This window comes from Gossypium raimondii, chromosome 9, assembly GCF_025698545.1.
Source record: "Gossypium raimondii isolate GPD5lz chromosome 9, ASM2569854v1, whole genome shotgun sequence".
Lineage (NCBI taxonomy): Eukaryota > Viridiplantae > Streptophyta > Magnoliopsida > Malvales > Malvaceae > Gossypium > Gossypium raimondii.
The window spans coordinates 3,796,014-3,868,102 of NC_068573.1; the positions used below are offsets into that span (position 1 = coordinate 3,796,014).

At 33.2% G+C, this 72,089-nt stretch overlaps 2 protein-coding genes across 3 annotated transcripts; one reads left to right on the forward strand and one right to left on the reverse strand.

Annotated features, from left to right (window-relative positions):
* Positions 1–20,517: 20,517 nt before the first annotated feature.
* LOC105798183 (beta-1,3-galactosyltransferase GALT1) lies at positions 20,518–24,357 on the forward strand. Of its 2 annotated transcripts, none has more exons than XM_012628154.2 (8): positions 20,518–20,753; positions 21,117–21,893; positions 21,968–22,143; positions 22,213–22,494; positions 22,573–22,701; positions 22,776–22,955; positions 23,045–23,152; positions 23,612–24,357. In XM_012628154.2, exons 2-8 carry the CDS (start codon positions 21,134–21,136, stop codon positions 23,816–23,818), a joined length of 1,842 nt encoding a protein of 613 aa, XP_012483608.1. In that variant the 5' UTR covers positions 20,518–20,753; positions 21,117–21,133; the 3' UTR covers positions 23,819–24,357. The 2 variants fall into 2 exon arrangements, with proteins under 2 accessions (XP_012483608.1, XP_012483609.1); XM_012628155.2 differs by having other exon boundaries at positions 20,519–20,753; positions 21,128–21,893.
* Positions 24,358–46,084: 21,727 nt separating this feature from the next.
* On the reverse strand, positions 46,085–48,293 carry LOC105798184 (amino acid transporter AVT1I). Its single transcript, XM_012628157.2, has 3 exons — positions 48,064–48,293; positions 47,362–47,972; positions 46,085–46,678 (listed from the first exon to the last, which is right to left on the reverse strand). The coding sequence occupies exons 1-3, from the start codon at positions 48,239–48,241 to the stop codon at positions 46,157–46,159; spliced, it is 1,311 nt and encodes a 436-aa protein (XP_012483611.1). The 5' UTR covers positions 48,242–48,293; the 3' UTR covers positions 46,085–46,156.
* Positions 48,294–72,089: the final 23,796 nt, after the last annotated feature.

Here is a 72,089-nt window from a genome sequence, read left to right on the forward strand (position 1 = left end):
AATTTAACCCTTCTGAACGGAGCCGTTTTAGAGGAGAAGGGAAAATTGCCCTTCCAACCCCTCTATCTAATTCGCGCGTTCAATTTAATCATCCAGACTTTATTTATTTGCGGATTTACCCCAGTTTTTTTACTTGCAATCCAATTTAATCTTTTTTATATATTTTTCTTAAAATCAATTAATTTTGATAATGTAATTGTTATTTTTTTATTTTATGACTTTCATATGTAATTATTATTATTTTATATATATATATATGTATATTTATTTTTATGTACGTATTTATACCCTTTTTTAAAAACTAATATTTTGAGCATATTAATATATATATATATATACTTGTTTTATTTATTTAATTAATTTCGATATTATTTTAATTATTTCAAACCTATGTATTTTTATGTGTACATGTATACATTTTTTTGTTTATTTTAATCATTTGTTTATCAATTTATGTTTGCATTTTTTTTATCTTGCCCATTTATTTGATATTTGCATGTCATTATCTTATTTATTTATTTATTTATTCATATTACTTCTATGAAATTGTTGTATTTAATATTGATATTTGTTTAAGGGCATCTATTCACACATTCAACATAACATTACACTATCTTTTTACTCAATTTTAAAATAAAACTTTTCAAAATAAGGATAATACTCGTATTTAGGATTTTTCAAGAAAATTGAGCCCTAACGTATTGGGTTCCGATTTTTTTGTAAAATCTAACAATCGATGATTGCTCTTTAAATCAAACAAAATAAAACTTATCATCGGGAATTCAATATGTTGTGTCCTAACATTTTGAATGTGACACGTTGATTTCTCGAGATAAAGATTTTTAAAGAAATAAAGGAAATATTGAATGTTTGGGATTTTAAGAAATTGTGCCCTAATGTATTGGGCCGCGATTTCTTCATAAATTTTAAACAATTAGATATTTTCTTAAATTTTATTACACAAATTTTTGACTAACTCATTGTGAAGAGAATAAAATGTTGTGCCCTAACGCATTGGGTGTGATATTTTTCTTTTCAAAATGAGAAGGTCTTAATAAATAATTTAATTTAATTAAGGATCGAATTTTTTTACTCTTGACTTCAAGACATTAATTATTCAATTTGGTACCAATTTTTGGGCGTTACAAGGGTGCTAATCCTTCCTTGTACGTAACTGACTCCCGAATCTGTTTTTCTGAAACTCGTAGACCAAAGCTATTTTTTAGGTGATCCAATCACACCTTAATAAAAGATTGGTGGCGACTCCCAATTTTTGTTTTTTTTAAGTCGACGACTAATTTTAATTTTTTTTCCAAAAATAAAAAATGGTTTCAACAGCTTGGCGACTCCGCTGGGGACATTTTTTTTAAAAAAATAAAAGAGTCGAGCCACAAAGTTGATTAAATTTTTTCTTATGGTCGAGAAAATATTTAAAAAAACACAAAAGGGAAAATGATTTACCCTTTCGCATTCATTATTATTATTGCCTAATTGGTTATATTTTGCATAATACATCACATGACTTGAATGATCTACCCTTTTAAGTGGGAGTGAGAAACTATTCCTTCGTGAGGTTTTCACATCCGTATAGGATAGTAGATCACTTTCGGAATACATCGGTACGTATGCCTTCGTGAGATTTTCATCTTCGTATAGTCATAGGGAAAATGTATTCCCCTGAACCGAACTTGATCTATATGAGCCTATAATGGGTGAAGATCGAGGAATCTGCTGGTTTGGGTATCTTTGCCCTGGAAGCCGAGCTTCATATAGTGAACTTTAAGAATCCATCCTAGGTAGAACTATACTAAACCCTAGTAGATATCCAATTAGGCATTTTATTAACATAAATAGTCAATTTCGTCATTAATTGTCCTTTGTTCCACACTCTCTTATAGTACATGGACTAAATTGGTCCTGACTCTGTTGTACAAGGACCTCCTGTGTTATTTTTCCCTACTAACTAAAAGAAGTAAAATAGGAAGTACCATAAAAAGAAAACAAGAATAAAAGAACAAAACAAGTCGTGGGAAAGTTATGAACGAATTGGCTACTCAAATTAATTAGGCATCCAAGGCGCGAGTGGAAAGAGTACTCAAACCCCACAAAATCAGAATGACGAGGTTGACGTAGAATAATTTCAATCTTCAATGAGGAGAGGCTTATACCTGTTCCACAACGGCCCGAGACAAAAGAGGGCGTTTGTTATCCTTAATAAGGTTTCTTTTCGCCACACATTGAAAACGAATACTATTTTCTTCCGATAGCGTTCATTTAATTCTTAATTTTTGGTATGTTGTAATATTTGGAAAAAAAATATTTCTAACGTAAAGAAATGAGTTTCGATTAATTATATTACATTTTATTGCGTTCATCTTTTATCATTAAAACATGTAGGGCACTGTCTTTAAATTTGAAATTGCACTAGTCCGAGATTACATAAGTAAAGAGAACTAATATATGAGGTTAAACTCGATATTCCACCGTCTATACTTTTGCCTTTATCTATCCCCTTCATGAAAGTTAGAAATAAGATACATAATGAAACTATTTTTACTTTTAACATCGAAGCTTTGAACCATACTAAAGCCACAACCCTCAGATGAATTAGAAGGATTACTTTAATCCGTCCTTCGAAAATCTTCTTTCAAACTGTGCACAGTGCACTAATAAGATAGACACTACAGTCGTATAGCTCAAACAATGCTTCAAATACCAATAATGCACCCCGAAACAAATAAAGAAAACCCAATATAATTCCAGCAACAATAAGTACAGTAACATGACATCTATAAAGCTGAGATCTATATCAACATGCTCCCATGATCTAGCCAAGAATTATAACCGTAATAAATACAATAATACCTAGTCAATGTATTCTTTGCAGATAGACTATATATGATAAGATAGATTATAAGAACAATAAGAAAGCCAAGATAAAGAAATCCAAGATGTAAAGTTCTACTAAACGTTCGAAAATATAACCTATATTGATTGATAAAGAGATCGATGATACCCTAAAGAAAATCTGGAAGAAGAATATCGCTCATACGCACTGGAACCAGTTGTGACATAAACAACATAAATCTCATGTACATAAAGTAGAGCAACAACTAGTAGAAGTAGAAAAATAGCATCATACAAATTTTTGTCATCGAGTCCTCTACCAAAATATAATGGAATAGAATGCCAAAGAAAAATAGAGCGATGTTGACCATTAATCCACAAGACTAACAATACCTTGTCTAACGTTGTTATTAGCCAGCATTCCCATATGATAAAAACCACATATGAAGATAAACAATTGCATATATCTCTAAGGATAAAAGAGCATATAGAATACCGAGAGGAGATCATCATAAGATACTCGGCCATAACAGCTTCACTCAGATATATTTACAGTTAGAACACTATCCCACTGACTACTAAAGTCATTGATGATTCCATATTATCCCGTTCCGCTAAAGCAATCAATTCAGAAGAAATCCCGGCTAACCTGTTCTTTAGATATCACAGCAGTTAAAGTCAATTATCTGAGAATAATTTCTTCTTTTAATAGTAACTTTGCATATCCCAAATAGTCTTCAAAAAAATCTTCTATCACATTTAGAACTCTCGATATTTACTAACCAACTCTCGGCAACTCTCGATTCTAACCACATTATTACTCAATTAACCGCTGAGCTCTTCGGTTCCCCTTTGCAGACTTCAACAACATAAATCTTGTTTAAATTTTGTTTAAATCTTGTTTAAATCTTGTTCAACAACATAACGTTCATTATCAACATAAAATTAAGAACATCTACTCTTACTTTTATGAGTTTCTGCTCATCATTAGCAACTTTTTAATCAGATACTTGAGTATCGCTTTTAGCATTATCAAAATTAGCTTGGTTGGAAAATATTTCTATCTATAAGTGAAACAAATCCCATTAGAGTTAGGAGATATCACACTATCAAATGTTATATAATGGCATGTATCTCTAGACTTCATACATGGTACATTCAGTCTGAGAATTGACTAAATTATAGCTCTGATACCATTAAATGTAAAACTTCTAACCCGTATATCTTGCCAGAACAGGGTTACGGAGCATTATCGTACAAACAAAATATTTAAGCATGCATTTCATACATTATCATAAACACATTAAAAGATAATCATTTAATTACATATCGTCTCTTAATCGAGCCCTCCAGGCTCTAGAAATACCTTAGAAATGATTCGGGACTAAATGGGAAACATTTGGAAAGTTTATGAAAAAGTTAGAAAAATTGGACTGTAGGGGTCACACGGTTGTGTAGACAGGCCTTGTGACTTACACAGTTGAGACACACGCCCACGCCTCAGGCCATGTAACAATCGAAATAGAGACACAACACGCCCGTGTCTTAGGCTGTGTAATAATCGAAATAGGGACACACAGCCGTGTCCCAGCCCGTGTCCTTACCCATGTAACTCTCTAAGTTAGGTCACACGACCAAGCCACACGCTCGTGTGCCAGGCTATGTGCTAGGCCGTGTAACAGCTTGACTTGCATGCATTAAAACCTACAGGGGACACACGGTCGTGTCTCAGACCGTGTGTCACGCATGAATGAGTCACACGTCCGTGTCTCAGACTGTGTGGACATGAAATTGGCCAAAATCAAGCCATTTCCATCACCAAATCAAGCATGTACCTAAAAACATTTTGAGCACATAATCAAAACATCAAAACGTTACCAAAATATGCATGAAATGACCAATTCAATAGACCAAATCCATTCAACCCATGCCAAACAAGGCACCTCAAATGCATTCATTCAAATCCTACCTAAACATGTATACATTACCACATTTGAATCAAGCACATCAAGTCCATTACCTTTTCAAAACATACCCTATCTTGACCATATTAAAACTAATCCATCACCTACCATATTTGTCATTGAAACATGCATCAAACCATTGCTACATTAACAAATACTAAATAGGCATCAAAAGTACCAAAATAGCACAAACCAACCAACAACACATGGTGCCAAAACAACTTATACATGCTAAAATCATCAACCAACATTCAACTAACATTAAACACAAGTCCACCTATACATGTCATTATAACCTTGGCCAAAACATCAAAAACTACCGATATAATCATTGGATAGTGTGATAGATCTCCGACAAACTTCCAATCGATTGAGCTTTCGATAATCTGTAAAGTAAAAGAAAATAATTATGTAACCAATGAATGTTTAGTAAGCTCGTATAAACTTTAAACATAATATTTCATTTCAATAATGAACTTTATAAAATAAATATAAAGAGATCATGATTGATTTTTATGTTTTTATGTTTTTGTTTATTTAGAAAATTTTATAATTTGAAAGTATGTTTTATTTAACGATAATTCAGTGGAGCTTCGACACCAGAAAGTTTTATGGTCCTTTTCCATGGCAATTCAAGTAAAAATAGGGTTCTCAATTGCCAATGATTTATTCGGTAGGTTCAAATTGGTTATGTAAGTCTTTTCATTTGCTGTGGTAGGACGATAACAGACTCAAATTTTTTATGCGGCCAATGGGTGGATTATTTGAGATTCTCTTGGTCATCGAGATGTTTGAAGGTCCATTGGAATCCCAAATCGAACCGCACGGGTGAGATTATCAATATCAGCAACATCTGAACTGCAAAATATTAGCACCAAAAAACTTGCTCGTTTTGCGGTTAAACATGATATTTTTCAATTTGTAAGACACAATGTTGTCAGTCTTGAACAAAATCCAAATCATCGTTTAATTATATTTTATTAGTATTGAGAAAGTTGCTCGTGTTGTCATTAAAATTGATCGTTTATGTCGTTAATTATGTAGGAAAATGTAAATCACGTACTAAGTAAGTTATGTGAAATTATTTTGGAATGTTGACAATGTAAAATTTTATTTTGTAAAATATAATTTTGAATTATGTAAATTAATAGTTATTTGAAATGTTGGAAATGTAAAATAATTTTCATTTAAATTATTTTTGCAATGTGAATTAATTGTTTGATAAGGGCGTAACTAAAAGGATAAAGAAAACAAGAAATTTTGGGGAAAAATGAGAAAGAAATAAAAGTGGGAGAAGAAGTTCGTTGAAAAAATGAAAAGGGTATTTATGCACAAAATAAAAATATTGGAGTTTTTTAAAAATAAATAAAGAGAGGACCTAAAATAAATATAAAAAAGTTAATTGACCGATCATATTACGTCAGACACCATCAGAATGTCAGTTAAATTTTAATGTTTAAAAAAAAAACACTTACCTAACTTGAGGCTGCCTTCCTCCCCCGACTCCTTATTATAAGGGGGGGTTGGGCCTCTTTGATCCCCATTAGAATTTAAAGAGGAGAGGCGAGTCAATTTTTTTTTTATTAAGCCTAATTTAAGTTTGTTGTGTTTGTTTTAGTTAGTGTTATTTGAAATTCGAACTTAATAAATACGATTAATATATGTATATATATTTTGATGTGCATGTATTATATTAAAAATTAAAAGTAGTTATGGTAATGCAATAATTAATTATATTTATTTTATGAAGATGTGGTTTATTTTTTAAAAATTATGCAGATATAAGAATGTCTTTTCGAGTAAACACGGATCACACTTCATCGAGAGCTACCAAAACAGTAAAATTGTTAAATCACAAATTATTTATTTGCATGTTATATATGATATTCCTTATAAAGTGTGATATGTTTATTAAAAGTTTAGTTAAAAATAAATAGATTTTTGGTTTAACGTCTAAATTAATTATGTTAAATTTTAGTTCAACGTTTAGGAAAAAATTAGTTTGCTTAAGATTTTAGTTAATCTGATTATCCAAAAGATAGTTGTAAATTAACCATTCGCTCAACTATATATAACATTTTTGAACCAAAACATTTCCTTGAGCAATATTTTTAAAGCCGTTTTTTTCAATAACTCATATAATTTTTTTAATTCAAAATTCTTCTTTTTCCAATTCAACCTGTTTTTTAGAAAAATATTTATCTATAATTTAAATTTAGATATATTATATTTATTTTAAAATTTTTGGTACGAAATTTTAATATTCAAAGTTAAATATATTTTTCATTAACAGTTATTATATAATCAAAATTGCATCAATATTTAAAATTTGAAAAACAAAAATATTGAGAAATTTTAAATTTTGAAAACGAAAAATACTTATATAAGTTAAGAATGCATATTTCATCTAAAATATATATTAAGTTATACTTAATTGAGATATTATTTTTTTATTTTACCATAAATTTTAATTTTTTAAATATTTGATTTATCATTTTTTTTATAAAAAAAATTTACCTTACAAGATAAGTATCAAGTATTGATGTCGCAATCCATTTTCCCAAGTACCATGCATTAGTTCGAAAGTTTGACCTAAGGGCGGACTTAATATTTGCCTTGGTTGAGCAATGACGCTCAAAGACCCACACTTTCCATATGTTGTGCGAGGAGTGCATGATCACATTGGAGGATGCCGCTATGCAACTTGGGCTACGAGTTAACGGTGACATGGTCATGGGACGAAGCAAAGTGTTCGAACCTTCGGTGCTATGTAACAACTTGCTTGGACGGTCCTGGCGAAAAGAATTTCACGACCTTGACATTCTCATGGTTCATAGCAAAATTCAAGAACATATCGAGCACCACCATTGACAACGAGCTGAGGTACGCTACTCGAGCATATATTTTGCAGCTGATAACGGGGTACTTATGCCGAACGGAACATCTAATAGGGTCAACATAGTGTACTTGCCTCTATTGGAAGATTTCAACCGTGCTAGTACTTACAGTTGGGGATCAGCAATGTTGGCGACACTATTTCGAGAGCTTTGTCGGGCAACAAATCATGAGGCACATAACATAGTCGGTTGTTTGGTACTGCTACAGTCTTGGGCACTGTATAGGATGTCATTTCTGGCGTCTGTTAGGCACCAACCATATAGGTGACCACTTGTAAATAGGTAGAAAAAATATATACTTAACATTTAACGACTCAAAAGAATGAATAATATTTTATGATTTATGTGCTAACGTGTTTGTTTCAATTTCAAAAAGGCCACGTCTCCAGATATTGGCACGAGCAAGACACTAATAGTGTACCGCCAGATGATAGAGGCGTCCATCGGTGACAAATAAATATATATGATTTTAATTAAGTAACAATGATTTAACTTATTTAATTGCTGCATGTTACTTGACTCGTTTAACTAACCCATTCCAATTATATTGTACAGTTCTTCTGGATGTCGTATTTTACACCGAACATTTCAACCCTTATTCCATAGTGGGTTCACACTAAAGCAAATGTGTGGTGCATCAATGTTCCGGTGCTGAACTTTTCAATCCTTGAGTGGTACCACACCAATCGGGTTATGCGATAGTTTGAATGAAAACAATTTGTGTCAGACGTTCCACAATGGTTTGATGATGTCTATGGTAAGACTAAGAGGGAAAAAGATGGAGCGGATTGGGCTGTGGAACATCAGCTATATATAGCACTATGGAATGCCCAGTTTGAGAGGCAGCCTTAAATACACTCCTATACGTTTGAATTTAGTCCCTCAGAGAAGTACATACATTGGAGTACATACATTTGTACATGGCCCAAGGGTGCCCTTTTTTATATGGTGCGCAGCTTGGTGTTACTAGGTATGCTCGAGGCTAAGTTGTTTTGTAAAAAATACAAGACTTGGTCTAGTTGACCACGACTTTGACGTACATTGGCTTGCACTACATGCAAGGCTTCCTCGACCTTACTTACCCTAATCGATAGAGGGGGTCACTATTAAAGGTTGGCTTCCTCTTCGGATCTTAGGGTGCCCTAGATGGTAGTGGAGGTTGATATGGTGCATTGGGTCTAGAGGGATTGGGGTTTTGGGCTTCTTGATTAGAAGGACCTCATTGGTCTCTTCCCCGCCTAATGTTAGGATGGTCTCACCACCTTAGGTTATAGGTGTTGGAGTATGGATTGTATACTCTATTCCCCATATAGTTATCCAATTGGTTTCTCTCATTAGCATTTCCCCACATAGCACCTTCACCATCATGTCCTGCATTAGAATAGGTTAGAAGGGGTTGGTTTTGGACTTATGCCTTGGCTGAACTCATCGCTAATTGATTGATCCTTTCAAGGACTTATTGATATGTGTCCTGCCTATCGACTGCATTAACGATCGATTATTTGACTCTATATGTGAACCACTTAGCCAGCTACATGTAAAAGTTCATTGCTATGTCATCGATGAGTTAGCAAGCCTCAACATATGTCTTTGATATGAACGCTCTCGTGGACGCTCCGTCAAGACTAGAGTGCATGTTTTCATCTAGCCCATTATAAAAAACTTGAAGTTGTATCCAATCTTGCAAACCATGATATGGGCACTTACGTAGCATGAGTTTAATGGGCTCATATGCCTTTTATAGTGACTCCCGTTCCAATTGCCTAAAGTTCATAATATCCATATGAAGCTTCATTGTCTTGCTCGAGGTTAAGTATTTTGCCAAGAATTTGATCGCTAGCCCATCCCAAGAGTTAATGGAATCTATTGGTTATGAATCTAACCACATGAAAGCATTGTCAGTAAGAGATAAAGGGAATAATTGAAGGTGGATAATGTCATCGAATATCCCATTATATTTAAAGGTATCACAAAAGGTTAGAAATCTCTTGAGATGCTGGTTTGGATTCTCATTCATTGACCTTCAAAATTAAAAGTTCACTTGTATTATTTGGATCACCACTAGTTTGATCTCAAAGTTGTTAGCACGATCAATGCTCCCTCAAACAACATCGAGATCGGGCATCACATAGTTGCACAAAGTGCTTTGCTTCATGGGTGGGTGTGGTGGTGGTTGAATTTCTACCTGTGGATCTTTGATGGGTTGGTTTCTTTATGGTGGTTGGGCATCTCTCGAATGTTGCACCCTCCTTGTGTATGTAATTATCGATCCTTGTCATACAACGCCTCCTACAAGCACAAGAGAATGAAACAAATTAACCAAAAATTGTGAACGAAAGAAAAACAAAGCCATATCTATAATTTCGACTTTAGCCAATTATCTCTCTAAGTACACACAACAAAAAAAATATTTCAATCTAGCACTGAGTCCCCGACAATGACGCCAACAATTTGGCCACCTCTTTCCGTCCTCGTGAATAAAAAGAGAAAAATCAACACTTTGGGAACTTAAAATAATTATTGCGGCTTCCTACAAGTGTGACAGGAAGTTGTAATATTTGTAGTGTTACGAACACTCGAGTATTCCAAGGATCAAACCCAATAAGGTTAACAGTTGAAAATTTTCTAAATAACAAGCCTGCGAAATAAAGAGTCTAACTAACTAATCATGGAAATTTATATTACGGCAAATCATAAAGTTAAGAGGATTTAAACAAATCTACTATCTAGCTAACAAGGACTAAAATGTAAAATATGAAAATTTATGAAATTAACAATTAAATAACAAATGGTGGTTGATAGATCTCGATCTGGTTTAATAATCTTCGAATCCAAATCGCTTAAACACCTAAAATGGCTTCATTTTACCTCTCGGGCTTAGTTTTACCAAGTTAGAAAAATTAATCTGGATTATCTCTCGATCTCACTGGTTAACCCGAGACTAATGAATTGGTACCCAACAAGATGTTTTATTGGTCTCACTTGCCTAGATATTACCTTAGAGTCATCAATCCTAAGTTTTTAGGTTCATTTAAATTAGTCCAATTTATTACGATTTGGTTGCTCATCCAAAAATCAGCTCACCACATCTTCATCAACCAAACCCATTAAAGGTTTAGTTACTCATACTAAAAATAAAGCTACTGAACATGGAAATGCAAAGCATGGTAGCCATTAAAGAGAAAATTAAGAAAAAATATAAATGTTTGGATTTTTATGTAGGAAAACTTAAAGGACATGTAAAGAGAAGCATTAAACAAGAAAATCTAAAACAAGAAATATAAAAGGAATAAGCTTTAATATATTTAAAGTAAAAGAAACTGAAATACATTAAACTAAAGCTAAAAATGTCATTACAAGCAAGGTATAGGGACTGAAAGTGTGAGTAAACCTAAGCTGCAGTGTTAACTAACTTAACTACCTATAAGAACACTAAGAACAAAAAGAAAGTGCAATAAAATAAACTCTAAAAATATGAAAGAAGAAGAGAAAACATAAAACCTAGAAAAAGTGCAAAAAAACTAAAAGAAAACCTAAAGAAAACTAAGGCTAAACTAAACTAATGTGACCTCTTGTCTCTCAATCAAATTTTAGTTGATTTAAGCAACTATTCTGACCCACTTTTGTCACCCAAAATACCCTTGAACGAGCCTTCAATGGTTGGTGCTTCAGCTAGACAGAGACTACCATTTGTGTCATTTTTAGTCCATTCACGATGTTGGAATTGTGATACCCAATGATAGGATAGCGCGATACCATCGATAGACTTAAACCCGGGGTGCTCCTTAGCAAATGGGTATTGCGATACCCGAAGTGGATACAGTGATACCGTTGTAGATGGTCTTCATCTTTGGGGCCTGTTAGAAGTATCACGATTCTAAAGGTAGGATATCGCGATACCCTCTTATTTTGTGATGTTCTCAGTCAATTCCAGCCTCCAACACGTCCCTACAGTAATCAATCATATATTAGGTCCCGAAATGACACTATTGGCCAATTTGGGTCTCAAAAACAAGAAAAAAAAATGAATCATTTACACTTATTAATTCAAACCTAAAAACTACAAAAAATTATAGAAAATACACTAATATGCTTGAAAACAAGCTCTTCAAGTGTACCGGGGAAGCCTAATTTACCATATTAAATTACTACAGATCACCCTTTCAAGATGCTAAACTCATGTTTGTGATGTTTAGCAAGCAAACCATTGCATAGTAATAAATTTTTCATCTCTCGATGGGTCGTGGAACACGAATAGTTGAGCCTAACAATAGGTTCATCACCCCTCTTTCAAATCTCGTGGCAACAACTCTATTAGATTTCACCACCGTTCTCTACGTAGCACGACAAAAACGTTCACCACATGTTCCCTAAGTTTTACATGATCATTCATTTCCCTTGCCATTTGCTCATAACTATTTAACAAAAGGTTAAAGTAGCTCTGATAACAGTAGAAAAGAAGAAATATGAAGCAAAACAAAACAAAATAACTCCAAAAAATGCATAAATCGTTCCAAAAAATCAACAAAGAATAGTAAATCCCTAACAACAATTGCAAAAATTTCAAAAAGAAAAGGAGGCAAAGTAATCTCGAAGAAGAAAACCCAAAGAATATATAAATCTATCTCTCAAAATACATCATTTTGAAAGTAATTGGCACCCAATAGAAACTTACTACCTATTCTACAAGGTTGTTGTTCATCGTTATCATGACTCCCTGAAAATGTGGTCCTCAATGTACATTTATGACAAAATTTCAACTGTTTGGATATAACGTTTCACCATAGAATAAAGTCACCATCTAGAACAACCTTTAAAAGAGGAAGTTATCATAATAGAGTACCTCAATAAAGGCCACTTTTGTAACATTCCTCTCGACTCAAAAGGAGTGGTATTGTTATACCCCTATTCGTGATAAGACACGTGGCAAGCCTAAAAGATGCCTAAAATGTAAGTTTGTCGTTAACAAGCTGGTGAATGAACTCACCTTCCTAGGGGGACTATCCAGGCAACATATGGCTTGATCTTCATTGGGAACATGGAGTCATTTGGTCACCAAACATCACATGGTCTCAACTACTTTATCCCTTCAAAGCCAAAATGAATGACAGGATTTGTCCTATCACAGACATCCTCATCCCATTAAAGACATCCTTCTTATGAGCTCTGTAATGATGGCTAGATGACAAGTACAACACATCAACATCATATTGCACATGACCCTTGCCTATAAATACCCCAAGAATGATGAAGAAAGAATTGACTCTTGAAGAATACCTAGCTTGCATCTTTCTATACTCAACCTGCAAACTCTCTCTTCTTTCATTCTCCATAACTCCGGTTCCCTACCTTGACTGGGTGAAATGACCATCTCAACAACCATTCTCCTTTCCTCTGTACCCTTCCCTTATTGAGCACTACATCAACATGTATATATTAAAAATAGTATTTATTAGTTTTCTTTTAACCTTTATTTGAATGGAAGGAGAAATCAATGTTGATGAGATTAAGAATAGTTATAACGGTGACATTGATTATTATAAGAGTAAGATTAATGGAATTGAATATGATGTGATAATTGTTTTCATGATGTCATGATAATGTCTTTTTTATGGTGCGGACAATTCTTGCATGGGAGGCATAAAGGTATCCCAACATGACGTATAACAATATGATACTCATGAAATTATTAAAAATATATTAAATTATAGGTTCATTAATAAATTAATAATATTTATAATATTTATACCTTTACTTTTATAATCAATATAATTTTTTTGGTAGAAATTGTGGAAGTATGCCTCGCATTTCGACTAAAATAGTATGTGACGTCGCAATGAGAATAAGCTCTTCATCCTGATGAGCAGCCGACGTCATGACAAGAAGAAAGTCATCGTCCCAACAATACAATTTGTTACATGCCATATTTTTATTAATTATTTCGTCAATTCTTGAACAAGAAAGCTAAGTAGCCTAATGGTAAGGGGATTAATTAAATTCCTAAATATCCTAGGTTCAATTTCCCTTACCCACATATATTTTTTAGAATTTTTAGCATTAAAACTATTGGTCAACACCCTCTTGTCGTGCACCAATGTTGCCATAAGAGAGAATATTCTTTCTTCCCTTAAGTTGCTCTACTTTCCCCTATAGACCCATTTCCACTCCATTTCCACTCCCTTAATCCACTTTCCATGCCCTTATCCGTCTGTGTTGCCATTTTCCCCTATTACCGTGCTATTATCGTCCCATGCACCTAGACACCCACCATTCACTTTTGTTTTTCATTCCAACATTTCTCTCCTCTCCTCTCTTTTTCCTCCTCCTTCAACCACCAAACTTTTTGCTATTTGCCACCAAATCACCATCATCAGCCACCATACCTCACCAAACCACCACAACAACTTCACAAACATTTTCCCTCTCTTCCACTCGTTATCCATACCATCGGCCACCATATCCTCACCGATTTCCATTTTCTCTTCACTTCTTTAATGATAATTGATCTGTTAATCCTCCTCTCTTAAGTTCATAGACTATTTCTATGTACTAATCTATTATTTTATATTATTTGGATGCTGAACTCCTCATTAGATAAACTTCGTCCATCGAAAGATTATTCTGGTGATTTGTTGATCTTTTCAACTTAATCTTAATAATGTAAGTATCTATGGGAAAACCCATGTCAATTTCTCCATTACCTATAATTGTATTTAGGGGCTGATTTTTACATGATCATTTTTGAAGTGTTGATTGGATTAATTGGTTTCTCAACACCTATAAGAAATCAATAAGATTTCTTCATAATAAGGAATCAATAGTAAGTTCTCTAATCAAACTCTTATGAGTTAGAGATTGAATTCATGGCCAAGACTAATAATTTGTATTTTTATAATAAATCGTCTTTAAATCAAATCAAGTGGAGGATCTATCTTTTTGTTCCATCATTGAATATCGAAGTTAAAATCTAGTGGAAAGGCTAATCATCAAAAGTAATTTAACTTATTAGAAAATTTACATAAGATTTATTATCAAATAATACATATATTTAATTAAAAGTGAAATCTTGTTAAAGATCTCTATAAAGTGAAATATTGAGAATACATTATGTATTCAAAATAGGATGTTAAATCCACACAAAAAAGGGTGACATTCAAGTAAGTACCTCAAGTCGATTATTTGTGAATGTATGTTATTATTTATGTGACTTGATGATTGTTGTGATATTATTTATACATACCAGCTCTCATGATATGTGATTTTATGGCAAAATTGGTTATGTCTAACATATATAAATCATGCAATTATTGTGATAATTGGGATATGATTCGTATGTTAAACATGTTGACTGTATTGATTATAAATTCGATTCACATGTTACGCATTCCTATTGAAAATATTATTCATATGCCATATCGCATGCATGGGGTTGGATAATTATGAAAGGAGGAAGACTTTGGCAGTTTTATTGCAATATTGAGTGGCTTGTCCATAACGTTATTGAGTGGTTTGTCCATAACGCTATTGAGTGGTTTGTCCACAAAGCTATTGAGTGTCTTGGCCACAACGTTAATGAGTGGTTTGACCACAACGATGCAGTTTGACTGTGATATTAAGTGGCTCTGCCACAACGTTATTGAGTGGTTTGACCACAACGATGCAACTTGACTGCAATATTGAGTGGCTAGGCCACAACGTAGTGTGTTATTGGATGGACGAATTTTGGGGAATTCTGGGGAACTCTTTATTGGTGTATAGACAAGATGGATAGGAATGTTTTTGTAAAACTTGCATTCATTTCTGGAAAAAGCTCTGTACTGACATTCTCATACACCTTGCAATATATGAAATTATGTTGAAGCATAAGTGTTGCTATATATGTGAAATATATAACTTATATATTGTTTTCTTTTATGTTGAATTCACACTGTGCTTTAAAAGCTCGCCCCTCCAAATTCCTGACTTTTCAAATAACCCATAAGGTTAGGACATGGGCACGGTTGATGGAGGAGTTCTTGGATATTTTCCTATAAACATTTATACTTTATTATTTTGATATTTTGAACTATTTAATTATTATTTGCAAACTGTGGCATGGGACTTTGATTTTGAGATTTTGATTTGATTTTGCATGATTTGGTTTTAGACAAACTTGAAAATTGATTTATCCATTTGGCATGAGAAACTGGTTTTGTCACAATTATGATTTGACCCAAATGATTTTATTTCAAACTCCAAACTTGTTTTTCTGAAACTTTAATCTAGTTTATATAGATAATCAATAATTTATAAAATGTGTCAAATAATGATTTTTAACCAACAACATTATTTTTGTAAAATTTTTCACTGTGATATTTTCAAATTAAGATGTTCTCTTCAAATACGAAATATTGGACTTTTCAAAGCGATTCAATTTCTGATAATATTTTTCTAAGGAAATTCAAAGAGGAATAATTTAGATTTTTTTCTCAAATCAACATATTGATTTTAAATAAAGAGATAACGAATTTTAAAAGAAAATAGCTAAATGTTTTCCACGTCATTATGATGGTCAATGGGATCTTGGAGATTCAGTCATAACGTTTAAGCCGAGTTTATAGGGTTACACAATCCTACCTCATCATAACGACCAAACGCCACGTGTTCCTCAAGTTTCTCGACTTTCTTCTCCCAATTATGTATTCAAAATGCATTGTGAAATTCGTAAAAAAAGGGGTGATATTCAAGTAAATACCTCAAACTGATTATTTGTGAATGTACGTTATGATTGGTGTGACTTGATGATTGTTGTGATATTATTTATACATATCAACTCTAATTGTATGTGATTGTATGGAAAAATTGATTATGCATGACATGTATAAATCATGTTACTGTTGTGATAATTGAGATATGATTCACATGTTAAGCATGATGACTGTATTGATTATAAATTTGATTCGCATGTTAATCACGTCAACTATGTTGATTATAAATCTGGTTCGTATGTTAAGCATACCCATTGAAAATATTGTTCATATGTCATATCATATGCATGGGGTTTGGATGATTATGAAAGGAGGAAGGCTTTGGCACTTTTACTGTAATATTGAGTGGCTTGACCACAACGTTTGTGAGTGGCTTGACCACAATGCTATTGAGTGGCTTGACCACAACGTTATTGAGTGGCTTGTCCAAAATGCTACTGAGCAACTTGACCACAACGATGCAGCTTGACTACGATATTGAGTGGCTTTGCCACAACGTGGTGTGTTATTGGATGGACAAGTTTTGGGGAACTCTTTATTGGTGTGTAGAGGAGATGGGTAGGAATGTTTTTGTAAAACTTGCACTGATTTCTAGAAAAAGCTCTGCCACAATGTTATTGAGTGGCTTGACCACAACAATGCAACTTGACTACGATATTGAGTGGCTTGGCCACAACATGGTATGTTATTGGATGGACGAGTTCTGGGGAACTCTTTATTGGTGTGTAGAGGAAATGAGTAGGAATGTTTTTGTAAACCTTGCACTAATTTTTGGAAAAAGCTTTGTATTGACATTCTCATGCACCTTGCAATATATGAAATCATGTGAAACATAAGTGTTGGTATATATGTGAAATGTATAACTTATATACTATTTTCTTTTATGTTGAATTCACACTGGGCTTTAAAAGCTCACCCCTCCAAATTCTTGACTTTTCAGATAACCCATGAGGTTAGGACATGGCACAGCTAATGGAGTTCTTGGATATTTTCGTATAAACATTTATACTTTATTATTTTGATATTTTGGATTGTTTAATTATTATTTGCAAACTGTGGCATGGGACATTGATTTTGGGATTTTGATTTGATTCTGCATGATTTTGGTTTTAGACAAACTTGAAAATTTAATTTATCCATTTGGTATGTGAAACTGGTTTTATCAAACTTACGATTTGACCCAAATGATTTTATTTCAAACTTAAGAACTTGTTTTTATGAAACTTTAATCTAGTTTATATAGATAATCAATCATTTATGTAATGTATCAAATAATGATTTTTAACCAACAACATGATTTTTGTAAAATTTTCTGCTGTAATATTTTCAGATTAAGATGTTCTATTCAAATACTAAATCTTGGACTTTTCAAAGTGATTCAATTTATGATAATATTTTTCTAAAAAATTTAGAGAGAATACTTTAGATTTTTTCTGAAATCAATACACTGATTTTAAATAAAGAGATAACGAATTTTAAAAGAAAATAGCTAAATGGTTTCCATGCCATTATCATGGCCACTGTGATTTTTGAGATTCGGCCATAACGTCTAGGCTAGGTTTAGGAGGTTAAACAATCCTACCTCATCCCAACGACCAAACGCCACATCACGACTTGGCGACGTGTTCCTCAAGTTTATCGACTTTCTTCTCCTAGTTAAACTTTGTTTTAGTTTCCCACTTAAACTCTAATCAACCAAGGATATTCTAATCATAAAAGCTATAAATTTTTGCCTATAAATAGACCTTAGTTAATCTAGGTTTTAGATGACATAAATATTAATATTGAGAGAATTATGATATTTGAGTTTAAAGGATTTTTATTTTGGGGTTTCGGCTTTCTTTTGATTCTCTCCATTTTTTGTACTATTCTATTATTTAGTGAAACCTCATTTTATCTATGATTTTTATCCTCTTTTGAGGAATTTTTTCACGTAAATTTGCATGTTCAATCTTTTCGATTTCTACTTTTTTACTTGTTCATTGCATGCACGAATTAATTCCTACACAAATACATATAAATATTTATCAAATATATCAACAATATACATTAAACTCGTTATATTTATATTTAAATAAATTATTTTGATATTTTCCTCTAAAGTGTAGATTAGGTAGCAGGAAAAGGAGTTGAATTTGTGTTTTCTTACCAGAATTAGAAACTAATTAATTAAATAATATTTCTGAGTTCTCATTTGAAATTTTTCCTGGCAGGCAAAAATAGAACGCGTTAATGAAAAGTAAAAAAAAAGTTAATTCTATCAAACATCCCTAAACTATTATCTTTATTTTAAATTAATCCTTACATTTTAAAACATTCTAATTACATTTTAAACTATTGAGGTTATGTCAATTAGGTCTTTTGTAACTAAAATCATTAATTTAACTGTTAAATAATATGTCAAATCATATATGGCATTATTTAAAATGAAAAATAAGAAAAAATTATTATTGTAAAATTAGATATTTAAAAATATTAATTTTGAGGTTTTCAAAACTTTTACGGAAATTATATTGTTCGCTCTTTCTTTCAATTTTACTTTATTTTTAGATTTTACTTTAAAATTTATACGATAATGTTCTATTTATTTAAAATTTTCATTTTAAATTTAGTCACATAAGATTTAACATGTCATTTAATGGTTAAATTAATTTTTTAATAATAAAAGATCCGATTTATATAACATTGATAACTTGTATAATAGTATGGTGATGTTCGGTGGAATTAACCCAAAAGAAAATCACCAGATTAATATGTTCAAACAACAGAAAAGTAAGAAAAGAAAATCTGAAATATTATTATTGCGTATTGCCAAATGAAGGTTCCTGTGAATTTACGGGACCTTTTATTAAAAAAAAAAAAAAAACAAAGTTGATTGACTAAATTCACCATTTTGTTGTTATCTAAACACTAATGAAATAAATATGTAACATGATATATAACTTTATCGCCATATTTTATTTAAAAACTTTATTATCACTTTCTTTAAAATGAAATAAAAATGTCAATAAATTACTCTTTAATAAATGATTGTATAAGTATCATGGAGGTTTCGTATTTGGAGATATTTTGTATTTTGTTCTCTCTACTAAAAAATTAGTAAATTAGTCATTGTACGTTAAACTAAAGAGTAAATTGATCCATATACGTTAGTATGAGATACACATGACACACCACATGTGATTATCTAGTTATTCTGTCAGCCACATCGGTTTTTAATAATACAATTTGATGAAATTTTTAATAGAAAAAACCAATTCGCTTTTTGATCTAACATACAATAACTAATTTTTTTCATTTTTTAAGAAAAGAGAGTAAAATGCAATTTAGCTAATAGTACAAGAACCTCTATGGTATTTTTACCAAGAACTGTTCATGGGTCGAGCTACCCGCCCATGCCCGAAGACCCACTTGAAATTTGGAACGATTTAGGCAAAAATATTAAGCCTAAAAAATGGAGTTGGGTAAAAAAAATTAGGCCCGTTTAAAATACTAGTCGGGCTCAAGCTTAAACATTCAAAGTTCAAGCTTAGTCTGGCCTGTTTTAAGTTTCTAATACTTTATATTATGTTGTTTTTATATATTATGTAATTAAGAACATATTAAAAAAATTAACTTATACTAAATATATAATACTACTCTAATATAAATATTAAAATAATATTAAGATGACTATATACAAAATTTTAATAAATTAAAATTGTATAAAATTATTAAATATTAAATATTAAAATAAAATAAAATAAATATATTTTAAAAATTTTAAAAATAATATGGGCGAACTTAAAATAAACTTATATTAATCTTTTATAAATATGGACAGATTTAGATAAAATTTTTAACTTAAATTTTAAGTCGAGTTAAACTTAAATAAATATAAAATATATTAATATTATATCTAGGTACGGTGGGACTGAACGCCTCTAATTTCACATCATAGTTAAGGTAATAAATAAATAGTGGAAAATGGAGAAGTCAAACAAGAAAATTGAAAAAACAAATTGCCTATGGTGTCTTTATTGGACGATGGTTTCTTAGAGTCAGCTTAACATGAACAAAGACTTCCCAACAGTATCCTAAAAACCCAACCGCCTCATATTTTGACGTAAACTTCAAACTTTGAAACAAACCTTAGCTTCCTCAAAACTTCTCTTTTTCTGTTTTCAATTTCTCTTCCCTTTATTCTTCATTGCACTTCTCAACTTTTTTCTTTTATATTCTTTCTCTTTCCTTTCAACCAAACACTCCCCAAGGTTCTTCCACAAAATAAAATTAAAAGAGATCCATCAAGATTTCAGGTTTGTAACCTATTATATATTGATACTTTGTTTGTTTACATGCATGGGATGTTTACTTGTTTGCTTTGGGACTGCCTAGTTTCAGCTTTCTTTTTCCCCCTTTGTTATGTATGTATGTATGTATATCATAATATGTTTTGAAGTTTGATCTTTTCTTTGTTCTTTTTAGTTTTGTTTGTATGTTATTCTTTTGTGATGGCTGATGCATTGACAATTTCTTTTAATTTATGCTTCCTTCTTTGACTTTTTCATAGTCTTGAATGATATTTTTGACTGAATCATTTGTTTTGTTATTAACAAAATAACGGAGTTTTGATTGAAATTTTTTAATCTTTCTGTTTTTTTTTTAATTACACGACAAAGTGCTATTTCAGACAAAAATGAAGAAATGGTTGGCATGTGTCCTAATGGGGTCTTTCATTGTGATCTTGATATTAAGATATAATGTGATGTTTAAGAACCCTTTTTCGAACAACAGTCTTCAGCAACGTATCTTCGTAAATACGACTGATCCGCGACTTAAATGGGTACAACAACCTACCGTTTCTCCGGTAATTCAAAGTCCCGAAGCTGTTAATCAAGTCGTTCTCGCGGACGAGTTAGTTTCGGGATTGTTTCTTGATAGGAATTTCTCTAGTGAAGTTCAAAGTTCTTTATTTACATGGAATGAAATGAAGCATATAGTTAACTACAGCAAAGGATTACCGAATGCGTTAGAAGCCGTTCGAGAAGCTCGAATCGCGTGGGACAATCTTATGGATATCGTTGCGAAGAAGCAACAAATCGAGGTGAATGAAAGTTCAGTTGATCATAAAGGGAAAAAATGTCCCTATTTCTTAAGTAAAATGGATACTAAAGATTTTGGAGATAAAGGTTATAAGTTAAGAATCCCATGTGGTCTAATTCAAGGCTCTGCAATCACTATCATCGGCATTCCGAATGGTCCTTCCGGAAGTTTCAGGATTGATTTAACAGGGGAATCAGTTCCAGAGGAGCCAAACCCTCCTATTGTTTTGCATTACAATGTTCGTCTCCAAGGCGATAAGGTCACCGAGGATCCCGTAATTGTTCAAAACACATGGACTACGGCTCAAGATTGGGGTGAAGAAGAGCGGTGCCCCTCTAGAAACAATAAGAAAGGTACTTTGCTTGCTCTTTGACTAAGTTATGAATCATGGATAACATATGTTTATTATTTTTTGCATGATATGCAGTGGATGATTTGAAACAATGCAGTGAAAAGGTCGGGAAACGCGATAACAGAACTAGAAGCAAGCCTTACTTTCCATTCAAGTTAGGGTATTTATCCGTTATGACACTTCGGGTTGGAGAAGAAGGATTTCATATGACCGTCGATGGAAAACAAATAACATCGTTCGCATGCCGTGAAGTACTTTTCCCAACACTTAATTTTCCGTCTTTTTTAGCAATTTTCTAACTTTTTATGATGATCTTATAGGGTTTAGAACCATGGCTTGTGAATGAAGTAAGGATATTTGGAGATATCAACTTAACATCAGTGTTAGCCAGTGGTTTACCTACATCTGCGGACTTGGAACATATTGATGACTTGGATGCTTTAAGAACGGTTCCGCTCCCACTACACCGTCCGTTAGACCTATTTATTGGTGTCTTTTCGACGGCAAACAACTTCAAACGCCGAATGGCAGTTCGAAGGACTTGGATGCAATACCCTGCAGTAAAGTCCGGAACAGTCGCAGTCCGGTTTTTCGTCGGTCTAGTACGTTCCTATTTGGTGAATTTGTTGCCTTTTTAAACATGAAATGCATACTAAATATTTGATTAAATAACACTGCAGCATAAGAACCAGATAGTGAATGAGGAACTTTGGAGTGAGATAAAGACCTATGGTGACATTCAATTGATGCCTTTTGTTGATTATTATGGTCTTATTACATGGAAGACTATTGCAATCTGCATTTTTGGGGTAAGTTTGAGTCTTAAAACATTAAAACCCCTTTTTCTATTGAATTTTGCTTAAATTTGTGTTTGTTTTAATAGACTGAGGCTGTTTCAGCCAAGTATGTGATGAAAACGGACGATGATGCCTTTGTTCGAGTGGATGAAGTGTTAGGTACTATAAGTAAAGAAAATGTGAAGCATGGGCTGCTTTATGGTCTTATAAACTATGATGCTCAACCTCATAGGAATGCTGACAGTAAATGGTACATCAGTCCTGAGGTAATTTTAGAGGACTAGTAGCATTGCGATGCATATGAAGTGTTTGATTAAATGTCTCTAAACTGCTCTTGTGTTTTGCGTATATGAAGGAATATCCGGAAAAGACTTACCCTCCTTGGGCACATGGCCCTGGTTATGTGGTCTCAAATGACATAGCTAAAGCTGTATATACAAAGCACAAAGAAGGATCTTTACGAGTAAGTCCCTTCCAAATTTTATAAACATTTATAAACCTTAGATATTAAGAAGGGTTAAATCACTTTTTGACGTCTAAATTTAGTAACTATTCCTACATTAGAGTTTGAACTTTTTGTTTAACCCTGAACTTGCAATTGCTCTCACATTAGAGCCTGAACTTTTTTTTTGTCCAAGTTGGTTTTTGACATTTCCTTAAAAACCCCAAAATTCAAAACCCAACATGAAAACAATTATCAGTTCAGGACTAACATGGACAATAAAAAATTCAAGCTTTAATGTGAAAACAATCATCAAATTTAGGACTTAACTTGGATAAAAAAATTAAGCCTCAAAAAGTGATTTAACCCTATTAAAAATCAAGGTGAACTGCAAGTTGGATAAGGAATTTCTAACTATATCGAAATGATCATAAATCATATGATTCCAGTAACTTGGGTATTTCTTGACATGCAAAACAGATGTTTAAGCTGGAGGATGTAGCAATGGGGATATGGATAGCAGAGATGAAAAAGGAAGGTTTCAAAGTGTATTACAAGGATGAAAAGAGGGTGTACAATGAAGGTTGCAATGATGGTTTTGTTGTAGCTCATTACCAAAGCCCCAGAGAGATGCTTTGCCTATGGCAAAAGTTGCAGGCAGAGGGTGTTGTTAAATGCTGCAATTGATAAGCTAAGCCTTAGTGAACCGGATTTAGGAAGCAAGTACATATATTCAATTTTTACAAGTTTTTTAGGCAAAAGTACTATTGAGATCCTTATACTAGGAGTCGGATTACATTTTGCCCCCTAATTTAAAAAAATGGTCCAATTAGTCCCTATACGTTAGATTAAAGAGAAAATTGATCCTTCTGTTAAAAATTGGTCTATATATGTCAGAATGAGGTGCATTTGGCACGCCATGAGTAACTATTTAGTTATTTTGTTAGCAACGCCAGTTTTTAATAGTAGTAATAGATTAGATTTTTACTAGAAAGAACCAAATTGCTCTTTAATCTAATCTATAGGGATTAATTTACTCATTTTTGAATAAAGAGGTAAAATACAATCTAACTCTTAGTACAAAGGTCCCCATGATACTTTTACTAAATTTTTTATGTATTCAAAACAGTATTATATCTTAGTAACCATAGTTTTCCTATTAAATTTTTAGCTTAAATATGATTGTAAAAATCATTAAGTTACATCCAAGATGACATTTTGAACAAGAGAGATTGTATAGCACATTCATAGATAACAATTTTTTCTTCTCAAAGATTATATTTATGGGTATCATCATTGGCCTAAAATGGTGAAACCAATGATTATAAGTATACAAGGGCTTAACAACATTTTAGAAAAAAAATTTAATTTTTTGACACATCAACATACATTTTAATAAAAATGCACACTAAAAATCGAGCATTAGCGGCGGTTAGCATAAAACGCCGCTAAAGATCTAGCATTAGAGGCGCAATTTGTAAAACGCCGTAAAAAGTCGGACCTGTAGTGGCGTTTTCTGAAAAAACACCGTAAAAGAATATCATTAGTGGCGTTTTTGAACAAAAACGCCATAAAAATGTTGACAAAACGCATCGTTTTATCTTCAGGAATAGCGGCAATAGCGGCGCACTATAAAAACGCCATTATATAGCACAATTAGCGGCGTTTATTTGTAAGCGCCGCAGAAAATGTTAAACAAAAAGCAGCATACAATCTTGAGGTATATTAGAATTAGTGGCGCTTATACAAAAACGCCGCTAAAGCATAGTATTAGCGGCGCCTTTTATATCTTAACCAAAACCCAACGTACGATCTTGAGGTATATTAGAATTAGAGGCGCTTATGCAAAAACGCCGCTAAAGCATAGTATTAGCGGCGCCTTATAAAAGGCGCCGCAAAATATCTTAACCAAAACCCAACGTACGATCTTGAGGTATATTAGAATTAGTGGCGCTTATGCAAAAATGCCGCTAAAGCACAGTATTAGCGGCGCACTATATTAAGCGCCGCAAAATAGCTTAACCAAAACACAGCGTTTGGTCTTGAGGTATATTAGAATTAGTGGCGCTTATGAAAAAACGCCGCTAAATCACTGTATTAGCGGTGCATTATAAAAAGCGCCGCAAAATAGCTTAACCAAAACACAGCGTTTGGTCTTGAGATATATTAGAATTAGTGGCGCTTATGAAAAAACGTCGCTAAATCACTGTATTAGCGGCGCATTATAAAAGCGCCACAAAATATCTTAACCAAAACGCAGCGTTTTGTCTTGAAGTATATTAGAATTAGTGGCGCTTATGAAAAAATGCCGCTAAAGCTTAGTATTAGCGGCGCAATATAAAAAGCGCCGCAAAATAGCTTAACCAAAACGCAGCGTTTGGTCTTGAGGTATATTAGATTTAGTGGCGCTTATTCGAAAACGCTGCTAAAGTACAGTATTAGCGGCTCCTTATAAAAAGCACCGCAAAATATCTTAACCAAAACGCAGCGTTTGGTCTTAAGGTATATTAGAATTGGTGGCACTTATGCAAAAGCGCCGCAAAATTGTTAACCAAAACCGCGTCGTTTTTAGTACTTCAATGGCATTTTAGGTAAAAACGCCGCAATAAAATTAATTTATTTTTCCATTTTAGAATTTAGAATTTAAGAATTAATGTTAATGGTATAGAGTTTTAGGGTTTAACTATTTTTTATTTTGGGCTAGGAATTGAAGGTTTGATGTTCAAGGTTTAAAGATACTATTTGAAAACTAATTAAAGAATAACATTTGAATTTTACTGGGATTCATGCCACTTTGTAGCACACCTATATTATTTAATATAATTAAGAATATAAAATATATTTTTTGTACTAAACTAACATTGGCCACCCGAATTCCTAAAGATATGGTTTAGAATTATGGTTTATGATTTACGGTTTAGATTTTAGGGTTTGGCTAGTTTTAGGGTTTAAAGTTTATGACTTTGTGGTTATTGTTTGTGGTCTATGGGTTTAATGTTTATGGTTTAGGGTTTAAGATTTACGGTTAATGTTTACGATATAGTGTGGATTGGATTTTGGGGTTTGGTATTTTATTGTTAATTGATAGGTTTAAGGTTTAAGGTTTACAGTTTGGGATTTAGGATTTGGGGTTTAGGGTTTATAGTTTATAGTTTATAGTTTGGGGTTTACGGTTTACGGTTAAGGCTTACAGTATAGTGGGGATTGGATTTTAGGGTTTGATGGTTTGGTATTTTATATGATTGACGGTTTTAGAGTTTCCACTTTAGGGTTTGGGGCTTTGTGTTTAATCTTGGATATTTTAGAATATAAATGTAAATAATATTAATATAAATTAATATTTAAAAAAATATATGAAAATGAGTTAAATCCCAAAAGCACACATGAACAATGTTTTATTGTTCAATTGTATACATTAACTTTTAATTAGTTTGATCCAGATATTGTAATATAAATATTGATATAATTAAAATAATTTTTTATTTATATTGCATACATAAATATTTAAATTTATTCAATATAAAAATATATTGATGTATTTATTTCTTAAAGATGCATTACTCTCCTTTTTTATTAGTTAATATTTTCTCTCTAATTTAAAAGAAATTACAAACATTAGCGGCGTTTATATTAAAACGCCGCAAACAGTGAGGCATTATCGGCGTTTTTATAAACACGCCACAAATTTTATTAAAATGTTAGCAAAACATGGCCATTTTTGTTCTTTGCTTTTGGTGGCGCTTTTTTGTAAACGCCGCAAAAGTGTATTATGAGTTAAGAAACTGTGTCGTTTGGTATTGTCTGTAGTGGCGCTTTCATTAAAGCGCCGCAAATATGTTTTATGTTTTACATAAACGGTGTCGTTTTCTCTATATAAGTTGTGGCATTTTTTTTGTAAACGTCGCAAAAGTGTATTATGAGTTAAGAAACTGTGTCTTTTGGCATTGTCTATAGTGGCGCTTTCCTTAAAGCGCCGCAAATATGTTTTATGTTTTACATAAACGGTGCCATTTTCTCTATATAAGTTGTGGAATTTTTTAAAAATGCCAGAAGTTTGATTCAACTGATATGGAAACGACTGCGTTTGACTAATTATTTAGTGGCGCTTATGTATAAATGCCGCAAATGGGTTAAATAGGAGAAAAACGGCGTCATTTGTTTTCCATCCTTTTGACCGAAACAAAACCAAACCCCGATTCTCCCCCTCGCCAAACTGTCATCTCCCCCAAATCCCTAAAATTTCCCTAATCCCTACAGTTCCCCAAACCCGACGTTATCCTCTACGGTGCCGTCTGCTTTGCTACATCACAGCCACTGTGCGTCTCCGGTGCCGCAACCATCGGTAAGTTCGGCAACTTCCTTTCTCTTCTTCATGCGTGAATGTTATCTGGAATACCGATTTTCAACAAAAAAAATCCATTTCAAGTGTTATCTTCATGCGTGAATTTGGGTTAGTATTTTAATATTTTCTAAGTATTTGAATTTTTTTAAAATCGTTTGTGCATTGTATTGGCATTGAATTTTTTTAACATATTTGAGATTTTAAATTCTTAAACATGCTAGTTGATTTTGTATTCACATCATTGTATTGTCTTCATCAATGGATGCTAAGTATCTTATGTTTCACTTGACTTTATCAATTGATACTTTGTTTAGTTACTTTTCTATAGTTTCGTAAATACCTGGCTGCTTTTAGTTCTCTTTTCTTTATATTTGGTTTAGGGTCACTGGTATTCATTAAGTTTTTTATATTTGGTTCTCATATTGGTAAAGTTTTAAGCTGCCATTTAATGTTTCCAAGTAATATTTGGTTGTGATATCGATAAAGTTTTACATATTTGATGGCTAAACTGAAAAAATATTTGCTGCTAGTCTGATCATGGTCCATCTATTGTAGGCAGAAATAATATTTGGTGCAACTTAATACATATCTGACCATTGACATCTGGTTTGCTGCCTGTGTTTTGGCGGAACTATTGTTTGGGCAGGTACATGTTAAAATCTGAACATTTTTTTCCCTTATTTATATGCATTTTCCCAAATTACTTAACAAAATTCATATTTCTGACTACAGTATCTGTTTGCTGGTGAGAGTGAAGTAGACAAAGTTGAGTTAAATATTAAGGTATGTTGTAGTTCATAACTAAAATCAATAATAGTTTTATCATGATGATTTTTGAAAAATGTTTCTTTTGGGGCTTTGGTTTTGTATACATGTAATTGGTTTTGGTTGTTTTCCTTTAGCTTATGTTTCATTTTACTTATTTTACAATTTCCCTGTACTTTTATGACTTATGTTTTCTGTTATCATCCATCAACGATTGCTATATATGTTGAGCAAAATAGAAGCAATTTAACCAACAGTACTGGGATTTGGATTAAATTTTTTATTTTAAAATTATTGAAATTTCTTAACTACACGTTACATTAAATAACAAATTAATCCACTTTCTTTTCACATTTCAGTTTCATTGATATCAAATATGCTTAATTGTTGTATACATATTATTCCATATCGCAAGTAAATTACATATTTATATGTTTTCCTCCAAATATTTTATTTTTTTCCTTTTAGTTGCTATTTTAATCACGGAAATTTAGTTCGTTTTGTTTTATTTTATTTAATTTGAATCATTTCAAACTTTTAATTTATTTTAAGTTTAATTTTAGATAACTTACAAAAATTTAGTTAAAACTTACATAACTTTAAAATATTTTATTTAATTTGAATGACGAAATTCAAATTTATTTAATTTTCTTATCATAATTTATGTATTTTATGTAACTTACATAATATATAACTTACATATAGCTTAAGTAATGATAATTTCAGATCTACTTTCACAACTTACATAGCTTTTAGCGGGACACTTCATAACTTATATAATATTAAGGTAAAATTTCTAATCACACATCAATTTCTAATTACATAAAATTAAGATAACTTATATAATATTAAGATTACTTATATAATATTAAGATAAAATTTCTAATTACATAACTTATATAATATTAAGATAACTTATATAATATTAGGATAAAATTTCTAATTACATAACTCGTTTAATATTAAGATAACTTATATAATATTAAGATAAAATTTCTAATTACATAACTCGTTTAATATTAATTTCTAAGTACACATCAATTTCTAATTTTAGATAACTTATACAATATTAAGATAAAATTTTGAATTACATAACTTATATTATATTCCTTTCTAATAACATAATTTACTTAATACAGAAATATATATCATACATAACTCATTTATACTTATAACTGAAGAACTGAACGTTGTAATTTCTGGTGAAAATCAGACTTCAAGAATTAAGAAATGGACCAGTCTTGGATGAATTTGTGAAGGGTAAGCAACGATTATCGAAATGGAGTACAGACGTTTTTAAATTTTGCATTGCAATACGCAAGCCAAGAGAACATGATTCTTTGCCCCTATAAGAATTGTGTGAACATAAACTGGCATTACCGTGAGATTGTATACGAGCATCTAATTGTTGATGGGTTTGTTCGGGGTTATAAACAATGGTTATTTCATGGAGAATGCCCGCCTAGTACTTCCTCTTCAAGGATGGATGTATCTTATTCTGGTACTGCTTACCATCAGTCTAATATAGGGGATGACATGGAAGGTATGTTGCAGGATGCATTTAATATGCACAATCATGGTGTCCAGTCGTTCCCAGTGGACTTTGTGGATTCTGATGATTGTAATATTGGGAGAAATGCTTTTACCGAACCGGGAAGTAGTGTACCTCATGAAGAGCCGAATGGAAAAGCGGCAAAGTTCTACGCGCTACTTAATGACATGAACGAAGAACTGTATGAGGGATCAAAATTTTCAAAAATGTCCTTCTGTGTTCGTCTTTTTCAATTAAAATGTTTGGGAGGGTGGACCCGAAACTCGTTGACAATGCTGTTAGAGTTTTTGAGAGAAGTGTTTCCTTTTGCAAAAATCCCTCACTCATGCAAAGACATGAATAAAATGATAAAAGATTTAGCCCTTGGGTACAACAATATCCATAGTTGCCCGAATGACTGCATGTTGTATTGGGGCGATCGGAAAAACCAACAGTGTTGTCATGCGGCAAATCCCGTTGGATACATAGAAACACAGAAGATGGGAACGACGATGAAAATGATGCACAATCAAGAAAGAAGCCAGTCAAGATTTTGCGGTATTTTCCGTTGATACCAAGGCTTCAAAGGCTTTTCATGTCGCCGAAGACAGCAGAGTCAATGACATGGCACCATGACGGATGAACCGATGATGGATTACTAAGGCATCCGGCAGATTATTTAACTTGGAAATCATTTGACAATAAATTTCCAAGCTTTGCAAGCGATCCTAGGAGTGTGAGGCTTGGACTAGCATCTGATGGATTTAATCCTTTCAAGATCATGAGCACTGCGTACAGTACTTGGCCAGTAGTGCTTGTTCCTTACAATCTGCCTCCGTGGATTTGCATGAAGCAATCTTCCCTTATCTTATCTATGATTATCCCTAGAGAGAAAGGGCCTAGGAATGATATTGACATTTATTTACAGCCACTTATTGAAGAGTTAAAACAATTAACTGCTGGTGTCTAGACATACGATGTGCTAAGAAAGAAGAACTTTAATTTACGTGCAGCTTTGATATGGACCATTAATGACTTTCCCGCTTATGCTAATTTATCCGATTGGAGTACCAAGGGTCGTTATGTGTGTCCTTATTGTGCTGCACAAACATGTTCGCAATGGTTGTACAATGGGAAGAAGTTCTCTTACATGGGGCATCGTCGGTGGTTACCAGAAAATAATAGATTTAGATTTCAGAGTTCTGTATTTGACGGTACTGAAGAGTTCAGACAAGCTCCTTCGCAGACCAGTGGCTCTGAAATCTTGTTCATGTTGGAAGATATGAATTTCATTTATGGGAAGATGAACCAACCGCCAAACATGCAAAGAAATAGAAGATCAAATGATGAAGCTGATGATGACTCTGATGAAGAGGACGATCCTAATGAGGCAGACTTGTGGAAAAAAAGAATTATTTTTTTTAGTTGCCTTATTGGGAGCATCACCTTTTACGACACAATCTTGATGTTATGCATATTGAGAAAAATGTCTGCGAGAACATTGTGGGTACAATTTTGAATGTCAACGGAAAATCAAAAGACAATCTTCAGAGTCGACTTGATTTAGTCCAAATGGGAATTCTGCCTGATCTTCATCCCAATCCACTTTCGAATGGGAAATATCGGTTGCCGCCTTCTATTTTTTCAATGTCGAAGACGGAGAAAGAATTGCTTTGCACGGTGTTGAAGGATATAAAGGTTCCAAATGCGTATGCATCAAATATATCTCGATGTGTTAGTGTTAAAGATCGAATATTATATTCGCTAAAATCACATGACTATCACATCTTGATGCAAGATTTACTGTCAGTTGCTCTACGATGTTGTATGTCCAAGAAGGTGACGTCTTGTATAATTGAATTATCCAATATAATGAAAGCCATTTGTGGCAAAGTTTTGGATGTTCAAGAACTTCAGAAGGTACAGGATCGAGCCGCTTTGACTTTATGCAACATGGAGAAAATCTTCTCACCTTCCTTCTTCACCATTATGGTTCACTTGATAATCCATCTCCCGCATGAAGCAATTCTTGGCGGACTCGTTTTCTATCGATGGATGTATCCCATAGAAAGGTGTTAATTAAAATTTTTAAAATTTTCCTTCATTCACCTCTATGCCTTTAGTTACAACTTTTGATAATGTTGTATATCGTGTTTAGGTTCCTATCCAAATTAAAGTCTTACTGCCACAACAAGCGTTATCCAGAAGGATTGATTGTTGAAGGCTACTTGGCAGAGGAATGTATGACCTTCTGTTCAAGATATTTGGAAGATGTTGAAACAAGGTTGAACAGACCAAATAGAAATGCTGGGCTCACGGACCATAACTTCGCTGATACTTATTTGTTCCAAAGTTTTGGAGAACCAATCGGCAAAGTTGAAATTACAGAATTAGATGATTTATCGTGGGTACAAGCACATCGATATTTTCTGTTTCACCACGAATTAATGGAACCTTTACGGAAGTAAGTTCTACAAATTTGATAAATATTTATCAAATTAAAAATTGTTTATCTTCTAACAAAGTGAACATTTTTTTAACATAGTAAGTACAACAAATATTAAGATCTCGTTCACGCTCCCAAAGAACACAACATCGAGATATCATGAGTTGTTCACAGAATCTTTTCATGAATGGTTAAGCCAAATGGTATGCAATTGGAGCTTTCATCGACAAATAATAATGTTTTCTTATAACATTTTTAATTACTCAGTTTACTTTCCATTCAATAGGTTTGGAGTGGGAAGAACATCAATGACGAAGTTAAATGGCTTTCCCAAGGTCCAAATCGAGTGGTTAAAAGATATAGTGCATTCCTCATCAACGGATTCAGATTTCATACAAAATATCGTGAGAGATTGAGGAGAACGCAAAATTGTGGAATAGTTGTTAATTCCTCAATTACAAGTTATGCTAGTGCTAGGGACAATAATCCTGTCAAGGGAAATGTGGAATATTTCGGACTTCTCACTGACATAATTGAGTTGGATTACTACGGAAAATGGAAAGTTGTCTTATTTCGAGGTGATTGGGCCGATGTTAATACTGCTCGTGGAATTAAGCAAGATCAATTTGGTTTTACAATGGTGAACTTCGCTCGATTGATTCACACAGGACAACAACTGATAGATGAGCCGTATGTATTCTCATCTCAAGTCAAACAAGTTTTTTACTCAAAAGATCCAACTGATGAGGGTTGGTACGTTGTACTCCGTAACATCCCTAAAGATTTGTTTGACATGGGCAGTGGAAGTAGAGATAACATCGACGATAGATCAGAATCTTTGCCATTTCCAGAACAAAACTTAAACGATAATATCCCTAGTACTAGTACACAATTTCAATGGGTTCATCAGGATACGGATGAAGATATTTATGAATAATGATGTAGTAAGATTTTACGATTGTTTAATTATATGTAATATCATAATTTAAATCTTGGTTTTATTATATATTTCAACTATTTTGTAAGTGTTGTTATTATTGTAATTAGTTATTAAGTTTTCAACTATTTTATGTGTATTGCAGATAAAATGCCTAGAAGAAAAATGTGAGTTCTAAGCATTGTTCAAAATGATCCAAACTCGACAGAAACAAATAGTGAACAACAGACAGTAATTGGATCTTCGAATGTTCCGATTACACTTGAGGATCCTACAGAAGTTGAAAGTAATTTTACATTTAATTTACATGCGTGTTGACTTATAATTGATTTATTTTTCAAATTATTATATTATAATATACCATTTTTCAACTGAAAATGGTAGGACGCACAGAGGGCGAGGACGTACGCTACTTAGAGATTTATACGAGTTAGATCCAGTCGAGCGTGTCAAGGTATGCAGAAACAGTTTTGGTCAGCCTGTTAGATCAGAAGCTCGACTTTTAGCAGGATACATGGGTATTTTAGCACAAAATGCGAATATGTTGCCTATCAACTACGAGTCATGGCATCAAATGTCCGATAGTAACAAAAATCAAGCCCTCGATAATATTAAGGTAACAAAATGTTAATTTCATCTGTAATACTTGGGAATTAGTTTCATTTATATTTACTTTCTTAACTTGTGTTTTTTGCAGGCGAGGTTTGCTTTAGAGGTCTCGGATACTTATGTAAAGAAGGCATTGGGAAAAATATAGAGAAACCATAAAATTACTTTGAAGAAATATTATTATAAGACAAAAACAACCCTCGATGAGAAATTGCAAAATGTCTCGCCGGGTATGCTGAGGTACCAATGGGAAGATGCGGTTAGATTTTGGCATTCGAAGAAAGGCGAGGTATGATGTACTTCCAAACTCTTGAAATTATTTTGGTTTATAGTATTTACTATTTACGTACTAAAAATTTCATAACGTAGGATCATGAACGAGTTGGAAAAAGCAGCAGGCAGAAACAAAAATTCACTCACACAGCCGGGTCAAAAAGTTTTGCATGTGTAGCTGAGGCGGAGGTATTTTTAATTTTTTAATACGGTCAAATATGTATAACTTTCCATTAAATAATATTTTTACTACTATATTGTAGGAACTGTCGTCCGATCAAAAAGTTGGACGCCTTCAACTTTTTGAAATTACACATAGGAAGAAAGATTGATCTCATATGACTCCTGAAGCTGGTAAAATTATGGTACGTTTACTTAATACGATTTGACTTGTTTTAGTTATTTATAGTGTTTATTTTCTAATGGTTTAATTCATTGCTTGTAATGCGACTATTGTTATGTTGCATTTGTTTTTTTAATATATATTGCGTCCCTAACTATGTGATTTATTTATTAGGAAAAACTAAAGGATAAAATGGCGGGGTACGAAGCGATTTCTTCTAGTGATAGTTTTGTTCATCTTAAAGACATTGATAACCGGATTATTACTGAAGTTTTGGGTCCTGAAAGGTATGGTCGGGTTCGATTTCAAGGATCTTTTGTTAGCCCAACCCAATATTTTGGATCCAGCTCGAAGCAATACATGCCTTCGGGGAGTCAGGCTCAAGCTGAAGTTCAGAGGTTAAAAGACCAGATGGCTCAGATGCAAGTGACCACAGTTGAGGTTCAAAGGAAATATGAAGAACTCTAGCTACAACTTAAAGCAGAGGCAGCAGCGAGGGAAGCAAAGGCTGCAACGAGAGAAGCAGAGGTTCAAAAGAAATATGAAAAGCTCCAGCTACAATTTAAAGCAGATGCGGCATCGAGAGAAGCAGAGCAGAGCAGAAAGTATGATGAACTCCAACAGCAGCTCCAGAATATGATGAAAATGTTTCAGCAGTCGCAACTTCCGCCGTCATAGTGTATTGCATAAATATTTTTATCATTTTAACTTTTAACATTTTTGTAAAAATAATATGAATTCTATTTTATTTATTGATATTAATATTATTTTATTTGTTTAATTTGAAGTATTATATAAATTTATTGCTTTTGGCTGGTTTAGATTTGGTTGCTTTTGATTTGTTGCTATAGGAGGGCTGAAAAAATGGAAAATTTTATTTTACAAAAATTCCAAAATTAGTGGCGTTTTTATAAAAGCGCCGCTAAAAGTCATGTTCTATAGTGGTGTTTGTGGAAAAAAATGCCGCTAAAGAACATTACTTTTTAGTGGCGTTTGTGAAGAAAGCGCCGCTAAAAAACATGAGCTTTAGAGGCGTTTGTTGGCAGGCGCTGCTATAGGTCATGTTCTTATAGGCGTTTGTTGTAAAAGCACCGCTAAAGAACATTACCTTTAACGGCGCCTTTAGCGGCGTTTGTTGTAAAACCGCCGCTAAAGAACATGACCCCTAGCGGCGTGTTTCTTGAAGCGTCACTAAAGAACATGATCTTTAGCGTCGTTTTTTTTAAGCGCCGCTAAAGAACAAGACCTTTAGCGGCGTTTATTTCTGTAAACGCTGCAAACGTTAGCGATGTTGTCGATAGCGGCATTTTTTGCGGCGCTTGTAGAAGCGCCGCAAATACCTTTAGTGGCGCTAAAAAGCGCCGCTAAAAACCTGTTTTGGTGTAGTGATGAAATATTTAAACTTATAATGACATTATAAAAATTGATGTATGAGTTTTAAATTTGAACCTAATATAGGAATCAAAACTAAATTTTAACTATTATTATATAATCTTGAAAAATAAGTAAAATATTGTTTCTTACGTATATATTATCAGTTTAATTCAAATGAAGTATTTAGACTAACTATGATATTATAAAACTTGTGTCGAAACCATTTTTTTGAAAACAAAAAATTAGTTGTCGACCTCTAAAAAAAATTTAGAGTCGCCACCAATCTTTTATTGAGGTGTGATTGGATCACCTAAAAACGGCTTTGGTCTCCGAGTTTTAGAAAAATGGATCCGGGAGTCGGTTACGTACGAGGAAGGATTAGCACCCTTGTTACGCCCAGAAATTGCTACCTAGTTGATTAATTAGTGTCTTAATGTCGAGAGTTAATAAATACTATCCTTAGTTAAATTAAATTATTTATTAAGACTTTTTCATTTTAAAAAGAAAAATATCACACCCAATGCGTTAGGGCACAACATTTTATTCTCTTCAAGATGAGTTAGTCCAAAAAAAAATCGTGTAATAAAATTTAAGAAAATATTTAATTGTTTAAAATTTATGAAGAAATCGCTGTCCAATACGTTAGGGCACAATTTCTTAAAATCCCAAACCTTCAATATTTCCTTTATTTTTTAAAAAAAATCTTTATCTCGAGAAATCAACGTGTCACATCCAATACGTTAGGACACAACATATTGGAATCCCGATGACAAGTTTTATTTTGTTTGATTAAAGAGAAATCCTCGATTGTTAGATTTTACGAAGAAAATCGGAACCCAATACGTTAGGGCTCAATTTTCTTGAAAATCCTAAATACGAGTATTATCTCTATTTTGAAAATTTTTGAATAAAATGATTTTGATGCTTGAATGATATCGAACATAGCCTTTTAAGCGGATAGGATGCGATAAATGATAATATACAACATGGAGATATAATTAAGTAAATAAAACATACACTAATGAATGATAAATAATAAATGAATTGAAAGAAAATACATAAACCTATTTAAGAGAGAATTTAAAGGTAATAGCTAAAATAATATGAAATCAATAATATATGGAATAAAAATAATTTATTACAAATTACATATGTATATATAAAATAGTATTGTATAAAAACATTTTCATATAAATCTTGAAGACATATAAAAGTGAATTTTGGAAATATATTACAAAATAGGAATATCAAAGAATATATACAAATCATGTTGAATTTACCTAAAATATAAAAAAGTGTGATAAATCGAAATAATAGCAATATATATTGAATATCAAAATAATGATACATTATAATTTTTAAAAGGGTAATATATATACATATAATTCAATAAACTTATAGCCATAATACACATAAAACGTAAAATAAAATGGAAAATATTAAGCTTAATCATTAAAATAGTATTAGATTCAAAATTAAATATTTAAAAAAATAGTGGAGTAAGAAATCAAGCACATTGAATTAATAAGGATTTAAATTGAAGAATCAAAGGAAAAAAAATGAAGGGCCCAATTAAAAGGCGCGAATAACTCATAGGGCTCGAATAGGAAAATATATTCATCCTTTGAAACGCATCACTTTATTATTGCTAAATAAAATAAATAAATAAAATTCGCAGTGGTATCACCTTCTCCCTTCTTTAAAATCGTAAATAAGTAAAAAAATAATCGAGAAAAAAAATAGTAAGCCACCTTTAAAAAAACTGTCAATCGTTCTCCCTTTTTTTATTGATTTTTCTCCTCTTCCTCCTTTCTACAATGAAGGGAGAGGCCTCTATTTATAGTTGAGCCTCCCCAAATCCAACGGTACAGATCAATTACATCAACGGCTAAGATTAAAGGGTATCTACAAATTAAATCTCTAATATTACAAAATCATATCTTCCAAGATTGCATATCATATCCAAGATTGCATATCCTTGAAGATTATGTTTCCATAAGCTTGTAGATGGACCTTCAACCTTTTTAAGTAATGGGCCATTCCGATCGGGCCAAATGATATAATTTTGTACTGGACTTAGACTTTATTTTATTATTGTGAGCCCGGGCTAAAATTGGGTATTACAGCTGCCCCTCTTTGCTCGTTCTCGTGTAACAGGAATAGAGTAAAGACTTTAAAAATGGCCAATTTTTGCCCGATCACGCTGGATCTTGGTGCTCTTCTTCTTCAAGCAGCCATATTCCATCCTACTGCATCTTCAGAGGTATAGGAATTAGTGCTTCAATCTACTCCACTGCAACTTCAAGGATATAAGACTTGTATCTTAGATCTACTTCGCCACCAGTATGGAAGACAAGATCTGCTACCTTTGATATATTTCACGCCGATACATGAAGACAAGATCTGCTTTCTTCTATCTACTTCGCCAATACACGAAGATAAGATCTACTTTCTTCGATCTACTTCGCCACCAGTATGGGAAGACAAGATCTGCTATCTTCGATCTACTTTACGCCAATACATGAAGACAAGATCTGCTATCTTTTATCTACTTCACGCCAATACATGAAGACAAGATCTGCTATCTTTGATCTACTTCATGCCAATACATGAAGACAAGATCTGCTATCTTTGATCTACTTCATGCTAATACATGAAGACAAGATCTGCTTTCTTCGATCTACTTCGCCACCAGTATGGGAAGACAAGATCTGCTATCTTCGATCTACTTCACGCCAATACATGAAGACAAGATTTACTTTCTTTGATCTACTTCACGACAACCCAGGGAGGCAAGGCTGGTGTCTTTGATCTGCTTCACTATCGGTACTGGAAGGCAAGATCTGCTATCTTCAACCTGCTCCACTACAACCTAGGGAGGCAAGGCTGGTATCTTCGATCTGCTTCACTGTCGGTACATGAAGGCAAGATCTGATATCTTCAACCTGCTCTACTTCGACCCAAGGAGGCAAGGCTGGTATCTTCGATCTACTTCACTGTTGGTACAGGAAGGTAAGATCTGCTATCTTCAACCTGCTCCACTACAACCCAGAGAGGCAAGGTTGGTATCTTCGATCTGCTTCACTGTCGGTACAGGAAGGCAAGATCTGCTATCTTCAACCTGCTCCACTACGACCAAAAGAGGCAAGGCTAGTATCTTCAATCTGCTTCACTGTCAGTACAGGAAGGCAAGATCTGTTATTCTCAACCTGCTCCACTACGACCCAGTGAGGCAAGGCTGGTATCTTCGATCTGCCTCACTGTCGGTACAAGAAGGCAAGATCTGCTATCTTCAATCTGCTCCACTACAACCCAGGGAGGCAAGGCTCGTATCTTCGATTTGCTTCGCTGTCGATGTAAGAAGGCAAGATCAGCTATCTTTAACTTGCTCCACTACAACCCAGAGAGGCAAGGCTGGTACCTTCGATCTGCTTCGCTATCGGTGCAGGAAGGCAAGATCTGCTATTTTTAGCCTGCTCCGCATAACCTAGGGAGGCAAGGCTGGTGTCTTTGATCTGCTTCCCTGTCGATGCAGGAAGGCAAGATCTACTATTTTCAGCCTGCTCCGCTACAACCCAGGGAGGCAAGGCTAGTGTCTTTGATCTGCTTCGCTATCGGTGTAGAAAGGCAAGATCTGTAATTTTTAACCTGCTCCGCTGCAACCCAGGGAGGCAAGGCTTTATGATTTCATCGATTTGTTCTCCTAGGAATATGACCTGTATAATGAACCTAAATATGCCTAAGATTAGGATGACATGATCAAAATGCATCAAATGCTCCTAACTAGACATGTGTGAATGGTGTTTGCATGAATGTAGAATGCTATTTTTGAGAATGATCCCCTTTTTCGCTTAAGTTATCATTGCTCGAAGTTTATTAAGGCTTTACCACTGACGTGCTACAATGCTTTCTTGCTCGGCTGGCGTCTCTACTTAGTCAGATTTCCCTCACTGTAAACCTCAAAGTTCAATCTACTAGGACGTAAAATTTGTACCATCATTCTCCCACTGCAACCCGAGGGTAAAAATATATGGCTTCTTCTCAATCCACACCTATCACAATTCAAGCATACAGAATGTAAAATTCTTTGGCCCTTTACACGATGCCTAAGGTGTCGCACCAAAAGCTCATGTGCAAATGAAGTCTTTCTTCTCCGAGGAAACCTCTTCCTATTACCTAGTGACCATTGCTCGCTTGTTTATTTTAGCTTTGTCACCAACCTGACATCCTGTCACTTTGCTCAATCAATTTTTTTGATAACAGAATCCAAAAAGTTTTAATTAGACTCTTCCTTCTTAAATTTTCAACCTTTAAACTTGGTGCGTTCTAAACAATAGTCCTGTTTCAGGTTCCTGTATTATTTAGAAACTTCTAAAGTAATATGCAAAACTTTCCTTGTGAAAGTTTTATTAGTCCATTAATCATTATTCCAATGCAACATACTTGCAAAAAATGTCATAACAATAGATAAGAAAAAGTTGGTTCTGAGCATAGCTCGAAAGAAATAAATTATCAAAAATAGCAAAGAAGGATAACAAAGAAATTGATTGGAAATGTGTATCTTTGAAAAGAATGAAGTATTCCAAGAACAACAAATTCAATAGTATAAAAATTGGGTGCCCCAGATATCGCAGCTTAAACTTCTCTGTACAAACTTTCTGAAGACCCTTCTGAGTTTGACATGTGTTTGAGAGATTTACAATACTCTGTCGATGCCTCAAGATGTTGCCTACTCTTTCCTATTGACTAGATCACCAAATGCCCCAATCTTATCAAGATTCGAGTTGCTCTAATCACCTCATGCCTAATTTTGATCACTATTTGAACCGCCCTCTTCGGCTTTTCAACTCAAATCCCCTTTGGTCTCAAGGCTTCCTTTGCGGATTTTCACCTTGGCCTCTCCCTTTTGCTTTTTCTTTTTCTTTTTATTTTTTTTGAAATATTTTTTGATTGAATCTGAACTCATAGGATTAGGCATGTCCTTGCTATCGTCGTTTTTCCAGATAAGGCCTTTCACATAAGATCCTTCCCGGCTTGGGATGAAGTTCTTTTTGTATGGGAAGGATCTTCTTCAATACCAGGTCCCTCTCAAAAAATTCTCTAGGGCAGACTTTTTTTGTGAGCTCGTATCATTTGCTTTTGGCGTATTTGGCCATGATGGATAACTTTGAACGTTCCTCTTCAATCGGAATTAATCCAAAAACTCAGAGAGAAAGAATCTTGTCTTCAATAGGTAAAACCGCGATGAGCCCAAGAGAAAGGTATTGTCCTGGAATAGTTTTTTTTTGGCACCATCCTTTTTTGGCGATATGGCATTGATCGTGAACAGACTTTAAACTTTTGATATTATGTTGTCAGATATGAACCTTTTAGCATTCCACATGATTTTTCAAGAATTTGCTAACTGTCGACTTTGTGACATTGGCATATGAAGCAGCTTCCACCTATTTAGTAAAGTAATTGATGATCACAAAGATGAATCAATGACCGTCAGACTCTTTTGGCGAGATCGACCAAATGACCTTCATGCCCCACATAAGGAGAAGTCATGTATCCCAATGACTTTTTTTAGGGTAAGATCCATTTCTCGACTAGTTCTACCATCCTTAACAAGTTCAAAAATAGGCTATAATCTATGTCATCTTAAAAGTTATGAGATCCCTCTAAACACATATCTCGCTCAAAAAGAGATTCTAAGTCTGTAGCAGCGTCACTCATGTCATTGATATCTGGGGACCCATAGTAAGTGCAAAAGAATATACAAAAGAATTTGTGAATTTACGAATAATTATTTGTATAATATAATTATGAATGAAAGAATGATGTGGAAGAAAATCCAAAAGAATGAAAGAATAGTTACTCGCAAAGAATGAAAGAATATTGGCTCAAAAATAAATGTAAAGATGTATTTTATTAGAATAATAATGTTTAGACATGAGCCTATTTCACAAAGGAATTCCTATCATTTTTAGGCTAAAAACAACAAGAATGTTTTGAACATTACTCTAAATAAGCTCTAAAGACTACAGAGATTTCTTCCGCAATCCAATTACTTAGAACACTCCCAAATTTATAAGGGCGGACATCTAACAAGGTCCCTTTTCAATTGTGTCTTTGTATATGACATTGATGTGAACACTTCCTAACACCTCTTCATATATTGCATTCACCCCATTATCAATCATGATTCGGTAGCGGGTTTTCTGCAGTAGATGAGTCATCCAACTTGACAATACCCATGTTGATAAATTTTTCAACTAGTTTTATGAAGGTAATGCAATTCTCTATTGAGTGCCCCGTAATTCCCGCATGGTAATTACATTGTGCGTTCGCATCATACCACTTGGGATACGGAGGTTGTGGAGGTTTTAAGTAGGAAGGGGCAACAACATGTGCATTGAACAACCTTTGATACAGCTCCTTATACAACATCGGTATTGGTGTGAACTGGAGCTTCTCAGTACCTTGTTTCACTCCAAGTTCTTGTCTTAATGAACCTTGTTGACTAGCGACCACCTTTCTTGGCTGATTCACTATAATCGGCTTGCTGTACGTATTTATGCTGTTCACCTCATTTTCCTTTGAGGCTTGCCTTCTGTTATTTCCTCCAGCATTAATCTTTCCGCTCATTATGGCACTTTCAATCATTTCACCATTCATGACTATGTCAGAAAAGCTTTTTGTAGCACTTCCTAACATATGTGTGATGAACGGGGCTTTCAATGTATTTATAAAGAGCATTGTCATTTCTCTTTCCAAGAGCGGTGGTTGAACTTGGACGGCGACCTCTTTCCACCTCTATGCATACTGCCTAAAGCTCTCGTTTGGCTTCTTTTCCATATTCTGAAGGGCGATTCTATGAATTACCATATCTGTTACATGACTGTACTGTTTCATGAATGCTTGTGCTAAATCCCTCCATGAACCAATCATGCTACGGCTCAGTTGATTGTACCATTTAGATGTTGCCCCTGCGAGGCTATCTTGGAAACAATGTATCAATAGCTGGTCATTGCTAACATATCCAGCCATTCGCCTACAGAACATGGTGATATGAGCTTCTGGGCAAGTTGTCCCATTGTACTTCTCGAATTCTGGCATCTTAAACTTGTGAGGGAGTACCAAATCTGGAACTAAGCTCAGCTCTTTAGTGTTAATCTCGCGATAGCTTTCAGTGACTTCCATTGCCTTAAATTTCTCTTTGAGCCATTTGCACCTTTCCTCTAACTGTTTTGGTAACTCCTCCTTTAATCTTTCCTTTTCAGCTACTTCATTGAAGTCAAGAATGGCGGAGTTAGTAGGGTTATTTTCGGGGTTAGAGCCCAATCCAGCTTGAAAGTTTGAAGCACCGGCCTGGGACTGCTGAGGCCTGATTGTGACAGTAGGTTTGTGCGGACATTCAGCTTGAGCTCGCACATGTGGATGAGTAAAGCCTGGAGGATAGAGTGGTTCATCCTCATTACCCTCTTCGACATCAGCCATGGGACCATTTCCCTTCTCACCTCCTCCAGTCAATAGTTGGGTTAGCTTTGCCATCATATTATTTTGGGATTCCATTATTTTATTTATCATTTTTTGTTGAATCTTCTCAAGCTGCTCATTCATTTGTTGTTGAAGCTGATCCTGCATTTCTTTTTGGAACTGTTCTAGCCTTTGGTTCATGTCTTTAGTCTTTGATCGAGTCTTAGTAAAGTGTTTAGCAAGTTGGTTGGTTTCCAGATTAACTGAGGAATGATTTTAATCGATTAGGTTCTTTTAGTGGACTTTAATGTTTATGATGTCATGCAATGCGAATGCATGCAATGAATGCATAAAGAGATGTTGATTCTGATTCAATTCCATTTAGAAAACTTTACTAGAAAACAAATCTCTTTACATAAAATGGATATTTATACGGCCTTGCCCTTATAGGCGGAGATATTCGATCCTCTTCTTCATTCGAGCGTTAAGATAAATCTCACGAACTCTTCAAAATAAACGTCTCTTCTATCTCCTTTTTGCTCAATCCAGGCCGTAACTTGTTGCTCACTCATCCTCGTGATGCTCGTTGGCTTCTCTTTAAGAAGGTTCAGCAGCTCTTGAATAATTTTTGCCATCTTGAATCCTTGGGAAATGGAGCCATAGTCGTGTAGTCCTCCATTAAATTATCATCCTTCTCTTATCATGTGTTCTTGGACCATATTCGGACAACCATATTGTCATCCACTTTATCAAGAAACCCATTTTCTTATGACAAGCTCTCTATTTAGCAACTGAACGTGAATCAACACCTCTTTTTTAAGATGCAAATGCAATGCAATCATAATAAAAACAATATAAAAAACAAGTTAGTACAAAGTAAAAGCAAATAAATAAAGTACCTACTCGGGTGACCTCTAGGGGTTTGGCATAGTTCTACCTAGGGCAAGTTCCTAAGGTTCATTATATGAGGTTTGGCTTCTAGAGCAAGGGTACCCGAACTAGTAGATTCCTCAATCCTCACCCATTATAGGCTCATATGGACCTAGTTCAGTTCAGGGGAATACATTTCCCTATGGTTGCACGGAGATGAAAATCTCACGAAGACATAGGTACGGATGTATCCCGGAAGCAGTCCACTACCCTGCACGGAGGTGAAAACCTCACGAAGGACTAGTTTCTCGCTCCCACTTAGAAAGGTAAAATCATTCAACTCATGTAATGTATAATGCAAAAATAACTTAGATCAATTAAGCATTAATATAATGAATGCAAAAGGATCTTATTTTCTCGACCATAAGACAAAAATTAATCAACTTTGTAGCTCGACTCTCTTAAAAAAAAGTCCCTAGTGGAGTCGCCAAGCTGTCGAAATCATTTTTTTGAAAACAAAAAATTAGTTGTCCACCTTTAAAAAAACTTTGGAGTCGCCTCAAATCTTTTATTGAGGTGTGATTGGATCACCTAAAAACGGCTTTGGTCTACGAGTTTTAGAAAAATGGATCCGGGAGTCGGTTACGTACGAGGAAGGATTAGCACCCTTGTTACGCCCAGAAATTGGTACCTAGTTGATTAATTAGTGTCTTAATGTCGAGAGTTAATAAATTCTATCCTTAGTTAAATTAATTTATTTATTAAGACTTTCTCATTTTAAAAAGAAAAATATCACACCCAATGCGTTAGGGCACAACATTTTATTCTCTTCAAGATGAGTTAGTCCAAAAAAAACTCGTGTAATAAAATTTAAGAAAATATTTAATTGTTTAAAATTTATGAAGAAATCGCAGTCTAATACATTAGGGCACAATTTCTTAAAATCCCAAACATTCAATATTTCCTTTATTTTTTTAAAAAAATCTTTATCTCGAGAAATCAACGTGTCACATCCAATACGTTAGGACACAACATATTGAAATCCCGATGACAAGTTTTGTTTTGTTTGATTAAAGAGCAATCCTCGATTGTTAGATTTTACGAAGAAAATTGGAACCCAATACGTTAGGGCTCAATTTTCTTGAAAATCCTAAATACGAGTATTATCTCTATTTTGAAAACTTTTGAATAAAATGATTTTGATGCTTGAATGATAAATCGAAATAATAGCAATATATATTAAATATCAAAATAATGATACATTATAATTTTTAAAAAGGGTAATATATATACATATAATTCAATAAACTTATAGCCATAATACACATAAAACGTAAAATAAAACGGAAAATACTAAGTTTAATCATTAAAATAGTATTAGATTCAAAATTAAATATTTAAAAAAAATAGTGGAGTAAGAAATCAAGCACATTGAATTAATAAGGATTTAAATTGAAGAATTAAAGGAAAAAAAATGAAGGGCTCAATTAAAAGGCGCGAATAACTTATAAGGCTCGAATGGGAAAATATCTCCATCCTTTGAAACGCATCACTTTATTAGGGCTAAATAAAATAAATAAATAAATAAAATTCGCAGTGGTATCACCTTCTCCCTTTTTAAAATCGTAAATAAGTAAAAAAATAATCAAGAAAAAAAATAGTAAGCCACCTTTAAAAAAACTGTCAATCGTTCTCCCTTTTTTTATTGATTTTTCTCCTCTTCCTCCTTTCTACAATGAAGGGAGAGACCTCTATTTATAGTTGAGCCTCCCCAAATCCAACGGTACAGATCAATTACATCAACGGCTAAGATTAAAGGGTATCTACAAATTAAATCTCTAAGATTACAAAATCATATCTTCCAAGATTGCATATCATATCCAAGATTGCATATATCATATCTAAGATTGCATATCCTTTAAGATTATGTTTCCATAAGCTTGTAGATGGACCTTCAACCTTTTTAAGTAATGGGTCATTCTGATCGGGCCAAATGATATAATTTTGTACTGAACTTAGACTTTATTTTATTATTGTGAGCCCGGGCTAAAATTGGGTATTACAACTTGAAGTATTAAAATTTGGACATGTGTATGATATCTACAAGAGATGCGTAAGTACCAAATATAACCACAAAAATACCCATTACAATTACCAACCCTATACCAACCATTTCACCGTTGAATTTCTGATAACTCCCAGAAATCTTCAAGTAACATAAGCATGGCAGTGTGACTGATGCATTGATGCTCAAAAATGCACCCACCAGCGACATGAGGGAACCAAAAAAGGGGACCGCCAGAGCCACCAACAGTGTGCTCATCACCACGCCGGTGCCGACCATGTGGCGGAACAACCGCTTGTTGGAGTGATATGGAAACCAGGCTTTAGTGGCGTTGATTATTGGTGTAACCATTAATGCATATTTGGATATGGGATTCACCAATGTGGTGTAAATTGCAATTCTTGAGCTCAGCTTGTTTGTTGGAAGGTTCAAAGTTATCTGTGATTGCACTTCTGATCCAAACATCAAGTAGCCCAAAATTGCCATTGATGCATAACATAAGGTGCCCAACACAAAGCACACAATCAGCACCTGAAAAAAAAACCCGAAAATAAATATGATTTTCCATATATAGAAAAAATTGAGCATAGCCATGTTGAACACATGCTCATAATCCAACACTCAGTTCCGGATCCATGTAAGATAATAAAAAGAATAAACTTTATTTATAGTCATTCAACTATGTTATTTTTTTATCATCTAATTATAAAAAATTACAATATGATCACTCAACTTTAAAATTTTTAACTTTTTTGGTCACTACAGGCAGATAAAGGGGGCAGGCAAGTCCTTGGGCCCTAGAAATTGAAAAATTGCAATTCTAACCCTTTTATGAATGATCAAATTATAAATTAATACAAGGAAAATTATGTTTTGCCCCCCAAATAAAAGATATTTTATTTAGTCTCTTCAAAAATGATGAAATAATAAATTAATACATAATAAAATCTATATTCGATATCTCAAAATTTTATAATTTAATTTTAGCCACCTTAAAAAAATTCTAGATTCACTATTGTTGGTTACCCAACTATATTAGATTTTGAGTATCTCCATTTTACGTTAGTTAGTTGGTCAATTAAAAAAGATAATGTTAAATAATTGAATTACCATTTTCTAACTTTTTATAGTTGAAGTATCAAAAAGAAAAAAAAAACATAGTTAAGTAACTTCTTCTATAGTTTACCCTTAAAAAGGGGAAAGTGAGTACTTACATTGGAGAACTGATGCCTTTTGTGCATTGAACTGTAGAGGGTAGGGAAAACTGGATGTGCACAATAACAAAAGGCAAATAAGCTGACAGCAGTTGGGATTCCATCCCAATTTATGAATTCACCCCTTTGTTGAAACCCAATTCCATCAAACACACCAATCCATAAAACTGAACCAATGATGAACAAAGAAGCTAAAACCCCAGTTGCTGAGATGTAAGAAAGGAGGCTCAAATTATCCAACCAAACAGTTGGCAAAATTATGAGTGCTACAATTATGATGAACCCTTGTTTCCCACCAATTGTAAGCCCTCCAAACTCAAAGCACTCCACATTGGGTAGTAAATTTTGCAAGTTATCTCCTTCGAGAATGAGAAACCCTGTGGCAACTAAGTAGAGCTCCATGTGCATTAAAACTGAGACTACTACTTTCCCTTTCCTCCCAAATGCTCGATAGCCTATGTCGGGATATGTTTTAATGTTGGGATCCCAATCCATGCATCTTTGAATCAATAAACCTGAATAGAATGTTGCAGTGGCAATGGTGAAAAGGAGAATTAAACTTATCCATCCTCCTGATGCTAGAGCATATGGGGTTGATAATATCCCAATTCCTGGCATATACATACAAAACATTATGAAAAAAAACAAAAAGGAAAATTGTGAGTGACTGATGGCAAAAAGAAAAAAGAAAAGAAATTATACCAGTTAAAGCATTGAGTCCATTGAAACAAGTCTTGGAAAAAGAGGTGGTGCCTATGAAATTAACATCATCATTATCAGATGCCTCTAAATCCTTTAATTTGCTTTGGTTCTGGTCAAGAAGCAAAGGTACATTGAAATCAAGTGATGATGATCCTCCATTTTTATGCTCAATTCCCATTATTTTGCAGATTATAAAACAAAGAAGATCAAAGTGGTTATTTACTTCAACTTGCTTGGGAGCAACTGAGAAGTTTCATATAATTTATAGATGCTGGAACTTCGTCAAAGCGACGTCGTCTGCAGCTAATTTTAGCTACAATTTGAATGGACCTTAATTTTACGCGCTTCCATAAAGGAGTGACAAATCGTTGTCAGTTTGAGAAAAGATCAGTCACGTTTACCTTCCTTAGCTGAACTATGGCCGGAGCGTAAAATATATTAAAAACATTATACACGTGGAAATCATTGTTGGATTGAGGCAAGATCGTTCACGTTTTCCTTCCTTAGCTGAACTATAGCAGGCGCGTAAAATATATTAAAAAACATTATACATGTGGAAATAAAAATAAAAAGATTGTAATTTAATTATCCATGTTACATAATTTAGTTATTTTGGTCTTTCCTCGTAAAATTACAAATGGCATGTGATAGTTAAAAAAATCTATATAATAACAAATTTAGCTTTCAACTTTTACATATTATATTGATTTAGTCATAATTTTAAAAAAATTAACCCTCAAAACTTATTTATTTTTTAACAAATTTAACCCTCAACTTTTATATAAATATTTTTATTTTTTATTTTATTTTTAAAATATTTATGTGTTTTATATATTTCTTTAAATCTTTTAGAATTAGAATCAAATTGAGAACATTTGACCCTCAACTTTTACATATATATTTTTATTTCTATATATTTTTAAATTTATTATTGCATTTTTAAATATTTATGTATTTTTATATTTCTTTGAATCTATTAGCAATAGAATCAAATTGAGAACATCTGTGAATTTTGAGGGTTAATTTTATAAAATTATGACTAAATCGATACAATATATAAAAGTTCATGGCTAAATTTGTTATTTTATTGATTTTTAACTGTCGCGTCAGCTTGTCATTTGTGATTTTAACTGAAGTGACCAAAATGACCAAACTATATAACGTGGGTGTTTAAATTGCAAACTTTTTATTATGGGTGCCTAAAATGAAATTTTTTGATAGTTGGGTGACTATTTGTGTAGTCTACCCTTAAAAATAACATACAATAAATAATAAAACTTTTAATTTGAAATTAATTAACAATAACATATTAAATATGTATAATATTAAAATAAAAAATTAGAGATTGTAAGTAAAACAAATTTTTAACACATGTACACATTAAATTAAAATTACTAAACGAATACAATTATGTTGCCATCAATCTTAAGTTGATGTCGAGTTAACTTGTGACAACATTTGTCATGCCCCAAATTTTTGTATTTTTTAAGTGTGCGTGTTTGTTAAATAATTTGATATGGTGTGTTGGTTTAGTGCCTTAGAAGTATGCTTTGGGTCCTTTGTTTTGAGTTTTTCTATTAATTTTTGCTTATGTTAAGTTTGAGCCTTAGGGCTTAAATTATTTTCTTTGTTGGGTTATGATAATGATGAGTCTAGTAGTCCAATGGTTAAATATTTGTTTATTCCTTGGTTTTGAGTTCGCACCTCGTTGTGCAAGAGGAATTTTGTTGTTGTTGTTGTGATCTATTCTTGGAAGGTAGAATTCAATTTGAATTCCTTTAGCAGTTGTTTAGGATATGGATAAGTTAGTTTGGGTATTTCCATTTATTTTTGTTTTATTTTTATTTTTATAAAATTTTGGGAAAATCCCTAAATCTACCTTTTCATTCTAACCATCCAACCCACCCCTCCCACTTTCTGCACATTACATTTATTCTTTGTTTTGTTTCTGCACTTCTTCTTTTCCACATTTTCTTTACTCTGCTTCCTTCCCTTGGTTCTTTCCTCGATTTGCTTCGTCTTTACTCTTGATTTCTGTCCATCGTTCATATGCAAGTGCCGCGGCATTGCTAATTTTCTGAGTAAGTAAGTTCGGGGTAATAATCCTAATTTGTTTGGTGTTAAAGGTTGAGGTTGCGTTGGCTTTCGATATGATATAGTGTGTTGTCGAAATTGTTAATTTTCATAGCGTTATCTTTCTGAATAGGAGAAGGAAGAGCGGCGTCAAACCTCTAGCTAGTTAATCTCGTGAACAGCTTGGGTTGCTCTTATTATGTGGTAAGAGTTTGTAAATTGGATTTTTGGGACTGTTTTTCCTTAGGAAAGTGAAATTTTTGTATAAGATTGGGATTGTTAATCGTTGTGTTTTGATCAATGCTTATAGGTTCGTGAGTTCCTTATGAGTGGTTAATCAATTCATCAATCAGGTGTGTGAAAACGACCTAAAAACTCATTTGAAACTCGATTAAATCATGAAACAAGGGCTATTTTCGAAACTGCCCAACACAACACCGCTGTGTGTCAGGCTGTGTGGTAGGTCATGTGTCAGGTCATGTGGAGCACACAATCGTGTAAGATCTTGTAGCTCGTGTGGAGCACACAGCTCTGTGAAACTTTGCAAACCATGTGGGTAGGTCGTGTGGATACCTGGGCTAGGGTTTTGAGCCGTGTGGGCCATTTTGGCCAATTTTTAGGCCTGATCAAGGGCCATTTGGGGGACTCAATATTGGGGTCTGTAGGCATCGTATGAGACCAAAAAAAGCGTAAGTTTTAGTACGTAATTACATATGGATTAGTTTAAATAGTATATTAAGTAGGACAAGTTAAAAATAAACTATAAATTGTATTTTATGTTACGATCTATATGAAATACGTGTGTAGGTATGCCAAGTGATATGTGATATATGATATATGTATGTATATTTTAGGGTTATAATATGCATATGTTTGGCGGTGGGTTATGATGTGATGGAAGAAGTGTTATATAATAATCTATACTATGATTATGGAAGCTAGACCGCAAATTTGTGTATGCCAGCTCAGCTGCAAATATATGAGTGGCACACGGTTACAAGGTGGTGTGATTGGATGGATGGACTCTTGTAGTCTTATATGGTGTGATTGGCAAGTCAGAGATGGTGTGTAGGGACTAGGGGTAGGACATGATATGATATGATATGATATGATATGATATGATATGATATGATATGATATGATATGATATGATATGATATGATATGATATGATATGATATGATATGATATGATATGATATGATATGATATGATATGATATGATATGATATGATATGATATGATATGATATGATATGATATGATATGATTCGATATAACATGATATGATACGATTCAATATGATATGATATGTTAAGATATGATTCGTATAAAATCTGATATGATAAGAAATATTGTGATATATACTATGAGACGATCTGATATATATATGTATGCTTGTACTAAGATTATGGGTCAAAACACACATTGGGCTTAGAGCTCAGGATTTGTTTGCTTTGTTTCAGGTAATCCTTCGACCTAGGAATGGACGGCCACTCTCAAGTTTCATGTTTTTGGTTAAGCATCGTGGACTTTTATTTGTTTATTATGGACTTTTTTACTTTATTGGGTTTTTTTATTTGTTTTTGGACATTTTAATTTTTGTTTAGTACGTTAGGACTATTTTGGGTATTTATCATGAAAAGCTTTTATCATTTAAGGACGTTTAACTTATGATAACTAAAAATGAACCGCGGTTTATAAACGATACATTTTAAGGTTTTCTGTTGTAAGACTAGTTGGAATTCTCTAAAATGTTTTAGCACGTAAATGTTTCAAGTAAATTGGTTTTTATCTTAGTAATAAAATTAAGCTGTTATTTCAAAAAATACTATGTTTTTCAAAGATTTATTCTAATTGAATTTTCTTTCCGTTGAAATTTGTTTTCATCAAAACTAAACATTTGTTTCTTTTGCTTGTACAATGTAATCTCCATGATCCGACAATAATGTCTTGGTCAGGTATGGGTGTTACAAGATCTCAATCATCAATATTATTAATATATAATTGATGGAGGTAATAAAATATGTATAATAAAATTAAAATATATATAATATTAAAATAAAAATTTAGTTGAATGTTAAATTTAATGTTTTATTAATCCAATTAGCATGAATTCAAATCTCATTATATACATATTTTTATTATTTTTTAAAAAGTACAAAAATTAAAGTATCCTCAAACGAATAGCAGATTTTTTTATTTGATAAGGGTTGAAAGTAACATGTTTTAACCGCATTCTTAACGCATTTTGAGTGATTGTCCAATGTTAATTGTGAATTTTATACTCCTAATTATTTAAATTCATGTTTTAATGCTTAATAGAGAACTTGGGAGCAAAAGGAGAGAAAAACGAGTGAAAACCGAAACGTCGAAGTAAGCTGAAGGAGCCACACAGGCTGCACCTTTTCATATGGCTGTGTGAACTACACGGTGTGGTAGGCCGTGTCGATTTCACGGGTTTACGCACTGAACAATAGAAAATCACAATTTTAGGCAAATGATTGATGCAGTAGCTAATAGAACATTGAATAACAAAACACCAGGGGTAGCCCAAGAATTTATTGAGAAGATGACACTGAATAAATATCGGTGGCAAGTTATGAGAACAAAGCCTGCCAAGCCAACCGATGTTTTAATATAAATTCAATTGCTATGTTGTCGAGTCATGTTGAAACTCTTAGTAAAAAAATTGATGGTTTGAGTTTCAGTAAACAACTGAATCCAGTAATGCAATGTGATGCGACTGGAGCGAGGATGATAAATCTGGAATGTTTGTCTTTCAAGTCTAACATGGAGCATGAACAAGTCGACCTTATGGGTAATAATTTTAGACCTCTGAATAACCCTTATAGCAATAATTATAACCTAGGATGGAGGAATCGTCCAAAATTTTCTTAGGAAGCTGAAAGGAATTAAATATCATAATCCCCTCTAGGCTTCAAACAACCTTATCAGCAAAAAAAAGAAGTCGAATCTTGGAGAGATGTTGACTAAATTTCTTTCAATGTTAGAAACTAGATTCTAAAACACTAAAACAACTTTGAAAAATCAGTAGACATCTATTCAAGGTCTCGAGAATTAGATTAGCCAGCTTGCTAAATTGGTTTCGGAGAAACAAGGTAGTTTACCTAATAACAATAAAAGCAGCCCAAAAGAGCAAGTTTACACAATTACTGTTCGAAGCGTGGAAGAGCTAGTCAAGCCTAAAAAGAAGCGGAATCTAGAAGTTGTTGAGAAAAACAATAGGCTTGAAGAATGCAAGAAAGAGCATAAGTCAGTGGTCAGAGAATATAAACCACGAGCAATGAAGAAAGACTGCATGAACGAACAATATGGTAAATTTCTTGAACTTTTGAAAAAATTGCATATTAATATACCTTTTGTTGAAGCTTTTCGCAGATACGAAAGTATATAAAATTTTTAAAGGAGTTGTTAATAAATAAAATGAAGTTAGACAACATGTCAACTATGGAGCTCAATAAGGATTTCTTGGTCATTCTCCAAAACAAACTACCCACCAAGTTTAAAGATCCAAGGAGTTTTACTATTTCTTATTTCATTGGTAGCTTAAATGTTGAAAAAGCTTTGGTTGATTTGGGTGCTAGTACAAATATAAGGCCTTATAAAATGTTCAAAAAAACTTGATCTCGGGGAACCAAAACCCATTAGAATGAGTATTCAATTAGCTGACAGATCAATTAAGTATCCTAAGGGTATTATTGAGGATATGCTTGTTAAAGTAGATAAATTAATATTTCTTGTTAATTTTCTTATACTAGACATGGATAAGGATATTGAGGTACTCATGATTTTTAGTGTTGAAACGTCGGCACCCCCATGGCGCAGCAAAAATTAATAAATCTAGCGATCCAAACCATGGATCCATGTGTGAGGAATGAATCGGGGTGAAATAAGGTTTTGAAATTACCGAATCTTTAAACTAAATAGATAGCGATGCCTTGGCAACGAATATTCTGATCTACTATCGAACCAAGCCGCAACCTTTAGTGACTCCGGCCTCTACGTAATCCACCCAGTTGACAATGAATGGAAGAAATCCTCAAAACTGTTTTGGAGAAGACTTTGCTTGATGGCTGCTAGACTTCACAAGCAAAGAAAAACGAGATTTTATTATTTTTAGGGTTTTTTTCTAAAAAAAATCTCTCACATATCCCTTCTTATAATTGGTATATATATATATAATGAATCATAATTCATTAAATTTTTTTTCTAACATAATAATCATAATTGAAATTAAATAAATATAACAATGTTTTAAACCAAAATTATAATTACATTAATTATAATAATGATTTGATAAACTATATTTATTTGAATTTATATATGAACCAAATTCATATATTAATAGAACTATGTTCTCATTATATGTACAATAACCTTGTACATATAATATGTTTGATATTTGATTACCCAATTAAATTAATTCTACAATTAATTTAATTCATGTGACAACCAAATACAATACCAACTATGTTTTATTCCGTTCATTTCAATCATAGGGTGTGACCCTGTAGGTTCTTATAACGTTAGCAGTAATACTAGAACGATTCTAATGTTACAAACAATGAGTGGCATCTAGCAATGCATCATTGCTACCTAAGTTACAAGAAATCATGATTCGACATAACCTTTTTTGCGATTAACTTTTCATGCATTAATCATTAAGTCCTTTATCTTTGGGTAGACACAAGTCATGGAATAGTCACACTTGCATAGTCCATTCCATGTTCCTTGATATCTTGAGTAGACTATGATGTACAAATAAGTATGACATCTTATATCGGCTTATTTGAGTATGGACATGCATTTCTAGTCTCACTCAATCAAGTGGCCTAAGATATTACTCCCATTATGTAGGAGGGACTTATCCTATATCGATCAACCATATTCCTCTACATAAATCGTGGTATATCCAACATCAGCCTTTATAGAACAACCAGTTACGGTGTATTTTTGACTGTATCAAAATATACAACTCACTATGTTAAGATAATGATGATCTCAAGTCTAAGGATCATATACATATTAATCACCATGAGTAATGTTGTGACAATTACATAATAATCCAAGAAACATACTCATAACGGGTCTGTCCAATATGTTGTTCTCTAACATACATATTCATGCATTGATTTTGACACTCCATATCAATGACAACTCTTTATCATCAATCAACTACATGTTAGTCTTAATGCATTATTTTGTCCTAGCCAACAATAATAATTGACTAAGGATCTTTTAAGAATAATCATATTATTCTCGGGACATTATTATAAAATAGTTTATTTATACACATAGAAAAGAAACTGAAATAATAATGGTAACGCATTATATTAATAAACATGATAAATCAAGTATGTTATTACAACCATCTCATGATTGATCTTTGGGCATACTCTAACAATATTTAGCATTCAATGGGGTTTATTTGCACAATTGGTCATTCAATTGTTTTAATTTATTAGTTAATTAAACTTTATTTCAATTTAACCTTAAACTAATTAGGACTAAATAAATAAATAAGCCAAAAGTTAGTGGATTAATCATATCCACTATCGCTTGGACTTTTTAACCATGGTTACATTACCATTTTGGTCCTTTTACTATTTTAAATCTATAGCAATTAGCTTTTACCTCTTTTACAGTTTAATCCTTTTACCGCAATTAAGCAATAAATCATCAAAATTACCAGACCAAACTTCAATTCACATGTAATACGACTCTATAAAAAATATTTACGGCCTTAAATTACAGAAACAATGTTATAACACCTTGTTTTCAATAACCACTTGACTTTTGAATCGAACCACTTATACTAACTTTTAATTCAGTTAGTTAAACTTTCTTAAATCAAAATTCAATATAAAAATTATTATTGACTTATATAATTTAAAAAATAATTATACAAACTCACTCGTCGAATTTGTGGTACCAAAATTACCGTTTCCAACACCATTGAAAAGCGGGTTGTTATAGTGCATAAAATCACCTAATTGCTTTGCTATAAGCTTAGAGAATAATCCCGGAAGTAAATCATGCCCTTGTACCTAAAAAATCGAGAAAACTAGCGGTACCTCCATCGGATCCTCACCATCCTCCAAACGATGAATCACCAAAAGATGATTATTAAAAGTCAATCTTGCACTGCTTAGTAGCATATCAATATCCATTTTATGAAAAAATCTAAACAAGAACCTCTTTCCCGTCAAATCTGATATCTAAACCCCTCTAAAAGGATGCCATAAATTTGTCATTGTACTCCTCATCGCCAGGAAATGGACTACATTCGTTGTAAGAAAACACCCAACTACACAGAGATCATAAACCACCTTCTGAGAAACGGGTTCATTATGTACGAACAAAACCTCCTCCTCATTGTCCTCCAAAGATAAATCTGTCAATTCATTCTCCATAACCAAATGTCACTATGATAGCAAGATGAATTCGTATTTTTAATATATTTATTTTGACTAGTTATCGAATAAAATGCTATTAAATTTGGGTTTTTCTTATCAGGAATGAAGTTGGTGTGTTGAATTCAAACTCTTACACAACGGGCTAAATTGGAACAAAAAGCAAAGAGGATGGCTTGATTGAAAGATTGAAGATTTGAATATGGCTGGATAAAGATTAAAGGGTTGAAGATTTTTTAAAAAAGTGGTTGGATAAAGATTGGAGGATTTTTTTTATATTGTTAAAATTATGTAATTAATTTAAATTTAATATCTAGTTTAAATTTGATTTTTAAATTTTGATTTGTTTAGTGATAATATTTAGGAAAATTCTAGCTAAATTTTAGCACTAAAAGTGTGTATAAATACCTAGTGGCTAAAGCCAATTAAACACACAGTTGGCTCCTGGCAATTAATTAAAATTCTTTCTTTTTTTCCTTCCTACGTTTATTCTATTTTGCATTTTCAAATTTTTTTCTTTTACTTTCAATAATTTTGGCTTATTTCCTCCCAAGCCCCCTCCCCTTTCCACTTTCTACAATTTCATTTAAACCATTTGTGACACCCTTAACCCCTATCCGTCGTCGAATTACAGTCATGGGCATTACTAACAAATCAAACAATTAATCAATCATAATCAACATATAAGCTAGCTATTAATAATATAATATATAAGGGCAAGACACAACAATCAAATATTTTCGTACTGGAATCTTTTACATTCGAATACTACATTATGCTATGCATTTTTATACTTGGTCTTCCACTGTCTACACTATTATCACTATTTATCATTACTAAACGTGGTCTTCCACTATCTACACTCTTATCACTATTTATCCATTCTTAAATGCTAGAAGTTGGTTACACATAAGACTATTCCAATTATTAGCATTAGAGTATCGGTCAATACTCTGACTATTTATTTTATTCATCTTCGATGATGTTAGTAGAATGCACTAAGTATAGGTTTACGAATCTATTCTAATTCAGAGTAAAAGTTACTCTTGTAGCCCATATTTCAAGTCTATGGGACCCTAAAAATAGATTAAAAATAGGTAGGGACTAATTCAGAACAATTTTGGAAGTTTAGGGTCATTTTTGAAAATTCTTAAAAAAGGGGACACGTGCTCGTGTGGCCAAGCCGTGTGGAATGCCCCAGGCCGTGTGACTCTTGAATTTGGGACACACGGTCGTGTCTCAGCCTGTGCCTTTGCCCGTGTGACTCACTAACTTGGGTCACACGCTCATGTGTGTTGCCTGTGTTTGACACACGCCCGCCTGGCCATGTGCACCTAAAAGTACCTTAAAACTCAAGTTTATCATTTCCTACTTACTTGGACACTAAACAACTCATTTACCAATCGTTTAACCTATTTAAAACACGATTAAACATGCTTAAAATACACCTAATTCATCACCTAATATGCCTAACCAATGTACCCTCATTGGTACCACATTTTATATGTTCAAATACATCAACAACACATATAACATTCAAGACTTTCATTCATATCACATTTACTAAAGTTGCCAAATATGAAGCTAAGCACATACGAAGCATTATGCTAAGCTACTAAATTCAAACTATCACATAACAAAATATAAACTAGGCTAACATATCAACATAGACTCAACCACAACCATATACACATTTAACCATCATTTCACTAGCAACTAAGTTAACAAAACCTTATAACAATATCAACAAAAGACTCCCTAGGTACATACCATTACAAAATAAGATATCACCACACTTGAGCTCGAGATTTGTGATTTGATGCTGAGTCGGTGATAAGTCGAATCGTACCTAGCCTACACACGAAAAATAACATTGGACGCTGAGTAAAACTCAGTGGTATTTCTATAATCCGAAAACTATAAACTTGATATAAGAAATTAAAATGCAATATGCAACAAATGAGATATGTTCATATGTTTCAATTCAATAATATAATTTTTGCTCATTCATTATTCACATCTACTAAGATTTTCACATGTTCAAACATATATTAATGGCATTTCATGTATCTTTTACATAATACAACTCATGCAATGGCATGATTCATTTCTTTGCTCAATACTTGAATTCTTTTCAAGGTTCCCATCTCATTTCATCATTTCATATCTCATTTCTCATAATACAAACCATATTCACAACAATATACTATTTCATATTTCATTTCTCATCATTGCTATTTCAATATTTTCTCATCTCATTTTCATTTCTCAACCATATCATTTCAATATTGAACAAATCAATTTTATCGCTTATTTTACCTATTAACACGACTCAGACTCAGACAGATACATGGATCCAACCAACGCAGCAGTTTAGCACCTAGTGCCTCATTGGATAAATCTGAAGTAAAATTGCGTCCAGCGCTATATAAATTGACGTCCACTATCTCATCAGTTAAACTGAAGCAAATTGGCCCCCAGTGTCTCATCGACTCAAGGTCGAAGTAATCCCTGAACTCTTCCTATCCTATAGCATGTCGTCTATATTCGACTTAGGTTGAATAGTTACTAGTGTTTCATTTCACTTTTCAGTACAACCAATGTCTCAATTTCACATATATACATATTATCACATATGGTCAATTCAATATTCATATAATCCACATATCATAATATACAAAATCAATATATTTCCAATCCACTTTGAATTTAATTCAATCTCAAGTACCAAGTACTCACCTCAAATGTTTACCATATGCAAACAATTAAATATGCAACAATCTACAATTTAATTCGGATTACAGAAACACAAATAGTGAATTCTGAGCTATTTGACATTGATTTTATCTGTAACGCCCCCAAAAAATGGTATATATGATTCCATGTTTCTGTGACAAAAGTATGTATCTGTTTCAATGGTTAAGTGCTCTGGGTGTATGTGAGAGGTCCTAAGTTCAAGCCTTAGCTTGGGCAAATTTTTGTTTTTATGAATAAATCCCTATCTCTAGTCAATAGGTTCTTAATTAGTTATTGGTAAATTATTAACAGAATGGGCCTGCTGGTTTGGTGGTTAAGTGGAGCGTTGGTTATGTTTGAGGTCCTGAGTTCGAATCCCTGTGTAAACAAAGGATTTATTTTACTGCTTGTGCCATGTGAGTGTTTGAGATAGACTAAAATTCTGATAGTGGAGAGGTTGATGGAGATAATTAAGGAGACTTGTATAGGGGATTTATAAGAATCGAGATTAATATTGTTTCTCAGAATATCGACTTTCTCAAATTCAGACGTTTTCATAAAAGACTCCCTGCTGAATTTTTATTGATTCTTTCGTGTTTTCTCTGTTCTTTTCTTTATCATTGTGTTACTGCCTTTTTCTTTTTTCTTTTTGATCCTATCTCTTCCAAAAGTCTCATAGTAGTTCTCTCCTTTTCTTTTCCTCCTTCACCATTTGGGCAAACGTGCGATTATGTTATTCGATGCAAATCAAGGGGCTGGTATATCCCAATTGACGCTATGATTATTGACAAAATTGGGTTGCTCAAGGAATGTTCTAGAGTGCTCGGGAGTGATTAAGCGTCAGAAATGAACCAGGTGTGTACCCGAAACACAAAAATAAGGGATTTGGCGAAAAGCTGATATTACTTGCTGTTTGGATAGCAGCAATACTCTAAATTTGAAAAATCACCATAAATTTTGGAAATTGAATTAGAGGGTGAAAAAATTATGGGATTAAAGATATTTCAGTCTAGTTTCTCATAGAAGAAATGAAGTAAGCAAAAAATCTCATATTATGTGATATTTGAATTTTAGTGAGACAGGGTCAGAATGATTTCAGAATCCCCTATCTTGACTTTGGAAAATTCTTAAAAATTGTATAAAAATAATTATGGGTTGGAATTTATATTTTTAAAATAATGAATTATTTTATTTTCAAGAGAAACAAATGGGAACATCATCCAAAATCTGTACCAGATGATAATTAATTTTTAGTGTAGAATGGTCGAAACTGTTAGATAGTAGAATAGGGAAAACTTTAAAGAATAAATTGTACTTATTGGCTAACCCAAAAATACTAAAAAATTTTATGACAAGAAGATATGTGAGTCTAGTTTCAGGGAAAATTTGCAGATCTTAATTCGGAATTCTGTAGCTTAAGATACAAATAATTTAGTAACAGTGACTCAAGTAGACAGCTTTGGAGGATCATATAAGTAAATAGTAGAAACACATATGAAAAATTATCTAGCATGGATTACATTAAAATGGATCACGAGGCCAAGGCCAATTTGGGCCACGTGGGGCCACACGGGTGTGTAGGCCTACACGGGCAACATCATGGGCTCGTAGGCCCATTTTTACCGTTTGACTGATAAGGTTGCATGGGTCGCCTAAGTTAACTGTGAACCTACTGTAGGGTTGGTATGTTTACCTATACCCCTAATTAACTGAAATGACTGTATGGCTGATATGATTAAGCCTGATGATGTCCCACTGATTTGATACTGCATGCCCTGTTTACATGCATGATATTATGTGATAGCATGCCATATCTGTATATTGCATTACATAGGGTTGGGGGATTATAATGTTCGGAGGAAGTGTACTGAAAGGCCTCGAGCCTAATTTATCTTGGCACTCACCGCAAACCACTATCTAGTGTCGCATTCTTGCACTACTTGGAGTGTAGGGATGGGTGGGTTGATTATATCCCACATGGAGTGTAGGGTTGGATGGAGATAGTGTGTAGAGGCTGGATGGGTAGGATTTTGTGTTGCATATCTCACATTACTATCGACATCAAGTTATAGGCTAAAGCCCTACTGTTTGACTGTTTTATTACTGAGATAGGCTAAGGCCCAAACTGGACAGATACTGATAGTGAAAAGGGCTTAACCCCAGACTGTCATTATTTGTTTACTATCTGTTCATTTGTATGGTGATTATACACTAAGTTTACGTAAACTCACCCCTTTGTTTAATCTGTACAGATAATCCCAATATATAGGAAGATCGGTGCAACGGAGGACTCAGTGATGGCCACACGACTTCTTTTACACTGTTTACTACCATTTTATGATTTTACTTTTATTTGGGAGTATTTTGCTGTAATTATGACATTTACGAATTTTGGTTTAAAATTTGGATTTTATACGTTTTTATGATTTAAACTGGTAGTGTTAGGTAAAACTCGTATTTTTAAATAAATTAATGTTTTATCAAAAATACCACGAATAAGTAAACTGTTTAAAAGCTTTCGCATAGAATAAACGTTTTGAAAATTTTCGACTGATTATTTAACACAACTTTAGAATTAATAAGTAAACTATGAAAATTTTTCTAAGTGAAAATTGTTTTAAGTAAAGTTACGATTTTCAAACACTACGATTTGACATCGCTAGATTCGGCCATAATGTCCAGACCGAGTTGGGGGTGTTACATTATCCTTCCATTTTTTACTCGAGGATTCCAGTACGACGCTAGCTACGGTATAAAACAATTAAATCACATTAATATTACACATTTCAATTTCACATTAAATTTCAATTTTCACACTATATTGTGCTTATTCTTAAACTTAGTCCCTAAACCGAGACTAATTCTAACCTTCACATTTACCTTCATTTTTTATACTAATTTCAATTTTGAGCACATTTAGCTTCCTCTTTTCCAATTCAACCCCTTTAATTTTGAATTTTTCACAATTTAGTCCCTATTGCTCAAAATCAATAATTTATTCCATAATTTAGTCCTTTTCCAATTCCAACTTAAAATTTATCTATTTAATCTTTAATATTTAAACTATTCAACAATGTCAACATCTAAAATCTTAAACAATACTAAAATTACAATCTAAATCGAGTAACCCTAAATACATGGATTCCAAAGACATAAAATTATAAGATAATGACTAAATTGCACTAACCAATTTAAACTTTAACCCTAAATTTCTTAGTGCCATGCGTCTCCCTTCTTCTTTTCTTTCTTTCTTTTTAATTTTTCATGCTTTCACTCTTTCTTTCCACTATCTTTCTATTTTCTTTTATTGTGTTTCTATTATAATAACATTATTTATTATTTATATACATTAAAGTTAACATATATATAATATATATATATATAATATACAAATGCATATATATCTTTAAACCATCATGACCACCTCCCAACCAATTTAATTAATGGTAGAATTGCTACATTATCCCTTTAGTTTATTTCAATATATAATTCAACTTTTAAACCTTACACAATTTAGTTCTTGTACCTTAATAACTCCTAATTTCACGAAACTTACTAATCCAAAAATTAATTCACTACTAACTAACCTTGTAAATGTTGTTTAATAAAAATATTTTCGGGTCCATTTCACTGGAACAGAGTCCCGAATCTCACTTTTCAACACCACTACCTATCGAGTCAATACACCATTTTTTTTCAGGCATGAATTTTTTCTTGATTAACTAAATCCCCTTTTTAGCCTCAGTCCAATTACCACACCGACAAAATAATCAAGAGATATGAACCCACACTAAATACTTCGCGACTCATTATTCGGTATCTCTCCGGTATATGGGATAGTACAAATTCGTCCCTTAAAGTTGATTCGATTTCAATTCAAAAAACAAGCGTTGGGTTGGAATCGTTTCACGCTGAATAGGGAAGTTGACTCAGTCATGTTGTATTCAAAATCCCGTAAACAAATTGGTGTGTTCAATTGGAATAAACTAGTTGGATTCTGCCAAGGGAGATGGTGATTGGATTTAAACGACCCACACGGTTGAGATCGTTAATTCGAGTTGGACTTTTTAGATAACAAGGCTATCAAAGTCTTAAATTACGGGTATGTGTCGCGTGGTTAGAAATTTGGCAAGGGTCAAGTGCAGGTCGTACCAAAATTGACTACGAGAGGAAGAGTTGGCAGTTTAAGGCATCCACGATTGCTATAACCAACTTATCGGTTGGAAGGGAAAAACCATTTTTCAAGGATCAGTTCAAGTTCAGAGTATACCGAGGCTAAGGCTAAGCTTTAAAAATATTTTAATTACCAATTTATTTTATATCGCTTAATTTATTTTGCAATCACCTTTTTTTGCTTTATTTTCCAGCATTGCAATGCATAGGTTGTGGGCAGGACTGTTACCATGACAATAATTCTAGTCACGAGAAAAGGCAAAATTAGATAACCAATGTAACACCCATATCTGTCGTCAGATTAGGGTTACAAAGTATTATCGTATAATCGGAACATTTAAAATACAACATAATCATAAACATATTATAACCCAACCATTCACATACATATCATCACTAAATCAAGCCTTCAAGGCCCTAAGAATACCTTAAAAACAATTTGGGATCAATTTGAAATCATTTGGAAAATTTAGAAAAATGTTACAAAATTTTGACTACACGGGTCACATGGCAGTGTGCCTTACAAGACACAATAAAACATGCTTAAAACATACCAAAACAAACATCTTAAATGCCTAACCAATGTGCCCTCATTGACACCACATTTAAATCATCCATTAACAACCAATATACCATTCATAGGTACCTCAAATAAAGTTCAAGCATTCAAATAATTGAATATGGTAATTGCATAACCTATACTAATCATTTTCAACCTATTATCAACCAAAGAGGCTCAATGAATAAGCTTTCCTTCATTTACTAATTAAACATCACAAGTTTAATACCAAAATTACCAAATCATTTAAGCAACACTAATTGAAAGCATTTACATCATAGCTCCAAACATGTATTTACAAACATTTTTAACTTATAGAACTATATTCCCTAGGATTTTCTAAACAAAAGGACATTATCTTAATATTGACATCCTAGGTACATGCCAAGACTCAAAAGATATACACCACCAATATTGAGTACGGGATTTGTCTTGGATACTGAGATATAGAAAAACAGAAATAACCTAACCTACAACCAATTAAAAATTCAAACAATAAGCAACTTATGATCTCAATGTATCCCACTTTCAACTATTAACTAAAATTTAAATTTCACAATATATACATCATCTCATGAACTATTATACCTCACCAAAATATATAATCCAACAAATGGCACTCAGTGCCTAACAGTTAGACTGTGATTAAGATTTTGTATCCAGTGCTAGTCGTTTAACTTGACGAAATCATTGGTGTGCCCAACACTAGTCAAACGAATCGACAAATTATTGTGCATGGCGCTAGTTGGATAACCAACGATAGTTGTGCCCAGCACTAGTCGAACAATCAAAAAATTATTATGCCCAGTGCTAGTCGGATAACCGACGATAGCTGTGCCCAACACTAGTCGGGCGAATCAACAAATTATTGCGCCCAGCGCTAGTCAGATAATCGATGATAGTTACTCAATAGAAATTCCATAAAATTACTTTCATCATTCAATATCACATTGTATATAAATCAATATATTTCCATTCACTTGAATTATCAATTATATTAGGGATATAATAAACATCAAGTAGTAACAAAATTAAACAAATCCATTTATAAAGTTTTAGTTCAGGGAATACAAACTTACTGAGTTGTGATGGCTATTAAGGTCGAGAACAGTTACTCGACAACCTTCTCTTTTTTGTGATTACCAACCGATCCTTTTGTTTCTTGATCTAAAAGTAGTCACATAATTAATTTAATTAATATGCACCAAGGAACATTTATTCAAACTATTAACCTTTTAGCCACATTTTACAATTTTGCACTAAAAATTAATTTTCAATTCAATTTAATCCTCAATTCTAAAACTTACTATTAATTTTAAAAAATCAAGAAGATCCTCGTCAACTAATTTTCCATAGGGTCCAAAACAATTCATACTTTCAATTAAATCACAATTTAATCCTTGAATTTATCATTCTCATAATTTAATCCTTGAATTTATCATTCTCATAATTTAATCCTTGAACCTTAATAAATTCAAGAAACATTTAGCAAATATTTCTATTTTTCTACCCAACTTAATATTTAATCATAAAAACACTAAGAATTCAAATTCTCTACAATGCCAAATTCCACAAACCTCACTAAATTTAAAAATTCCAACATGGGTAAGTGATGAGCGTCGAAACCACCAAATATAAATTCCTACAATAGTAATACCAGTATATAGTAGTAGGGTCGAATCCACAGGGACTGGCTATCTAATTTCGCCTTTTTTCGTAACCAGAATCGTTGTCGCGATCACAGTCGTGCCCATGACCTATGCATAGCAAAGTTGAAAAATAAAAATAAAAGTGGGATTTAAAATTGATAAAGACAATTAAATAAGGAAATACGAAGTGTAATAAAATAAAATAAAATAAAAATAAATTTGAAATTAAAAAAATAAATTTAAGAAAATAAAATAAATGGGTAAATCAAATATTTTCCAGCTTAATCTTAGCCTCGGTGTACTCCAATCTTGAATCGATCCTTGAAATAAATTTTCCTTTCCACGAAATAAGCAAGTTATAGCGACTAAGAACATCCCGACCACCAACTTTTCCTTATATAGTAGGTCTCAGTACGATCTACAAGCCGACTCTTGCCAAATCTGTATTTGCAATACACGTGTTCACAATTTAAGATTTCGACAACCTTGTGATTTGAAAAGCCCAACTCGAATCAACGGCCACAACCGCGTAGGCCATTTAAATCCAATATCTATCTCCCTTGACGGAATCCAACTGGCTTTTTCCACCTAGACACGCCAATTTGTACGTTGGAATTCGTACACAGCATGGTCGATTCGACTTCCCAAGTGTACAACAAACAACTCCAACCCAACATGCACTTTTTGAATCAAAACCGAATCAACTTTAAGGGACGAATTTGTACTATCCCATATATCAAAGAGATAAAAATTACTACGTTGAGAGGTTTCTTTTTTAAGCGGTTTTGTATCTCATGATTGTTTTGTTTGAGCAATTTCCGAGCTAAAGCTAAGAGAGGTTTAGTTAATCATCGAGAAAATCATGCTTTGAAAATAGATTTGTGGAATTTTGGATGATGGAAAGTGGAAGGGCCATGTAAGGTAATAAAACCAAAAAAATAAAAAAGTAAAAAAATGAAACAAAATAGAAGTTGCAGAATGAAATTAGTGTAGGAAAAGGGAGAAAAAATAAGAATTTATTAAATGCCAAGGCAAAGTGTGTCTGTAATTGGCTATAGCTACTTGGTATTTATACACACTTTTAGTGCTAAAATTTAGCTAGATTTTTCCTAAATATTATCACTAAATAATCCTAAATATTATCACTAAATAATTCAAAATTTACAAATTAAATTTAAACTAGAGATTAAATTTAAATTAGTTACAGAGTTGTAACAATATAAAAAATCCTTCAATCTTTAGCAAACCACTTTTAGAAAATAAATCTTCAACCCTTCAATCTTTATCAAGTCATCTTTGAATCTTCAATCTTTCAATCAGGCCCTCACCTTTAATTTTTTGTTCCAATTTAGTCCCTATTTGTAAGAGTTTGAATTCAGCACACCAACTTCATTCCTGATAAGAAAAAAATTAATAGCATTTTATTGATAATTAGCCAAAAATAAATATAATAAAATACTAATTTATCTTGCTATCAGTAAGTTAATTCAAGATCTCAAGGTTCCAAAAACATGAATTTTAAGTGAATAAAACCAAAACTACAAACCAAATTTTGAGCTCCAAAATAATTGAATCTAAATGGCTAAAGCTTCTCTTCTCACTCCCTTCAATTTCGACATGCAAGGAAAATAAAAGTAAAAAGAATGTTTGTTTTCTTTTTAATTCCTTTTTCCACTTTCTTTATTACAAAAAATTTCATTTTCTCTTTTATGTAATATATTTTGGTAGTTAAGTAATTAACATCTTATAATAATATTAATTATACAGATCCACTAACCCCATATAACAAAAATGGACTATTTCATTAATAAGTTCTTAACTCTTGTTTAACCTTGTAATTTAATATTAACCCTATTTCTATCACATACTTAATTTAGTCCCTAATAATTAACATTCAACTCACTTTTAAGGTAACTCCCAAAAATATAATAAAAATATTTTTGAGATCGATTCGCTAAGGCGGGGTCCCGGAAGTATGTTTCCTGACACCCCCAACTTACGGGTCGTTACAACCAATCCCTTTGGATTTGACCCTACTGCTTTATATTTCAATTTACTGATATTTTATCGTAAAATTTTATTTTTGGTTGTTTCAACACCCACCAAATTTTGGTGCAATTGCCAAGGATTGGTGAAAATCCATAATTTTTGTTTATTTTCTTCATGACCAGTCAGAACTGGGGACTCTAGCATTTGAACAAGAAATAGAGACTTGTTGGTGCAAGATACTTTCCCATTTAAAGATTCAGACGAAATGGCAGAGCAAACTATACGCCAACTTGCAGCTGCACCAAATGAACAACAACCACTATGCATAACTTATCCAACAGGTGAAACACCATTCAAGTTAAAGTCAGGATTAATTAATTTATTGCCTACTTTTTGTAGTTTGAAAAATGAGAACCCCCACACTCATCAGAAGGAATATCACATGGTCTGTTTAAGCATGAAACCAGAAGGAGTAACTAAGGATCAAATTAAACTTCGAGCTTTTCCCTTTTCATTAGTCGATTCTACTAGAGAATGGTTGTCCTATTTACTTCAGGGATCTGTTAATACTTGGACTGATATGTCTTGATTATTTCTTGACAGGTGTTTCCTAGTAGCTCGAGTTGCCAAATTAAGAATAAGTATAGTCGAAATACAACAAAATGAAGTAGAGTCACTCTATGAATATTGGGAATGATACAAGAAGTTGTGCGCAAGTTTTCCATAACATGGTCTGTCTGAACAGTCACTTTTACATTATTTCTATGAGAGGTTACTCACAATGGAAATATATATGATTGATGTTGCTAGTGGAAGGGCTTTTGTGAACATGACTCATCAAATAGCTAGGGAATTAATTTTAACCATGGCTACAAATTCTCTACAACATTGACCACCTATGGAACCTAAGAGAAAGGTTCATAAGCTAAGTACTCCTTCCTTAGTAGATAAGATTGATGAACTTACTAATGTGGTTAAAAATATGCTTGCAAGAAAAACGAACCCAACTCGGTTGTGTGAGATTTGCGCTAAGCCTGATCATCCTACCTACTTGTGCCCAGTTTTACTTGAGGACACAACTACACAAGTACACACTATTTGGAACTTCCTAGTGCCACCTTAGAGGAGTTATGATTCCTTAGAGGCGTTATGATCCATATTCAAGCATGTACAATGCAAGTTGGAGGGATCACCCAAATTTGAGCTATGAATCGAACCCTCAATACAATAAATCATATCAAGCAAGGCCACCTCTGCCTCAGCAATATCAACCTCCAAAGTCATCTCTTGATACCATAGTAGAGAGGTTACCTGTTAGCACCGAAAAGTTCCAACATTAGTCACATTTCCAAGAACTAGATCAGCAAATAGTAGAGAGGTTACCTGTTACCCGAGGGAGATTACTATTTCAAACTGAGCTGAATCCTCGACATAATGTAAGTGCTATGACATTGAAAACTGGAATAGTTTTGAAGTCAGCTCCTAGCATGAGTAAAGATCATCATGACACTAAACGAAAAGAACAGAAACCCGAACTAGTAGTTCCTATGGAGTCAACATCACAAAAAAATTCATTGTACCACTTTCATTCCTTGGAAGGCTAGTCCAAATTAAAAAGGAGCGGAAAGAGAGAGAAATCCTTGAGACATTTCGAAAGGTAGAATTCAATATTACTTTACTTGATGCAATTAAACAAGTTCCACGCTATGTAAAATTCTTGAAAGAGTTGTACACTGACAAAAGGAAACTCCAAGGAAACGAATAGGTGAATGTGGGAGAAAATATTTTTGTAGTGTTTCAAAAATAAACAATTGCTAAACTCAATCAATAAGCATTTTATAAAATCTCGAACAGTATGTCAAATTCAACTATTTCACTAAATTTAGGCTAAATCGAACATGTGAAATGATCATGCCCAAAATATACTATTATTTTTATTTTTATTTATATATTTTTATTTTTTTCCAAATGTAGTCAAGTCTTTTGACGCGAAACAAGATGACAACCCAAGCAACTCATCCCGAGTACTCAATTTCATATTTCCCTACTCGATTTATTTCTCATTTCTTAAGGTAGCTTAGTTAGCAGAATGTTACAAGCTTTGGCTTGTCACCAAACCTTTTGATACGAAATAATATGACAACCCAAGCACTTCATCCTAGTTACTCTACTTGGTCACATTTCCGAATCTTATCTCTTAACCAAGCTATTAGCAAATTTATTCATTTATTTAAATGAGTACTTTCATTAGGCAAGTCCAAAAGAACCGACAATTTTTATGAAATATTGACTAAGGCATAACATTTTCAATTCTACAAAATATTCATTAATCAAGCAAGCAATAGTTATTCATTATTCACCCACTTATTTAAATAAACTAAACATAAGAATTAGAAGTTTATTTTCAAAAAAAATTAAGAAATTATTCTTAGCAAAACACATGCAAAGAAGAAAATATGGAATGATCATGATCCCCCTACTTAGCTTACATTGCCCCCAATGTGCAAAAAGAATAACAAGAGTGGAGAAAAAGTGTACTCCTTGTTTATATTTAATGGGCTGGAGGACGACAGAAGTGACTGCTTTGCGAAATAGTCAGGATGCTTGAGATGTTGGCTTCCCTTGTTTCGAGGCGAGCTTCAATGCGATGAAGTCGTTTGTCTACAGCTAAAGGTGGTTGCTCTTGGAAAACAGCACGATCAAACGTATTAAAATACTATTTTATTTAATTTTCAAATAAAACTAGAATTCAAAATTAAATTAAATAAATAAAAATAAATGTGGGTTGGCTCCCTTAAAGAACTTTTGTTTAACATCGTTAGCTCGACGACCTAAAAAATTTAATCATTCAACTCCTCGAAAAATAACTCCTCCCCTACGTGTACTTTAAAATTCTCATAAAAGGGTTTTAACCTTTGACTATTGACTTTAAAACATTTTTTGGATTCCTCACTTTTAATTTCAACTGCACCATGAGGAAATATTTTAATAATAACAAAAGGACCAAGCCATTAGGTTTGAAGCTTACCTGAAAAAAATTCTTAGTGTAGGATCGTAAAGTAATACTTTCTAGTCAACTGAAAATTGTTTGCAAGATATTTTCTGGTCATGAAACACCTTGATTTTGTCTTTATAAATTTGGGTGTTTTCATATGCGTCTCGCCAGATCTCTTCAAGTTCTTGAATGACCAATTTTCGATAATTACTTGAGGCATCCAACTCCATGTTGTATCTTTTCACCGCCCCAAATACTTTATGTTCTAACTCTATCGGAAGGTGACACGATTTACCAAATACGAGTTGGTAAGGGGACATTCCTATGGGTCCCTTGTAAGCAGTACGGTACGCCCACAATGCGTCGTTTAAATGTAAGCTCCAATCCTTCCTATCAGATTTCACTGTTTTTCAGAATCAACTTTATTTCGCTGTTTGAAACTTCCGCTAGACCATTTTTCTATGGGTGATAAGCTGTGGCCACACGTTGTGTCACCCCATACTTTTTTAGTAGAGTATCAATTACCTTGTTGCAGGAATGAGTTCCTCAACCGCTAATTAATGTTCTCGGTGTGCCAACCTGAAAAAAATAGAGTTCGTTAGAAAATCCACAACAGTTTTAACATCAGCATATCAAGTAGCTTTAGCTGCTACCCATTTAGATACGTAACCTACAGCGAGAATAATGTAAACATTATTAAATGATGAAACAAATGGTCCTATGAAATCGATTCCCCACACATCAAAAATTTCACATACATTTATAGGTGTTAGGGCCATCTCATTCTTTCAGCTTAAATTCCCTATATTTTGACAACTCTCGTACATCTTGCAAAATAAATAAGTGTCACAAAATATGGGTGGTCAAAATAATTAACACTTAAGTACCTTATGTGCAGTGCATTTAGGACTGAAATGCCTTCCACAAGCATAAGAATGACAAAAAGAAAGGATAGATTATACCTCTGTTTCTACGACACATTGTCGAATTACCTGATCGGAACAATGATAGGTGTAGGTCGTCCCAAATATAATATCGTGAGTCTCTTTTGAGCTTGTCCTTTTCAAAATGTGATAGGCTGGAAGAAACCATACTTGTGGCGAGGTAATTTAGCATATCTTCAAACCATGGTAAACTGTCTGAGCTGACAAAAGACTTTCATCCGGAAAGTCATCTTTAAGAGGTCTATCATCTTTTGAAAAAGGAATTTGACTCAAATGATCAGCTACTGAATTCTCACTTCCTTTCTTGTCCTTAATCTCAAGATTGAATTCTTGTAAGAGAAAAATCTATCGAATCATCCTAGGTTTTGCCTCTTTTTTCCCGATCAAATATTTCAACTTTAGTGCCTAATAAATACGATCTAATTTTTTCCAAAGCAAAAACAATGGCAAATAATTCTTTTTCTATAGTTGAGA

Excerpts from the sequence above, each read along its gene's own strand:
- LOC105798183 (XM_012628154.2), top strand. The coding sequence starts at position 21,134 with ATGAAGAAATGGTTGGCATGTGTCCTAATGGGGTCTTTCATTGTGATC. Across the intron at positions 21,894-21,967 it reads CTCTAGAAACAATAAGAAAG|TGGATGATTTGAAACAATGC; the intron begins GTACTTTGCTTG and ends CATGATATGCAG. Across the intron at positions 22,702-22,775 it reads TTGCAATCTGCATTTTTGGG|ACTGAGGCTGTTTCAGCCAA; the intron begins GTAAGTTTGAGT and ends TTGTTTTAATAG.
- LOC105798184 (XM_012628157.2), bottom strand. The coding sequence starts at position 48,241 with ATGGGAATTGAGCATAAAAATGGAGGATCATCATCACTTGATTTCAAT. Across the intron at positions 47,973-48,063 it reads TGGACTCAATGCTTTAACTG|GAATTGGGATATTATCAACC; the intron begins GTATAATTTCTT and ends TGTATATGCCAG. Across the intron at positions 46,679-47,361 it reads AAAGGCATCAGTTCTCCAAT|GTGCTGATTGTGTGCTTTGT; the intron begins GTAAGTACTCAC and ends TTTTTTTTTCAG.